Below are 72,089 nucleotides of genomic sequence, written 5' to 3'. Positions count from 1 at the left end.
TCTACCAAAGGGTGTGTAAGGTGTTCCTTCTACCGCTAGCCAACATTTCACCCTTGGGCAAGGTGTAGCACCTGCTTACCCCCCCGCCCCCCGATCAGGGTCATGTCAAGCCATGGGAGCAGGCGGTGGATGATCGTATGAGCAAATGATGTAAACAAGTCCTGGTTATGCCACCACTGATGCCAGGCAGACAGTCTCTGAAGAGTATTGATAATGGCTGGAGTCACCCATCTTGTGAAGACACTGCCCAGAAGAAGGCAATTGTAAACCCCTTCTGTAGAAAAAATTGCCAAGAACAATCATGGTCATGAGACCATGATTACCCACATCATACAACATGGCACATAATGATGATGATGATACATAAATAGGGATAGAAAAGCAGCCAATGTGCAAAAGAAGACACAGTAGCATAGTGGTTAGCACAACGCTTTACAATTCCAGTGACCCGGGTTCAATTCCTGTCACTATCTGTAAGGAGTTTGCATGTTCTCCCCGTGATCTTGTCCGGTTCCCTCCCACAGTCCAAAGATGTACCAGTTGGTAGGTTAATTGGTCATTGTAAATTGCCTTGTGATTAGGACAGGGTTAAGTTGGGAGTTGCTGGGTGGTGCAGTTCGAAGGGCCAGAAGGGACTACTCTGTGGAGTATCTCAATAAAATTTTAAAAAAGACAAATAGTGCAAATCACATGAATAAATAATTAACAGTAAGAAGATGAATTGAAAGTGAGTTCATCGGCTGTGGATTCATTTCAGTGTTGAGGTGAGTGAAGTTATCCACGCTGGTTCAGGGGCTTGGTGTTTGAGGGTTAATAACTGTTCCAAAAATACATGCTTATACTTCCATGTATATCCCTCAATCTATGGATACATAGAGTTATAAAGCCATAGAGCATGGAAACAGATCCTTTGGCCAATTGGCGCTGCCTCCTGCACGCATGCTGAGCTCGTTGACTTCATTAACTTTGCCTCCAACTTTCACCCTGCCCTCAAATTTACCTGGTCCATTTCCGACACCTCCCTCCCCTTTCTTGATCTTTCTGTCTCCATCTCTGGAGACAGCTTATCTACTGATATCTACTATAAGCCTACAGACTCTCACAGCTACCTGGACTATTCCTCTTCCCACCCTGTCTCTTGCAAAAATGCTATCCCCTTCTCACAATTCCTCCGTCTCCGCCGCATCTGCTCTCAGGATGAGGCTTTTCATTCCAGGACGAAGGAGATGTCTTCCTTTTTTAAACAAAGGGGCTTCCCTTCTTCCACCATCAACTCTGCTCTCAAACGCATCTCTCCCATTTCCCGCACATCTGCCCTCACCCCATCCGCCCGCCACCCCACTCGGGATAGGGTTCCCCTTGTCCTCACCTACCACCCCACCAGCCTCCGGGTCCAACGTATAATTCTCCGTAACTTCCTCCACCTCCAACGGGATCGCACTACCAAGCACATTTTTCCCTCCCCACTCTTTCTGCTTTCCGCAGGGATCGCTCCCTACGCAATTCCCTTGTCCACTCATCTCCCCCATCCCTTCCCACCGATCTCCCTCCTGGCACTTATCCTTGCAAGCGGAACAAGTGCTACACCTGCCCTTACACTTCCTCCCTCACCACAATTCAGGGCCCCAGACAGTCCTTCCAGGTGAGGCGACACTTCACCTGTGAGTCGGCTGGTGTGGTATACTGCGTCCGGTGCTCCCGGTGTGGCCTTTTATATATTGGTGAGACCCGATGCAGACTGGGAGACCGTTTCGCTGAACACCTACACTCGGTCTGCCAGAGAAAGCAGGATCTCCCAGTGGCCACACATTTTAATTCCACATCCCATTCCCATTCTGATATGTCTATCCATGGCCTCCTCTACTGTCAAAATGAATCCAAACTCAGGTTGGAGGAACAACACCTTATATACCGGCTGGGTAGCCTCCAACCTGAACATTGACTTCTCTAACTTCTGTTATTGACCCCCCCCCTCCCCTTCTTACCCCATCCCTGACATATTTAGTTGTTTGTTTTTTTTTCTCTCTTTGCCCATCAACTCTGCCTGTTCTCCATCTCCCTCTGGTGCTCCCCCTCCCCCTTTCTTTCTCCTGAGGCCTCCCATCCCATGATCCTTTCCCTTCTCCTGCTTTGTATCACTTTCGCCAATCCCCTTTCCAGCTCTTAGCTTCATCCCTCCCCCTCCTGTCTTTTCCTATCATTTCGCATTTCCTCCTCCTCCCATTACTTTCAAATCTCTTAGTATCTTTTCCTTCAGTTAGTCCTGACGAAGGGTCTTGGCCCGAAACGTCGACAGCGCTTCTCCCTATAGATGCTGCCTGGCCTGCTGTACTCCACCAGCATTTTGTGTGTGTTGCTTGAATTTCCAGCATCTGCAGATTTCCTTGTGTTTGCCCCAGAAAGAGGCTGTCTGTATGATGCAGGTCATTCGTTAAGGATGGGTCTACCCTAAACAGAAGACAATGTGAGAGAATTAAGTCTTCTACTTTATGGAAAACAGGCACCCATGGAGAGGGTGGAACACGTCATGACAGACTATTGTTCCAAGCAAACACATCACCAAACTCCTGTCAGAAGGGATTGACCCAAATACAGGACGCAGACACTGAAGTACTAGGAACAGGATGGGATGAAACAGGGCTGGGGATGCAGACAGGGCTGGGGATGCAGGACCAGGACGAGGGACTGGGAACAAGGAGCCTGGGGTGGACTCCGAGCTCGAGACTGGACACAGACCCAGAGCCTGGGCCTTGACTCGGGCTCGGACCCCCAAACCAGGCAAAAGCGTGACAAGGCCTGGGTTCTAGGAGTTGGAGACTGGGAGACTTCGGTTCCTTGAGCTCTTGGAGAGTTGAGTTCTTGGAGTTCTCAGAGGCTTGGAGTTCTAGGGAGCCAGCCTCCTGGGCGGGCCGCGGGACTCCTGGGCAGGAAGCTGGACACAACCCGACAGATGCAAGGGACAGGAAGAGACAGAACCAACCGCAGGGAAACAGCAACCAGCCTGGCTTACCCGATGGAGGCGAGGGACAGGAAGGGAGCTCGGTCTGGGGTGGCTCCAAGACTCGAGGCGGCCGGTAACCTCGGCAGGCTCCGGAACAGCCAAATCCATAATCCACTGAATGAACTAGCCTTCCACCGGTGGGTTATTCCAAGCAGAGGCTGACAAGACAACACCCCAACTACACTCAATCCCAGAGCCACTTATATTCCCAGCCAACAAGATGAGCATCAGGTGCAAATGCTTGAGTCCAACTGAAACAAGGGACAGTCGGAGGACCCGGAGTCCGTAGTCCGCGGACCAGAACATGATCCGGAATGCGTACTTCAGACCGGACCGTGACAACTCCAGATCCTGGGAGTCAATGTCACCCTCTGTCACAAACACGTCAAACTTCAGAATCCGGTTCAGTATCACTGGCATTTCTTGTGAAATTTGTTGTTTTGTGGCAGCAGTACAGTGCAGTATATAAAAAGAAACTATAAATTACAGTAAGAAATATACGGTATATTAAATATATATATATAAAATATATATGAGTTCATCCGCGATAGGGTTTCAATTGCAGCCATTATTTTTAATGAATTGGTACGTTCTTCCTCTGACCATCTGGGTTTCCTCCGGGTGCTCCGGTTTCCACCCACATTCCATAGACGTACGGGTTAGGGTCAGGAAGTTGTGAGCATGCTCTGTTAGTGCTGGAAGCATGCTAACACTTGCGGGCTGCCCTCAGTACATCCTCGTTCGGTGATGCAAATGGCACAGTTTACTATATGTTTCCATGCATATGTGACAAATAAAGCTAATCTTTAACCTTTAATCAATTTTCTAAATGTCTTTTACACATAATTCTACCAAAGGAGGTTTAATGTGCTCCCTCCATCCGCTAGCCTACAGGTCACCCTTGGGCAAGGTGTAACACCTGTTTAGCCCCCCCATCAGGATCATGTGAAGTCATGGGAGCAGGTGGTGGACGGTGGTATGAGCAGCTGGTGCACATCACAATTCCTGGTTATGCGACCACTGACACCAGGCAGAGAATCTCTGAAGAGAATTGATAATGGCTGGGGTCACCTGTTTTGTAAAGACACGGCCCAGAAGAAGGCAATGGCAAACTATTTCTGTGGGAAAGTTTGCCAAGAACAATCATGCTCATGGAAAGACCATGATGGCCCATGTCATATGACATGGCGCATAATGAACGAAAAAATTTACCACTTCCTCTGACACCTTGTTCCATAGATTCCAACCCCCCCCCCCCCCCCCGAGTGAAAACATTGTTCCTCAGATCTCCTTTAAATTTTCCCCTCTCACCTAAAACCAGTGTCTCTGGTTCTAGACTCTGCTACCCTGGGAAAATAAAAAGTCTGTAACCATCCGCCTTAGCACACACAAAATGCTGGAGAATCTCAGTAGGTTCGGATGAAGAGTCTCGGCCTGAAACATCGACTGTTCATTTTCCTCCATAGGTGCTGCCTGACCTGCTGGGTTCCTCCGGCAATTTCTGTGTGTTCATCCAGATTTTAGCATCACCATTGTGTGGCTATCCACATTATCTATGCCCCACTGGACTTATAAACCTCTGTAAGGTCATTCCTTAGCCTCCTTTCCTCCTGTCCCACTCCATCCAACCTCTTATGAAGCTCTCCAGTCCAGGCAACATTCTTAAGATTATTTTCCACACCCACTCAAACTTTATCATATCCATCATACAGTACTGAGAACTTCAGATTACACCGAGGGAAGAAACTCCCCCCCACCCCCCCGCCACCCATCAAAACCTCCTGCCCATCTTCAAAATTGATGTCGCTGCCAAGAAAGCTCACCAACGGCTCTGTTCCTCAGGAGGCTCGAAGAATTTGCTATGTCCCCATCGACTCTTACCAATTTTTATCAACGCTCTATAGAAAGCCTTCAGTCTGGATGCATACCAGCTTGGTGTGGCAACCACTCCGCATGTGACTGTAAGAAAAGGCTTACAGTTGTGGACACGTCACAGGAACCAGCCTCCACTCTATGGACTCCGTCCATACTTCTCACTGACTCAGTAAAGCAGCCAGCGTAATCAAAAGCCCGATCCACCCCGGACTCTCTCTCTTCCCCCCTCTCCAAATCAAAAGTTTGAAAGCACATTACCCTCAGGCTCAAAGACAAATTCTATCCCATTGATATCAGACTCTTGAATGGACCTTACGCACAATGATGGACTCTTGGCCTCACAATCTACAACTTTTTATTTACCTGTTTTTATTCTTCTAAGTTTAAATTTAATTTATACTCAAAGTATGTATATGTCAACCATATACTTGCAACCTTGAAATTCATTGTCTTGCAAGCATTCACAGTAGAACAAGGGAATACAACAGAATCAATAAAAAACTACACACAAACAGAGACAGGCAATCAATAAATGTGCATGTGCAAAAACAATAAATTAGTAATAAATAAATGGAAAGATAGATAGATAATTCTGAGAATGTGAATTATAAAGTCTTTGAAAGTGAGTCCAAAGGTTGTGGAATGTTCACTGGTCAGTGAGGTTATCTACAAGGTTCATAAGACCATAAGACTATATGACATAGGAGAAGATTAGGCCATTCAGCCTATTGAGGCTGTTCTGCCATTCCATCATGGCTGATCCGGGATCCCCCTCAGCATTATACACCTGCCTCATTGCCAAATCCTCTGATGCCCTGACCGATCAGGAAGTGATCAACTTCCGCCTTAAATCTGCACACAGACTTGGCCAGTCTGTGGCGGTGCATTCCACAGATTCACCACTCTCTGGCTAAAAAAATTCCTTCTTACTTTTGTACTAAAGGGTCGCCCGTCAATTTTGAGGTTGTGCCCTCTAGTTCTGGATACCCCCACCATAGGAAACATCCTCTCCATGTCCAAGCTATCTAGTCCATTCAACATTCAGTAAGTTCAGGAGCCTGATGGTTCACGGGTAATTGCAGTTCCGGAACCTGGTGTCAGGGTTGGCCACACAGTTTCAGATGGTGTTTCCATGGTAGCTGTGGACTGCAGCTTTAAGCTTCAGTGTATATCGGTGAGGAAGGAAGAGAGCAACGTGTGACTGCTGGCATTGTCAGGTGCACTCCTAACTGGGGGTTGTTAATGTCAATGCTTCACAGAAACGCCTGGCAGGTCTGACAACACCAGGAAATGATTGTCAGCACAGCCTACACAGGCTGAACTGATTCCTGTGCGATTTGCCCATTAAAAAAATCGGTGATAATACATTCATTTTCCAGAAGTAAGTATGGCCTTACCATGTCTGTGCCAACAATTATGCTAATGTCAAATAATCGTATGTTCCTGCATATGGTTTCTGTTTCTCCATTCTCCACTTGCTCATGTATCTGTCTAAATGCTTCTTAAACATTCACTGTTCTGTCTGCTGCCACCACCTCCCCTGGTAAAGTGCCCCAAGCACCTACCAACCTCTGTGTCAAAGAGAGTGGCTTGTTCACAGTCCTGTCTCACTTTGCGACTGACCACAGTTTTTCACAAAATTAGAACATAGACAACAGAACAGTACAGTGAAGGAGCCGGCCCATCTGCCCACAGTGTCTGATAACAAATTACGAAGGTAGTTTAACTATTAGAGTTTTTCGAGGAAGTTACCAGGAAAGTGGATGAAGGGAAGGCAGTGGATGTTGTATACATGGACTTCAGTACGGCCTTTGACAAGGTCCCGCATGGGAGGTTAGTTAGGAAGATTCAGTCGCCAGGTATACCTGGAGAGGTAGTAAATTGGATTAGACACTGGCTCAATGGAAGAAGGCAGAGAGCGGTATTGGAGGATTGCTACTCTGAGTGGAGGCCTGTGAGTAGTGGTGTACCACAAGGATCAGTGCTGGGTCCATTGTTATTTGTCATCTATATCATTGATCTGGATGATAATGTGGCAAATTGGATCAGCAAATTTGCTGATGAAAAAAAAGATTGGAGGTGTAGTGGACAGTGAGGAAGGTTTTCAAAGCTTGCAGAGGGATTTGGACCAGTTGGAGGAACGGGCTAAAAAATGGCAGATGGAGTTTAATGCGGATAAGTGTGAGGTATTGCACTTCGGAAGGTCAAACCAAGCTAGAACATACAAGGTAAATGGTAGGACACTGAGGAATCTGGGAGTACAGATACATAATTCCCTAAAAGTGGCGTCACAGGTGGATAGGGTTGTAAAGAAAGCTTTTGGTACATTGGCCTTTATAAATCAAAGTATTGAGTATAAATGGTGAGGTTGTATAAGACATTGGTGAGACCGAATTTGGAGTATTGTGTGCAGTTTTGGTCACCTAATTACAGGAAAGATATTAATAAGGTTGAAAGAGTGCAGAGAAGGTTTACAAGGATGTTACCAGGACTTGAAAAACTGAGTTACAGAGAAAGGTTGAATAGATTAGGACTTTATTCCGTGGAGCGTAGGAGAATGAGGGGTGATTTGATAGAGGTGTATAAAATTATGATGGGTATAGATAGAGTGAATGCAAGCAGGCTTTTTCTACTGAGGCTAGGGGAGCAAAAAACCAGAGGTCATGGGTTAAGGGTGAAGGGGGAAAAGTTTAAAGGGAACATTAGGAGGAGCTTCTTCACGCAGAGAGTGGTGGGAGTGTGGAGTGAGCTGCCAGATGAAGTGGTGAATGCGGGCTCACTTTTGACATTTAAGAAAAACTTGGACAGGTAGATGGATGAGAGGGGTTTGGAGGGATATGGCCCAGGTGCAGGTCAGTGGGACTAGGCAGAAAAATGATTCGGCACAGCCAAGAATGGCCAAAAGGCCCGTTTCTGTGCTGTAATGTTCTATGGTTCTGTGGTTCAACAGGGGCTTTTCCCTTTGGAGTGGAGGATGATGAAAGGTGATAGAGATATACAAGATGATAAGAGGCATAGATAGAGCGGAGAGCTGGAATTTTTTTTACCCAGGATGAGGGCTCATAATTTTAAGGTGATTGGTGGAAAGTATGGGGGAGTTATCAGAGGTCGTTTTTTTACACAGAGAGTGGTGAGTGCATGGAATGTGCTGTCAAGGGAGTGGTAGATGCAGATTCATCAGGAACATTTTAAAAACTCTTAGACAGGCTCACGGATGATAAAAATATGGAGGGCAATGTGGGACAAAAGTGTTAGATTAATCTTGAGTGGGTTAAAAGGTGAGTACAACATTGTGGGCCAAAGGGTCTGTGCTGTACTATAGTCTTCTGTGTTCTATGTTCTATTTCTGAATGACTCAATAGGGCCATTGTAAGCACATATCAAATCGTTCACTACAGAAACCTTGCTCTGTTAATCTGTGCTTGAATCACAACAAAATGAGCTAATTCATGCTCAATGGTTAAATGTTTTCAGAGGTCTCAGATGCAGAATTTTCACTAGAATGAAAATAAAGAAATTTGTAGGTGACAAAAATAATGGATCTACAAGCTGAAGTATTAATTATACTTCTCTCTCCACAGATGCTGCCAAATCTGCTGAGTGTTTCCAACATTTTACTTCAGACTTTATTCTCATTTCCTGCTGTAATCAAATGTTTGGGATTGTGTCTACCCTCAAATCAACATTGTAGCCAGAAGTGAAGTTAAGCCAGTTATTGTACGTTGACAAGAAATGTCAATTTGAAAAGCGTAGACAGAGTGGAGATCCTTCCAGCAGTGGGAGAGTCTAGGACCAGAGGACACAGCCTCAGAATAGAAGGGCGTCTCTTTAGAACAGGAATGAGAAGGAATTTCTTTAGCCACAGAGTGGTGAATTTGTCAAATTTACTGCCATGGATAGCTGTGGAGGTTCTATTGGGTTGATAGGAGCGTAATTGATAAGGGCATCTAAGGTTATGGGATGATGCAAGAGAATGGGGTTTAGAGGGGAAATAGATTCAAGAATCAAGATTCAAGATTGCATTTTCAGCACTTGAGTGAAAAGGAGAATAAAATACTGTAAATGTTACTCCGGATCTGATGCAGCATAAAAAAAACACAATAAGCATAAAAAAGACAATTAAAATTTTTAAAAAACACAACAAATTTAAATATAAAAACAATCCTATAAATACAATGTATAAGTAACTTCATATGCCTTGATTGTATGTACACTAGGTGATGTGTATATAGTGGTGGTGGAGGGTGTGGAGGGGAGAGTTAGTGGGTGCAGATGTTGATCAGCCTTATTGCTTGGGGCAAGTAACTGTATTTGACACTGGTTGTTTTGGTGTGGATGCTACGTAGCCTCCTCCATGTCGGGAATGGGACAAACAGTCCATGAGCAGGGTGGGTTCGATCCGTCATGATATTGCTGGCCTTTTTCCAGCACATTTATGATTATAAGGCCTTGATGGCAGGTAGGCTGGTGCCGGTGATGTGTTAAGCAGTTTTAAATACCTGTTGTAGAGCTGTAATCTGTCATGATGGAATAGCAGAGCAAAGTCGATGGGCTAAATGGCCTGATTCTGCTCCTATATCTTATGGACTTACGTTGCTTGTCTTTTATGTTTTTAAAATATGTTCCTAAATCAGGTGCAGTTCTGGTTAGTAAATTGTTAAAGTACGATAGTAAATTAGTTTATAATTATCACAAGTATACATGGCATTGACACGGATCGTCTCAATACAACAGTGCATCGAGTAGTTCAAGATAAAAACAACAACAGAATGCAGAATAGAGTGTTACAGTTATAGAGAAACTGCAAGGGCCATAATGAGGTCAAGGATTCATCTTACTGTAGTAGGGGACCATTCAATAGTCTTACAACGGTAGGATAGAGGCTGTCCTTGAGCCTGGTGGTACGTGGTTTCAGGCTTTTGCAACTGCTGCCTGATGGGTGGGGGGAGAAGAGAAAATGCCCAGGAGGGGTGAGGTTTTGACTATGCTGGCTGCTTTCTGAAGGCAGCAAGAAGTATCGGCAGAGTCCATAGAGGGGAGGCTGGTTTCCGTGATGTGCTGAGCTGTGTCCAAAGCTCTCTGTAGTTTCTTGTGGTCTTGGGCAGAACAGTTGCCTTACCAAACTGTTTACTTTGATTAAAAATTGTGAGCGTCAAAGGGGACTTGGCAAACCTCTTGAGGAAATAGAGGCTGTTGAGATGTTATGTGCTGCTCTGATCTCCCCGTTACAGGAAGGATGTGGACGCTTTGGGAAGGGGGCAGAAGAGATTCGCCAGGATGTTGCGAGTACAAGCTGCAGGAAGAGGTTGGATCAACTTGGTCTGTTTCCTCTGGACTGCTGGAAGACCTGATAGAGATTTAAGTTCAAGTTCAACTATCATTCAACCATCCATGAATATAGCCAAATAAAACAAGGTTCCTCTTGGCCAAGGTGCAAAATGTAATTTATAAAAGTGTTAGGGGAATTTATACTCTGTGGTAACTTTATGTGGAACCTTTAAGGTTCGACGTGTTGTGCTCGATGTTGTGCAGAGATGCTCTTCTGCACAACACTGTTGTAACATGTGGTTATTTGAGTTACTGTAGCTTTTCTGTCAGCCTTAATCAGTCTGGCCATTCTTCTCTGACCTCTGTCATGAACAAAGTGTTTTTACCCACAGAACTGGGTGTTTGTTGCTCTTTACACCATTCTCTATAAACTCTAGAAACTGCTGTGCATGAAAATCCCAGGAGATCAGTCGTTTCTGAGATACTCAAACCATCCTGTCTGCCACCAACAATAATTCCACGGTCAAAGTCACTCAGGTCTCATTTCTTCCCCATTCTGATGTTCGTCCAAACGACAACTGAACCTCTTGATCATGTCTACATGTTTCTATGCATTGAATTGCTGCCACGTAATTGCCTGATAGAAATTTGCATTAATAAGCAGGGATGCAAGTGGACTCCGGAAAGTGGCCACTGAGTGTAAAGGGTCGATAGTCAGAGCCTTTCTCCAGTGTCAAATTCTAGAAAACAGAGCTAAAATATGAGAGGGGAGAAGTTTGAAGGAGCGGTGCAGGGGAAGTATTTTGGACAGAAGTTTCAAAGATTCAAAGTATATTTATTATCAAAGTACGTACACAAAATACACTCTGAGATCCGTCTTTCCGCAGACAGCTACGAAACAAAGCAACACCATAGAACCTGTTCAAGAAAACATCAAACAGTGAATGTGCAATAAAAGCAAATAAATAGTGCGAGCAGCAAAAAAAGTGAGTGAACAACACAGAGAAAATCAAACATCTAACCCGTAGTATTCGGTTTAGTTCAGTTCAACACCGCGCCACTAGCCAATGGAGGCTACCGGGAAATTCTTGGACAAAGCGACCCAGTCCACCTTCATCGAACAGCTCAAAAACAGCAAAACGAAGAATAACCAGAATCCAGAAATGCATGTAGCACGAACCCCAAAGTCCCCCAAAATGAATCCATAGCCTAACTGATTAATCCTGACAATGCAGATCCCAAAACTCCTGCACTTTCCTCCGACAGCAGTTAGTGAGAAAGAGACGAAGACTGACCAAACACAGGCAGATGGTGCCGAACACCCGGCCGTCCTCCACTCTCTAACTCGTCAACTTCAGCCTCAATCAGACAGAAGCAAAGGAGTCGATCATGGGCTCATGCCCTTGACGCCTCAATCCTCGTCTCCAGGCTTCCAAGCCACCAGGCCACACCCTCCGCTCCAAACCTCACCAAACTCCTGGGGGGAGGGGGACAGCAAAGCGCAAGATCGCTCAATCGGCCCCAAAACATACCATCAAAATGTAAATCACAGTTTCCAATTTCTTGCAGCTTAGTTGTAGTCTATGTCAGGGCCTCCAGACTCAAAAGCCATTTCTTCCCCTGATCCGTAAGGCTGTTCAATATCTCCAGCCACTAACTCCACCAGTATTTTATCATTTCCTGCCTTATGTACAGACCAGCGTCACTTTATGAACATGCAACCAATCTATATATGAAAGCTATTTTACGTATGTGTATTTATTGTGTTCTTTATCTTATTGCAATTTTTCATTATAGCAATTATTTCAGTCTCCTTTACACTTGTGTGCAGGAAATGACATTAAGCAATCTTGAATCTATATTTAAAGTGGAGGAGAATCTATATTTATAGGTCCTTGTTTAGTAAGGGTGTCAAAGGTTATGGGGGAAGGCGGAAGTATGAGGTTGAGCAGGAAAATAAATCAGCCATGATGGAATGGTGCAGCAGACTCAATGGGCCAAATGGCCTCATACTGCCCTTATGTCTTATGGTTGTACCTACGTGCCTGTGCTGCTACAAACAATCTTTCATTCTACCTCTACCTCACCCTACTGCGGGCACAACACAATAAACTCAATCATAGGGTGAGGGCTCTTAAAGGGTTAATTTATGAGGCCTGTGTCCAGCAGTGAGGCCTTGTTGTCCCTGGAGATTAGAAAGACAGAAAGGTGATCTGATGTGAAAAGATAAAAAGCTTTGACAGGGCAGCTAAACTGCAATTAGTTCATTTGGTTGGAGAATCTAGGGCAAGGGGATGTAATCTTTAAATTAGTGTTGGGTCACTCAGGAGGGAAATCAGAAATTTCTTCAGCACACAATGGAGAGGAGCAATCTGGAGCACTCTGCCCCTTAAGGCTGTGGATGCTGGGTCAACCGGAGCTCTGAAGGCCGAGACTGTGAGATTTCTATAACGATATCAAAAATAATGTGGTTCAGGCATGAGATCACTGAATGATGGAGTAACCTCCAGCAGTTCCTATCAACCAAATAATCCAATTATTCGCAGAGTTACCTGTGATAATGTGATGAAGTCCTCTGGGCAAATAATGACAGTTTTTATCAGCATCAAACTCCAGGAAAGCCTCTCACTCTGCCTTGAGACAGATCAGGGCAGTGGAAACACTTTCCTGAGAGTCTGGCTCAAAATCAGAATCAGAATTAGTATCATGTTTAATATCCCTGAATTATCTTAATATTGTGAAATTTGTTGTTCACAGGGCTCGGCCTCATAACATTCGAACGGGAACGATGAGGAATTTCTTTAACCAGAAGGTGCTGAATCTGTGGAATTCATTGCTACAGGCATCTGTGGAGGCCAAGTCATTCAGTAATTTAAGGCAGAGTTTGATAGGTTCTAGATTATTCAGGGCCTAATGGGCTCTGGCGGAGAAGGCAGAAGACTGGGGCTGAGAGGGAAAATGGATCAGCCATGATGGAATGGCAGAGCAAACCTGCCATTTACAGTATATATTTTTATATATTTTTTTTCTCACCTCTTATGAATGGTGTGAATGTGTATTTTTCCCTCAGTCTCAGCTCCTCTACCAGAGGCCTGGGAGCTTGAGGGTCCGACGCAGTATCCGTCCTGTTCCTAGTAGTGTGCGCTTCTGGACTGAGATTTCAGATGCTGTTCCCAGGATTTGTTGGAGCCACTCTCCCAGTCCAGGTGCCACAGCTCCAAATGCTCCTGGTCACCATTGGTTTTACTTGAACCTTCCACATCCTTTCTGTCTGTTCTTTCAAGCCCTGGTATTTCTCTAGCTTCTCATATTCCTTCTTCCTGATGTTACTGTCACTCGGGATTGCCATTTCTATTACTATTGCTTTCTTCAGTTCCTTGTCCAGTATTTCTATGTCTAGTTGGTTGGCCAGTACCTGCTTATCAGTCTGTATTTGGAAATCCCACAGGACCTTATATATATATAAAAACAACAAAAACAACTCCCTTTTTCTGTATGTAAAAAGAGAGCAAAAGTCGTGAGCTGGTTTTCATGGTGGTTCATTAGGGGAGCAACTTTGGGTTCCATATTCAGGGAAAGATGTGCTGGCCCTGGAGAGGGTCCAGAGGTGGTTTACAAGAATAACCCCAGTAATGAAAGGCTTAATGTATGAGGAGTATTTGATGTCTCCGAGTTTGTACTCTGTCTGTCTGTAGCGGCTGCAATGGCTCTCTGGGGAAAGATCACAGTTTATGGTTCTCCTGCCAATGCACAGTGAGGGATGGGAGGCCACATTAAAACAATTCAGTCTCTTTACTTAAGGAATCTGTGCGAATCAGAATCAGAATCATAATCACAGTCACAATCAGGTTTAATATCACTGGAATGCGTCGTGAAATTTGTTAACTTTGCAACAGTAGTAAAATGCAGCACATAATAATAGAGAAAAACCTGCAAATTACAGTAAATATGTATATATACACACATATTAAATGGGTAAATTAAAAAAGTAGTGCAAAAAAATAGAAATAAAAAAAAGTAGTGAGGTAGTGTTCAAGGGTTCAATGTCCATTCAGAAACCGGATGGCAGAGGGGAAGAAGCTGTTCCTGAATCGTAAACACAAAGTACAGTGCAGATGCTGTGGTCAAACCAAGACGTAAATCGATGTGTGTGCGCCTCCAGCTCCTGTACCTCCTTCCTGACAGTAACAGTGAAAATTACACTGCCGCATCCGCTCCTGCTCTCTCACTCGCCCAAGACGTGTGGGTTGCCAGGTTAATTGGCCGCTGTGTAGGTGAGTGATAGACCTAATGAGAATTTAGTGGAGAATAATGTTGGATTATCAGAACTGGAATCAGGTTTATCTTTATTGACATGTGTCGTGAATTTTTTTTTGTCTTGCTGCACCAGTGAGCTGCAGTCGCTCAGCGATTCAGGAACAGCTTCTTCCCCTCTGCTACCTGATTCCTAAATGGACACTGAACCCATGAGCACCACCCCACTATTTTTTAATTTCTGTTATTTTGCACTAAATTTTTTAACTTAACTACGTTATAGACATATATATATATATATAATTAATATAACTCAGTTTTTCCCTCTGTATTTATTTATCATGTATTTCTCTGTGCTGCTACCACAAAGTTAACAAATTTCATGACATATGCCAGTGAAATTAAAACTGATTCTGATTCTGTGGGCACCTTGCTAATGTGAGAAGTCAGAGGAGACTGGTTCAAGCTGACAGGAAGACAACAGTAACTCAAAGAGCCACACATTACAACAGTGATGTGCAGTAAAGCATCTCTGAATGCACAACACATCAAAACTTGAAGTGGATTGGCTACACAGCAGAAGATCATAAACACACACTCAGTGGCCACCTTATTAGGTACAGGAGGTATGTAATAAAGAGTCCACTGAGTATATATTGTGCACACGGTATTTTGTAAGTAACATAAAATTTTAATGAAAGGAATTAGATCATTGTTCTTGGACATCTGGAAGTGGCATCACAGGCAGACAAGGTGGTGAAGAAAGCATCAGGTACTGGCCTTCATCAGTCAGGGCACTGATGACAATGTGGAGCGGAGAGCAAGTTGGTAAATCTGGCGGGAGCGAAGGGTGTTGGGAATGGTAGGGGTGGAACACCAGGGGAGGGGTGTGGGACAGGGGGCAGGGAAGGAATCCCACAGGCGGGGGATCAACGGGTGCAGACAGACCCTACCCTGAGACACTGGGTAAGGTCATTTGATTCCAAATAAATGGTTTATTGATCATTACAGAATGACTCGCTGGTCCCTCTCATTCCCTCCCCTTTCCCTTGCCCTTTTCCCAACCATGATTCCCCTCTCCCTGCCCACTTCCCACTCTCAGTCCACAATAGAGACCCAGATCAGAATCAACTTTATCATCACTCATGTATGACATGAAATTTGTTTTGTCTGTGGTAGCAGTAGACTGAAATACATAAAATTACTACAGTACTGTGCAAAAATCATAGGCACCCTTGTGATATATATATAAAAAATCAGAATCAGGGTTATTATCACCAGCACGTGACGTGAAATTTGTTAACTTAGCAGCAGCAGTTCAATGCTATACAATATATATATATGACTTTTGCACAGTAATAAACAGTAACAACATTAAAGCATCACTTGGTCAGGTACGTGGATAGGAAATGCTTAGAGGGATATGGGCCAAACGCAGGCAAGTGGCATTAGCTTAGATGAGCATCATGGTTAGCATCGACAAGATGGGCTGAAGAGCCTGTTTCTGTGTTGTATGAGTCTATGATTCTATTACGATAATTTCCTGCAACCGGACGGTAAAAGGTTAAATGGATCATACCAGTGAAGTGAGAATGTACAGAGGCTTTATTTTACACTGCACAATAAACAATTCCCATCAGAGAGTAAGAAAGTAAGATATTGACTGGAAAGTGTTTTGCTCCGACGTTGTAGCTCTGGGGATTCTAAATACCAGATCAAAACCACCTAAAAAGTGGTGTTTCTGCAGAATTTGCTCTCATTTAGAAATAAAGTAATGAGCTGCATTTTTATAGATCCTATCATGGCCTCGTGATTCCCCCCAGCACTTTGTAGCCAATGAAATACATTTGACATGAAGTCATGGTTTTCATACAGGAACTGTGACAGTCAATTTATGCAGAGCCAGTTCCCATAAACAGCAGGGCGATGCAGGAAAATACCAGTGAGCATGAGACATTAGTTATAATGAACAAAAACTCTACTGTAGCTTGAAACTGGGAGAGGGGGAAATCAGAAATTAATTTTGTATACGTAAGCATACAATAATGACGTGTATTTCACTTTTCTTTGCAGAAGTCCTCACTGACTGTTTTTTCGTGCCATCTGTCACTAAGGACCCTCATCGTCTGGAATATGCCCTTTTCTCATCAGCAGCCTGAAGACACACACTCAACATTTTAGGAACAGCTTCTTCCCCTCCGCCAGTACAATTCTGAATGGATAATGATCCCAAGAACATTTCCCTATCAGTCATTTTTTATGGTACAAAATATTTATTTTGTAATTTATAGTAGTTTTATGTCTTTGCACTGCGCTGCTTCAGTGAAACAACAAACTTCATGTCATAAAAGTCAGTGATAATAAATCTGACTCTGTATCCGTGGTACTCTGTAGATTGGCCACTTTCAGTCTATGATGTCGGACATTTTGTTTGGCTTGTTTGTACTTCTTGGACTCTTCACAAACTACCTTATTTTGCCCTTGCACCTGATTGTGAGCCTGGACATGCACTTTCTTCATAAGTGTAATGGTTTATTCTTCATTCTGAAATTGTTTCTCCTTGTACGACCTCGTGGCACTGATGTGATGAGATGATCTGTACAGATGGTAAGCAGGACAAGGTCTTCCATTGTACCTTGGTACATGTTAAGTCAATGTAAAGTAAAGTAAATTTAAAACAACACACACAAAATACTGGAGGAACTCAGCAGGTCAGGGAACATCCATGAAAAGGAATAAACAGTCAACATTTCTGGCCAAGACCCTTCATCAGGAAGGGCTATGCGGTAGGGAAATTCCAGGCAGTTTCTAGAGTAGGCTACATGGTCGGCACAACATTGTGGGCTGAAGGGCCTGTAATGTGCTGTAGATGTCTATGTTTCTATGAACGGCCTTGGCCTGAAACATTAACTGTTTATTCCACTCCACGAAATGGTGTCCACTCATTCCGGAACCATTTGTTAATGGAGCGACTTCAATCTGTTTGACCCTTTTCGAGATTGTCTCAGATCAAATTCATTTATTTAGTCCTGGTGAAGGGTCTTGGCCTGAAAAGTTGACTGTTTATTCATTTCTGAAGATGCTGTCTGACTCACTGAATTCCTCCATCATTTTGTGTGTGTTACTCTGGATTTCTAGAATCTCTTGTGCTGACATCTTGTGCCTTTCCCTGCACATGAAACTAGTGTCATCCTACACAACAGTAAGGTTACAAGATGTTACATGCCGGGCTGCTAAGAGATTGACATTACTTTCAATGGTAGGGTAGGGCACTTCATCATGCTTCACCCTTTATTCAGAAACCAGCCACTCTTGTCAGCGGTGCCCTCAGGAAAGGAAGGGGGAAGACTGACTATTTTTGTCCAATGCTCCCCAACTTGTATGCAAGAATCTTTGGTTTGTTACCATGCCATTTCTGTGGAATTGCAAGCTTTAGCAGAAGGAATTTAATTTATCTTCCAGCAATCTTGCACTTCCTCACCAGATTGCAAGCCTGGGCACATTATCTCAAGAGGCATAAACACAAGAGAATCTGTATTTGCTGGAAATGTAGAGCAACACACGCAAAATGCTGGAGGAACTCAGTAGGCCGGGCAGCATCAAGGGAGCAACATTGAACCTTTATTCCTCTCCATAGATGCTGCTGTGTTCCTTCCTGATTTTTGAAGTATATTGTCTCAGGGATGTTGTAACAGGCAGAAAAAAAGAACAATCCTTTCAAAAAACCTTGTAGAATGATTGAAGAAAAAGTTCTGAGGCAAAGGGTGGCTCTTAGTTGTACAGTACCTTGCAAACGTGGAGAAGAGAACGAGCTTGTAAATTTGGCAGGAGCAAAGGATGATGGGAATGGCAAGGGTGGAGTGCCGCAGGTCGGTGTGTGGGATAATTGACAGAGAAGGAGTGTCAGGGGCGGAGAGTGGTGTGAGTGCAGACGCACCCAGCACTGAGGGCATTTGATTCCAAACAATTGGTTTATTGGCCGTTACAGAATGTCTCTCTGGTTCTTCCCATTCCCTCCTTTCTCCCTTCCCTTTTTCCCAGGTGCAGACAGACCCTGCCCTGAGACACTGGGTAAGGTCATTTGATTCCAAATAAATGGTTTATTGATCATTACAGAATGACTCGCTGGTCCCTCCCATTTCCTCCCCTTTCCCTTGCCCTTTTCCCAACCATGATTCCCCTCTCCCTGCCCACTTCCTACTCTCAGTCCACAATAGAGACCCAGATCAGAATCAGGTTTATCATCACTCACATTTGTCATGAAATTTGTTTACTTTTTGCGGCAGCAGTACAATGCAATACGTAAAATTACTACAGTACTGTGCAAAAGTCATAGGCACCCTAGTGATATATACGTGCCTGAGACTTTTGCACAGTACTCGTATATCTCGAGTCTGGGGTCACCTACTGGTTGAACACATAAGATTTCCTTTCTGAAAGAGAACAATGAATCTTAATAGTAATTAGGTTGATTGGAAACATTGGTCACATTGGTCAGATCACGTTTGGAATGTTTTGAGCAATTTTGGGCCCGGTATCTCAGGAGAGAAGGGTTGTCCCTGGAGAGGCTCCAGAGCAGGTGTAGAAGAATGAAGCTGGGAATGAGGGGCCTGGCAGCTGAGGAGTGTTTGCCGGCTCTGGGCCTGTACTCAATGGGCTGCAGAAGGATGAAGGTGGAAGCTAACTGAAACCCACTGAATACCCAAAGCAAAACACACAAAATGCTGAAAGAACTCAGCAGGTCAGGCGGCATCTGTGGAAATGAAGAAATTGTCAACGTTTTGAGCCAAGACCTTTCTTCAGAATTGGAAAAGAAGAAGGAAGAAATGGTACTTTCCCCCTTCCCTTCCAGTCTTCAAGTGCTGACTGTTTGTTCATCCCCATAGATGCTGCATGAACTGCTGAGTTTCTCCTCTGGATTTCCAGCATCTGCAGAATTTCTTGTGTTTATGATTACCGGAAGGCCTAGGTGGACTAGACATTAGAAGGAGAGTTCAAGATTGGAGTCACAGCTTCAGAATACAGGGATGACCCTTTAGAACTGAGATGGGGAGGAACTTCTTCAACCAGAGGGTAGTGATCTGTGAAATTTATTGTCACAGATGACTGTGGAGTCCAAGTCATTGTGTATATTTAAGGTAGAGATGGATTGGTTCTTGATTGGCAGTGGAGTTAAAGGTTATGGAGAGAAGGCAGGAGAACAGGGCTGTAAAACAATCACGATGACTAAATGGCAGAGCAGACTCAATGGGCTGAATGTCAGATGGTGCTCCTATGTCTTAAGCTCTTGCACTAATTGTTACTATTGCTCACTTTCAATTGCCGATAGTTTATTGGATAATATTTAGAGTCCTGGAGCTGTAGATCTACACAGCACAGAACCAGGCCCTTGGTCCCAGCAGGTCCATGACAACTAAGATGCAGATCTAATCTAGTTCCATTTGCCAGTGTTTGGCCCATATTGTTCAAAACCTTTCCTGTTCTTTTACCTGTCTCAGTGTCATTTAAATGTTGTTAATGTACCTACCTCAACCACTTCCTCTGGCAGCTTGGTCCATGTGCAGAGCTACTTCTGGATGAAAGAAATTGCCCTCAGGTTCTTTTTAAATCTTTGTCCACTCATCTTAAACCTATGACTTCTAGTTCTGGGGAAAAAAACTGTGTGCCTTCATCCTATCGATGACACTCATGATCTCATATATCTCTATGAAATGATGACAGAATATAGTATTAATAGTAAGACTCTTGGCAGTGTGGAGGATGAGAGGGGTCTTGAGGACCAAGTCCATAGGACACTCAGGTTGACTCTGTGGTTAAGAAGGCATACGGTGCATTGGCCTTCATCAATTGTGGGATTGAATTTAGGAGCCGAGACGTAATGTTGCAGCTCTATAGGACCCTGGTCAGACCCCACTTGGAGTACTGTGCTCAGTTCTGGTCACCTCACTACAGGAAGGATGTGGAAACTATAGAAAAGCTGCAAAGGAGATTTACAAGGATGCTGCCTGGACTGGGGAGCCTGCCTTATGAGAATAGATTGAGCTAACTCAGGCTTTTTTCCTTGGAGCGGTGGAGGATGAGAGGTGAGCTGATAGAGATGTACAAGATGATGAGAGGCATTGATCACGTGGATAGTCAGAGGTTTTTTCCCAGGGCGGAAATGGCTAGCACAAGAGGGCACAGGTTTAAGGTGCTGGGAAGTAGGTACAGAGGAGATATCAGGGGTAAGTTTTTTACGCAGAGAGTGGTGAGTGCATGGAATGGACTGCCAGCCAAGGTGGTGGAGGCGGATACGATAGGGTCTTTTAAGAGACTCCTCAGCAGGTATTTGGAGCTCAGGATAATAAAGGGCTATGGGTAACCCAGGGTAATTTCTCAGGCAAGGACATGTTCGGCACAGCATTGTGGGACGACGGGCCTGAATTGTGCTGTAGATTTTCTATGTTTCTATGTCTCCTACATTCCAAAGAATAAAGTCGCAGCATGTACAGTCTGTATGGTATAACTCAGTCCTTCAATTACTGGCAACATCCTCATAAATCCTCTCTGCACTCTTTCCAACTGAACAGCTTCTTTCCTCTAGCAGGGTGACCCAAACTGAACACAATATTCCAAATGCGGCCTCACTGATTTCTTGTACAACTGCCATATAACATCCCATCTGCTATCATCAGTGCTCTGATTGATGAAGGCCAGAGTGCTAAAAAGCCTTCATCTACACCTGTATTAAAAGGTAAGGAATTTGGGTCATTTTTTACCCTAATGTTCTTCTACTGGTTAGGCTCATTACTCAACACCATACCCAGAATGGCCCATCATAGAGGCACTGAGTCAAGCACTTCCCCGAAGATCGTTGTTTTGTCGCTGCGGAGAGACCTGAGAGCTTCTGAGACCCCGAGAGCGATGTCCTCTGGAGCTTAGCTCCTGGTAGGGTCACCCATGGCGGTAAGGTCAGTGGGAGGTTCCAGACCAAGGGTGATCCAACCATGACCTCGGTGCTGAAGGTGGAAGATGATGACTTGTCATAGAGGCAGTGAAGGTGAAGCAGAACAGCAGTGGTGAAGGGACCCCAGGTGACTTCTGCTGATCTGCCAAGGACCGTGTGGTGGCTGTCCGTCCATCAGCCTCCACACAGAGTCACGGGAATAACAAGTTAGGAGAACACCATACCCGACTGGCATGATTGCACTAAGAGTCATACAGCTCAGAAACCAGCTCTTCAGCCCACCATGACCATCCAGGCTGGTCCCATTTGCCTGTGTTTGGCCCATACCCGTTAATCATTTCCTATCCACGTACCTGTCAAAGTAACTGACCAGCCTTTCAGGGAACCATTTACTTGTACTCCTCTAACCCACTGTTCTGCAGTGGTCCGGGGTCCGTTCATTCACTGCGAAAGTCATACCCTGATTTGTCTCCCCAAAATCTAATACCGTGTGCCTTTATCATGCGAGTGAAAATGCTGGAGAGACTCACCTGCTCAGGTAGCACCCATGATTATGAACAACAGTCGAGGTTTTGGGCCGAGGCCCTTCTTCAGGACTGGAAAGGAAGGGGGAATGTGCCAGAATAAAAGGTGGGGGAAGTATCGACTGTTGATTACCATGGGCGCTCCCTGACCTGCTGAGATCCTCTGGCATTTGCATTCACACATTTGGCACTGATTGCACTGCCCGAGCTGTTCTGTGCTCATCCGAGTTACGTGCTCCTCCTCGCGGTTGGGGTCAGGGGGCAGGCTGCGTCTGGAGGAGGGATGATATTCACTCAGAGGGTGATGTAGGTACAAATGGGCTACCAGATGATGCGTTTCTCACCAAAGACTTTGATAAATTTCTATAGTTGTACGTGGAGAATTTTCTGACAGGTTGCATCAATGTCTGTTACGAGGGCTCCAATGCACAGGTTTGAAAGACAGTCCACCAGCTCAATTACAAGGACAACCCTTCCCACCATCGAGGACAACATCTTTTATTAAAGATTAGCTTTATCTATCACATGTTCATCGAAACATACAGTGAAATGTGTTGTATACTTCGAAGACCAGTACAGTCCATGAGTGGTCCACTTCCTGTGCCAACATTAGAGTGCCCACAACTTCCTAACCCTAAACGCTACATCTCTGAACTGTGTGGGAGGAAACCAGAGCACCCAGAGGAGACCCACAGGGTCACTGGGAGAATGTACAAACTCCCTGCAGACAGCGGCAGGAGTTGATCACTGGCTCTGGGCAGCACTATGCTACCTCACCACCCCTTCAAGAGCAAAGAAGACAGCATCCGTAATAAATGACTCCCACCATCCATGACATGCTCTCTGTTCATTGCTACCATCTGGAAGGAGGTACAGGAGGCTGAAGATCCACTCTCAAAGTTTCAGGAACAGCTTCTTCCCCTCCCTCAGATTTCTGAATGGTCCATGAACCAATGGACACTACCTTTTTAAAATGTATTATTTTGAGATACAGCATGAAGCAGTCTTCCAGCCCACTGAGTCACACCTCCCAGCAACCCACCTATTTAATAGTGCCCTAATCACTGGACAGCTTACAATGGCTACTAACCTGAGCACCTGGACGAAACCCACGTGCTTCATGATGACGAACGTACAGACTCCCTCCTGAACCCCAAGTTCTGGAATGCCCTGAGCTGTAATAGCGTCAAGCTAACTGTTGCACTACCATGGCACTGGGGTGCCTAAGGCTTTTGCCAGTGCTGTACTCGTCAAGGTGGAGCGGAGAGCGAGTTTGTAAATCTGGCAGGAGCAAAGGATGTTGGGAATGGCGAGGGTGGAGCTCCGTGGGAGGGGTGTGGGACAGGTGGCAGAGAAGGAGTGCTGGGATGGAGGATAGCAAGGGTGCCGATACACCCAGCCCTGGGACACCAGGCAAGGTCATTTGACTCCAGACAGCTGGTTTATTGATCATTACAGAATGTCCTCTGGTGCTTCCTACTCCCTCCCCTCTCCCGTCCCCTTTTCCCAACCATGATTGCCCCCTTCCCACTCTCAGTCCACAATAGAAACCCATATCAGAATTAGGTTTATCATCACTCACATATGTCATGAAATTTGTTCTGTTTTCTGTAGTACAGTGCAATGTATAAAATTACTACAGTACCGATGAAAAGTGTTAGCACCCTAGTTATATATATGTGACTAACACTTTTGCACAGTACTGTATTGTCATTGTATCTTACAGTAATTTTTTATGTGTTGCACTGTACTGCCATTGTAAACCAGCAAATTTCATTGCATATATCAGTGATAATAAATCTGATTCTGATTCTGTAAATTTGAGTGGGAAGCGTTTAGAAAGGTGTGGTCCAGGTGCACGTTGATCAGACTAGGTAGAAGATCAGGTCAACATGGACTAGATGGGCTGATGGGCCTGGTTCTATGCTCTGTGAATCTAGGACTGTTGTCGTCCAGGTGACATGCAATGACTGGTTCCGTTAAACTATGAGTTATAAAGTAGATCCTCCGCCAGCCCTCAACACCCTCAGTGCAACTTACTGCCTTCAGGGCAGGAAGGAGAATCAGCCTCGCAAATTGTGGGGTCCCCCTGCCAGTCCTTTGAAATTACAAAAATCCGCTCAAGGAATTCCTCGCTCGTCCAAGGCGTTTGAACTTCCCCACAGGGCTGCAAGCCCAGGCACATTATCTTTTACAAGCCCCCGCACCAGACAGGAAAAAGGAGTTTCCCTCTCCAAAGCTTCTGCCGTATAATTAAACAGAAGTTATGTGGTGTTTTAAATGCAGAGTGGGACATGCCCTGAAGCGTGCAGCCTTGCAGATTAAACAGACCACCGGCCACAAGTTGCAGCATCTGAAACATTCTGCCAATGGGTATTTTAGCGGCCTGCAAGCCAATGGAAGCATGCAGCCTGAACAGTCTGCATTAGACGCTTCAGACGCAGACACAAAGCATGCTATCCAGCCGGAGACCTGGTATCTCAGGAAATGATCATCACTCTTTATTGCTTCTCTGTGCCAGGGCCCGCTGCAGTAACAATTTGCTGTAAGGTGACAAATGTTCAGATCCCATAAAAGTTCCCCAATCAAAAGAGGCAGATCAAGGCATGACGTCGCGACCAAGGAAGCTCACAACCTTCCTTAGAAGCAATGGCCAAATCTGTTGCTTTCCAATAATCCTGGGCGCAGGATAAGTACAGAGTCAGGCAGTCTAGATGCAAAAACTTCAGCCCAAGGACTCTACACCTACCAAGAAACATTCTTCATTTTGGAGCAGACGGACAAGAAAACTCATCAAAGACTCTAACTTCTTCAGGAGGCTAAAGAAATTTGGTGTGTCCTCATCGACTCTTACCAAATTTTATTGACCAGAACACCATAAGATTTAGGAGCAGAATTAAGCCATTTGGCCCATCGAGTGTGTTCTGCCATTCCATCGTGGCTAATCCGTTTTTCCTCTCAGCCCCAGTCTCCTGCCTTCTCCCCGTATCCTTTCATGCCCCAAATAATGAAAAATTTATCATCCTCTGCCTGAAGTATACCCCATGAATTGGCCCCTACAAGTGCCTGTAGCAATGAATTCCACGTATTCCACTCTGAAATTCCTCATCATTTGCATTCTAGGTCCAGGTGCACGTTGATCAGACTAGGTAGAAGATCAGGTCAACATGGACTAGATGGGCTGATGGGTCCTGATGAAGAAGCAGAGGCTGTGTCCTCTGGTTTTAGACTCCCCCACCATAGGAAACATCCTCTCCATATCCTCATCTATTGATGCACCATTGAAAGTGTTGTGTCCGGATGCATAACTCTTTACAGGCAGTGGTGGGAATTGAACCCTAGTCAGTGATTGCTGGTGCTGTGAAGCAATTGCACCAACTGCTATCCTACTGAGCTGCCCCTATTCTGCTCCTGTGTCTTATGGGATCTGCTTTGCCCAGAAAGAGGAAAGTACTCCGAATGCACTGCAGGAGCAAGTAGTGGAAGCAGAGTTGTGGTAGATTTTAGAGGGTTCTAGACAAACATTTGAATGTTTGGGCAAAGGGGGCTATTGGCCAAGTGCTAGGAGATTGGATCATGACGAAGAGTACTCATTGGTCAGAATGGACAAACTGGACTGAATGGCTTATTTTCATGCCATTTTCTTTACAAAACCATCAAATACCTGAAATACAAATATAAAATATTTACATTCCCAGAAATCTCCCATGGTAAATGCATGCTCCCTCTCCAAGGACACCTGGGCACGAATGAATCCCTGGAAGAGGGCAGGCAGTTAGCCCTCATCTGCCCTCCACCTGGACCTGCAAATGGGCATCAGGCATCTTGGCCAGTCTCAGAAGCAAGCCCACCAGTAGCTCCTCCAAGTGGCCTGCAAAACCTCCCCTCACCCCCTGAACTGCATATACTGGGTGCACATATATTGTAAGACCATAAGACATAGGAACAGAATCAGGCCATTTGGCCGATTGAGTCTGCTCTACCATTCAGTCAAGGCTGATCCTTTTTTTTCTATCTCCTCCTCAACCCCAGTTCCCAGCCTTCTCCCTGTAACCTTCAATGCCATGACCATTCAAGAACCTATCAATCTCTGCCTTAAATACACCCAATGACCTGGCCTCCACAGCTGCCCGTGGTAACAAATTCCACAAATTCACCACCCTTTGGTTAAAGAAATTTCTCTGCATCTCTGTTTTGAAAGGGCGCCCCTCTATCCTGAGGCTGTACCCTCTTGTCCTGGACTGTCCCACCATGGGAAACATCCTTTCCACATCTACTCTGTCTAGGCCTTTCATTATTCGAAAGGTTTCAATGAGATTTCCCCTCATCCTTCTGAACTCCAGCGAGTACAGACCCAAAGCCATCAAACGTTCTTTGTATGATAACCCTTTCATTCCGGAAATCATCCCTGTGAACCCCCTCTGGAGCCTCTCCAATGCCAGCACGTATTTTCTAAGATGAGGGGCTCAAAACTGTTTACAATACTCAAGGTGAGGCCTCACCAGTGCCTTATAAAGCCTCAGCATCACATCCCTGCTCTTGTATTCTAGACCTCTTGAAATGAATGCTAACATGGCATTTGCCTTCCTCACCACTGACTCAACCTGCAAGTTAACCTTCAGGGTGTTCTGCACAAAGTCTCACAAGTCCCTCTGCCTCTCAGACTGATGGATTTTCTCCCAGTTTAGAAATTAGTCTGCACATTTATTTCTACTACCAAAGTGCATGACCATGCATTTTCCAACATTGTATTTCATTTGCCACTTTCTTTCCCATTCTCCTAATCTGTCTGAGTCCTTCTGCATCCTACCTGTTTCCTCAACACTACCTGCCCCTCTGTCAATCTTTGTATCATCTGCAAACTTGGCAAGAAAGCCATCTATTCCATCGTCTAAATGGAATTTGATTAATAGCTTGGCATGGAGTAGATGGGCCGAAGGACCAGTTTCTGTGCTGCAGTGCTCTGTGACTCTGAAAATCTGCCCCGAATTCACTCAGATTCAGTTTCAGAGTTATTTATCGCATGGACATTGAAGCTGCTTTAAAATATGTTGTCTGCGTTAACAACCAACACAACGTAAGGAAGTGCTGGGAGCAGCCCACATATTTAGCCACACATTCTGGTGCCAATATACAGTAGCCTGCCCACAATCCATCCTTAAAGCAAAAGACCATAAGGCATAGCAGCAGAATTAGGCCGTTCAGTCTGCTTTGCCTTCCATCATGGCTGATCCTTTTTCCCCCAGTTTGAAGTTCCAAGTGGTCTATTCCCTACTTTTATTTTTCAATGATTATGGCAATTTGTTTATGTTTTTAAGAATAGGAGAGCCTACAAATGTTAGTGGATCTGGCCTAGTCCATCACTGGTAAAGCCCTCCCCACCATTGATCACGTCTACAAGGGGCACTGCCACAAGAAAGCAGCATCCATTATCAAGGCCCACACCATATACGCCATGCTCTCTTCTTGCAGCTGCCATCGGGGAGATAGTACAGGAGCCTCAGGTCCCACACCACCAGGTTCAGGAACAGTCAACCATCAACCCCTCAACCCTGAATAACAACCCAAGGACTCACTTTTAAGGAATCTACAACTCATGTTTTCAGTTATATTTATTTACTTAGCTATTTATTACTTCTATTTATTTGTATTTTGCAATATGGTTGCTTGTCTGTCTTGGTGTGAAGTTTTTCGTTAATTATAAGACCATAAGACAATAAGACATAGAAGCAGAATTAGGCCATTTGGCCCATCGAGTCTGCACCACCAATCGATCATGGCTGATCCATTTTCCCTCTCAGCTTCAATCTCCCGCCTTCTCCCTGTATCTCTTCACACCCTAACTATCTATCAACCTCCGCCTTAGATATACATGAAGATTTAGCCTCCACAGCCACCTGTTGTTGTGTTCTTTATACGTACCATGGGTTTCTAATAACAAAACCTATTCTGGAAGAATAGAGCTAAAACTTTTATTTACAACAGCAACAACTACAGGTGTGTCTGACAGCACCATGCTTCTTGATGTTTCTAGATCTTTCATAGATTTCTGCGCATGCTCCGAACCCTGTCCAATCATGTTCTGATACATGATATCACCACATCTTCCCTTCCTTAACATTAATCAAATGCATAATTTAACACATCTCTATCAGTCTCTCTGGGGGTTTACGAACACGAGTAGACCTTCTAAGTGGTTCACACAGTTCTTGTGTTTCGTTGTTATTTCCATGTTTTGTCTGGTCTACATCAGTTAACTGAAACTCTGAAGTTGGCTCTTTCTTGAGGTCTTTGCGATTTCTTCTTAACACTGCTCCTTCTTCTGTTTGGACCATGTATGATCTAGGTCGTACTTCTTCAAGAATTCCTTCCACTTCCATTTGTAATGAAATACGAATCTTCTTTTCTTCATCCAATTCATTCATTAACTGTGTAATCTCTTTTTTACGCTGAGACTTCATCATTTCAATAAAACTTCTCAGTTCCTTCACTTGTGCTTTCATTTCTTCAATTGGATCCTGATTCTTGTTACTCTTTGGCTTCAGATCAGTATTGTACTGTACCGGCAAGTTTGGTTTAGGTGGCAATGTTTCGCCAGGTGCTGGTAACAAAGGGATGGCTCTGGGATCTTTCTTTATGACTTCTTTTCTTTTGCTGCATTTGAATCAAATTCTGTTCTCTCTCACTTTTTCATCAAGTCACTCTATTCTGACTCTGTGTCACTGTCCAGGACTAAGACTCTTTTCACCAAATTCAGTCTCTCACAGGCAGATAAACCCAGTACTGACTGTACATTCTTTGGCACGATCACAAATGAAAGCGTGTGCACAATATTTTTGTGTGATACATTTGCCACACATGATCCTTTAACTGGAATGTCTGCACCTGAATACCCAGTCACTTTTATATTCATCTGATGTAACTTCAGTCTTGGCTTTAAAACACTAAACTCAGATTCTGCAAGAACAGTTACTTGTGCTCCAGTATCCAGTTTAAACAGAATATTGTTTTGATTCACTTACAATGGAAAAGTCCAGTCACTCTTACTTTGTTTCCACAAAGCACATCTAGATAAAACTCCTCACGTTCATCTTCAAGCACTGCATTTATTTGTTTTATTTTCTTTCTACTTCTGCAACGGTGTGAAAAATGATTGCTCTTACCGCAGTCATTGCACATTTTTCTGACTTTTAGGTCGGTGCTCCCATCCACAGCGATCACAAAGTTTTTCCCTTTCAAACGACGTCTTGCTCTCTGTCAGTTCCGTTGTCGCTTCATTATTTTTTCTAATGGGTTCACGCTTTACAGTGTCTATGTAGCTCTCAATAAAAAGCTCTTTAGCCTGCGACGTCACAGATTCCGGAGCTTTGCAGAGAATCAAAGCTTTTTCCAAATCCACGTCTGGTTCTCTTAATAGTCTTCCTCTCAGACCATTATCCAGAATGCCGCAACAATTCTGTCTTTAATGAGAGAGTCCATCAGCTCTGCAAACTCACATGTTTTACTGTGGTTTCTCAACTTGGTAACAAATTGATCAATCGTTTGACCAGCTTCTGCTGACAGGTAAAGAATTTGTACTTTTCCTAAATCACATTGCGCTTTCGGTATACAAAATGCTTCAAACTTGTCCAGTATCGCTTTTAGATTCAAACCATCTCCATTCTCAAAAGTAAAATGGTTATATACCTCAACTGCATCATCCCCTATTACGTGGAGTAGGATTGCTGCTTTCGTTTTTTCCATTTTATTTCCTGCTCTGATTGCCGATAAATAAATTTCAAAATGCTGTTTGAATTCTCTCCAGTTTTCAGCTACGTTCCCAGTCAGCTGAAGTGTTTTCAGAGGTTGCAGCCCTTCCATTTGTAAAGCTGTTAGCAAACCCTAAAAACGTTTGCGCTCTTTTTTTCCGATTATCTTCACTTCTCCCGTGTTTAGCAAACGTATTATTCTTCCAGACTGACTTCTGGCACCACGTTGTGTTCCTTAAACATACCATGGGTTTCTAATAACAAAACATATTCTGGAAGACTAGAACTAAAATTTTTATTTACAGCAGCAACAACAACACATGTGTCTTACAGCGCCATGCTTCTCAATGTTTCTAGGTCTTTCATAGATTTCTGGGCATGCTCCGAACTCTGTCCAATCACATTCTGACACGTGATATCGCCACATCTGTGGCAATGAATTTCACAGATTCACCATCCTCCAGTCAAAGAAATTCCCCCTCGTCTCCGTTCAAAAAGGACACCCCTCTGTTCTGAGACCATGTAGTCTGGTCTTAGAGTCTCCCACCATAGGAAACATCCTCTCCACATCCACTTTCTCAAGGCCTTTCACCATTCAATAGGTTTCAATGAGGTCACTCCTCATTTACCTGAATTCTATTGAATACAGGCCAGAGCCATCAAACGCTCTTCATATGACAAGCTGTTCAGTCCTGGAATCATTTTTGTGAACTTCCTTTGAACCCTCAGGTTTCAGCACATCCTTTCTAAGGTAAGAACCCCAAAGCTGCACACAATACTCAATATTTTGTTGTACTTCTTTCCTTTACCGAGAATGCCTGTAAGGAAATAAGTCTCAGGGAAATATATGGTGATGTATACAGTAAATACACTGATAATAAATTTATTTTGAACTGCATCAGTGACTCTCTTTCTAACACTCTCTCTCAGGCAGTGTGTTTCATGTACACATAAGTATGAGTAAGTAATCTCTCTCAACTTCACTTTGCCCCATCATTGAACTATCCCATGACCTATGGACTCACTTTCAAGGACTCGTCATCACAGGCTCTCAATATTTATTGCTTATTTATTTATTATTATTATTTCTTTCTTGTTGTGCTTGCACAGTTTGCTGTCTCTTGCATGTTGATTGAATGCTGTTTGTTGGGGTCTTTTATTCATTTTATTACGGTTATTATTCTATTCTGCATTTATTGAGAGGATATGGTGAGAGGGCAGGTGTATGGGTTTGAGTGGGACCCAGGATCAGCCATGATGAAATGGTGGAGAGGACTCGATGGGCTGAATGGCCTACTTCTGCTCCAAAGTCTTGTAGTCTTATAGATACATAGAAACATAGAAAATAGGTGCAGGAGTAGGCCATTCGGCCCTTCGAGCCTGTACCACCATTCAGTATGATCATGGCTGATCATCCAACTCAGAACCCTGTACCTGCTTTCTCTCCATACCCCCTGATCCCTTTAGCCACAAGGGCCATATCTAACTTCCTCTTAAATATAGCCAACGAACCAGCCTCAACTGTTTATACATACATGGATGCATGAGAAATGGAGGGAAGTGCTAGAACGATGGTGGAGTAGGTTTCTATGATTCATCAGCACATTGTGGGCTGAAGGGTCCATTCTGTGCTCTACTCTTCTATGTTCTACCAATTTACTAAATGTCCTCCTGTGTATCACCCATATCCTCCCATTCCCTTCATGTTCATGTGCCTATCTAAAAGTCTTCTAATGTCCACCAAATTGCTTGCTTCCACCTGGTATTACTCTCTGTGTAAAAGACACTGCCCTCACATCACCGTTCAACTTTGCCTCTCTAACCTTACCTCCATCAGTAAGGACTCCCAACACCCAGGTCATGCCCTCTTCTCATTGCTACAATCAGGGAGGAGGTACAGGAGCCTGAAGACACACACTCAACGATTCAGGAACAGCTTCTTCCCCTCTGACATCAGATTTCAGAATGGGCACTGAACTCACGAACACTATCTCACTACTCTGTTTTTCTCTTTTTGAATTGTTTATTTAATTTAACTTTGTACACATATTTACTGTAATTTACATGTTTTATTATTTGGTACCACGTAACAAATTTCATGACATATGTTGGTGATATTAAACTGGATTCTGATTCTGGTGTTAGACATTTCTACCCTGGCAATAAGATTCTGACCCCAGGTTCTCTTCACAACTGAAATGATCTACCACAAGAAATATCCTAGTGGATCTCCAGTACTCTCACAAACTTAATCTATCCTGTTGCCTTTCCCGTTTGCTGAAGTATCTTTGTCAGTGGGCGGGACAGTAGTGTAGTGGTTAGCACAACGTCATCCAGGTTCAATTCCCTCCACGGCCTGTAAGGAGTTTGTATGCTCTCTCCGTGACCGTGTTGGTTTCCTCTGGGTGCTCCGGTTTCCTCCTGCAGTCCTACGATGTGCCAGTTAATAGGTGAATTGGTCATTGTAAATTGTCCTGTGATTAGTGTAGGGTTAATTTGTGGCTTGTGGAGTGGTGAGGCTCGAAGGCCCATTCCACGCCGTATTTCAATAAACAATGAAAATGAATAAAATAAACATGCAAAAAGACTCAAATTTCCATGAAGCAACTCCCACACTATTCAGGGTAATAACTGGAAATTTTTTAAAGCTTTGTTTGGGGTAAAACCATCAGTTAAGACTTTGAAAAGAATTCACCCAGTTTGATCTAAAATAGCGCGGTGGGACTATTTCTACCTGATGGTGGATTTAGTCAGCACCTTCACATGTACCATATGACTTAGCGTTAACTGTTCTCAAATTACTTCTCAAATGTTAATTGCTGGAATTAAACAGTCCCATTGTCCCACATCTCTTTAAACTAAAGTATTTAGAATGAGGAATGCGGAACTGACAGTAGAATAACTTTATGTACGTCTTCACGCAAGAACATCGGCAAGTGCTACCAGGAATACAGGTGAACCAAGACTCACGAACTCAGAATCAGAATCAGATTTACTATCACTGAGTCAGATGATTGTTTACTTGTTGTTTGCTGTTGCAGCATTAAATTTATGTCAGTGACAAAAATAAAAATAAATCGCACAAGGTAGTGTTCATGGATTCATAGAGCATTCAAGAATCTGATGGAAGCAAAGAAGCTGTTTCTCAATCGTTCTGATGTGGGTCTTCAGGCTCCTGTGCCTTGGTAGTAATGATTAGAGTGATTGTCCGTTATCCCGGATGGTGAGGGTCCTTAATGATGGATGCCACCTTCTCTTGAAGGTGGATAGTCAGAGGCTTTTTCCCAGGGCTGGAATGGCTAACACGAGAGGGCATAGTTTTAAGCTGCTTGGAAGTAGATACAGAGGAGATATCAGGGGTAAGTTTTTTACGTAGAGAGTGGTGAGTTTGTGGAATGGGCTGCCGGCAACAGTGGTGGAGGCGGATACGATAGGGTCTTTTAAGAGACTCCTGGATGGATACATGGAGCTTAGAAAAATAAAGGGCTATAGGTAACCCGAGGCAATTTCTAAAGTAAGTACATGTTCGGCACAGCATTGTGGGCCAAAGAGCCTGTACTGTGCTGTAGGCTTTCTATGTTTCTATGTTCTTGATAGTGCAGTGGGTTGTGCCCATGATGGAGCTGGATGAGTTATAAACTTCTGCAGCCTCCTGTACATTGGAACTTCCCTACTAGGCTGTGATGCAACAGATCAGAATTCTCTCCACTGTATATCTAGAGAAATTTACAAGTCTTTTGGAGATCTATGATACCACAATGGCACTTGACAGCGATTTTGTTGAGCGAATCTGCAGAAACAGCTTAATTTCTACCTTTAATGTCTCACTTTATCTTTTTCAAAATGAATGAGGTTCTGTCAAAGACCCTGACCTAGAGTTAACACGCAAACTTCAGTTCTTTGCAGCGATAAAACCCGCTCTTTGGCTCACCCACCGAGCTGTCTTTTGATATCCCAAGGATGCGGCCTAGAAGATGAGCACAGCTTCAGGGTTCTGAGGCTTTGCAGCCCAGGGGAATGAACTGATTCTACACCAGCACCACCGAACGAAACATCGCGGGTGAAAGCAGAGCATCGGGAACAGCGGATAAGCTGTCGGAGGCTCTGTACTCACCAAATCACACGCTCTCCCTCTCTCTTTCTCTCGTTGGTGGGGGAGAGTTTGTTGCCGATTCTCGGGTCGGAGAAAGGTGACATGGCAGACTTCAACACCATGAATCAATGAGTTGTTTTGTTTTGTTGGTCTCCCCGCTCACTGTGAAATGGTGACATCCCTCTGTCCCTTTGTTTTTGGGACAGAGAGCCCGTGGCATGTCAAATTGTCAGGTGAATGGTAAGTCTTTGTTGCACTGAAGATCATGGTCTATCTTGGGGGCTTTGCTGTTGCTTGATGGGTGGTGTGGGCTGATGCTTTTTGCTGAAATAAGTGGGGAGGGGGAGGATGGATGCATTTGTGCTGCTTGTGCGTGAGAGGGGGAGTGGGGGACTTTGGGTTTTGAACACCTTTGCTGTCACTCATTCTTTGGAATACCCTTCTGCTTTCGAAGGCCAGAAATCTCCAGTTGTATAATGCGTACACTCTCTGACATTAAGTGCATACACTGAACTATTGAACGTGCCAAATGTCCCGAATCTCCTACTGAAGTAGAGTCACTGCTATGCCTTCTTCATGATTGCAGCAACGTCAAAGAAGTACGGAAAATAAGTATTAATAAAACAATACAGTCCAAAAGTGCTTGGTGATGCCAAAAGCCAATAACTCCCAGTGATCTTCATCACAAATTCTTGAGAGAGATGGCTGAAGAAAAATGGTATATGATGATGCTCACCTTCTGGCATTCATTAGTTTCAGGAATGAACAGTACAGCGCAGTGCAGGTTTCTTAGCCGACGATGTTGTGCCGACACTTTAACCTACTCTAAAACCCAATCTAACTTTCTCTCCCTCAAGCCTTCCGTTCTTCATTCTTCCACATGTCTATCCAAGAATCCTCTAGCTGTCTCTAATGCGTCTGTTTCTACTGCTGACCCTGTCAGTGCATTCCACGCACCCTCCACTCTGTGTAAAAAAAAAACTACCACTAATATCCCCCTATGCTCCCCTACAGACACCTTAATGTTATGCCCTCTCATATTTTGTCCTGAGAAGTCTGGCTGCCCACTCAATCGGTGGCCCTTATCATCTTGTACACCTCTTTCAAGTCAGCTCTCAAGCTCCTTTGCTCCAAAGAGAAAAGCCCCAGCTCACTCAACTTATCATCGTAAGACATGCTCCTTTATCCAGGTAGCATCCTGGTAAATCTGCTCTAAAGCTTCCATATCCTTTCTGAAATGAGGCGACCAAAACTGAAAACAATTCTTGAAGTATGGTCTAACCAGTTTTATACACTCCTAAATAGCCCATAAATGCCCATTTTTCTTTTATTCATGTGCCTATCTAAGAGTTCTTTAAATGCCCCTGATTTACACTCTGTGGCCACTTTATTAGGTACACCTGTACACCTGAGTGTTAATGCAACTATCTAATCAACCAAACATGTAGCATCAACTCAGTGCTTAAGAGCATGCAGATATGGTCAAGAGGATCAGTTGTTGTTCAGACCAAACATCAGAATAGGAAAGCAATGTGATCTAAGTGATTTTGACTGTGGTGCCAGATGGGGTGGTTTGAGTATCTCAGAACCTGCTGATCTCCTGGGATTTTCACACACAAGAGTCTCTACAGTTCACAGAGAATAGTGCAAAATCAAAAAGAAATCAAGTGAGCAGCAGTTCTGTGTGCAAAAACATTTTGTTAATGAGAGAGGTCAGAGGAGAATGGCCAGACTGGTTTAAGCTATCAGGACGGTGACAGCAACTCAAATAACACATAAAACCTTGAAGTGGATGGGCTACTGCAGTGGAAGAACACAAACATACACTCAGTATTAGGTACAGGAGATAGTTAATAAAGTGTCCACTGAGTGCAGAGCACAACATTACTTCACTGCTCTTGAATTCAGTCCCTCGATTAATGAAAGCTATCACATCACGCACTTTCTTAACCATCCAATCAACTTGCACGGTAACCAGGATCCTGCTTATTACGTCTGCTCCAGTTTGCCTACTGAAACAACGGGTTCACAGCAGATGCCATCTCATTGGCTCTTCACTCAACCCTGGAACATCTGGAGAGCCAAGATGCAGGCATCAGGAAGCTCTTTATTGACCACAGCTCAGCATTCAATACCATTATCCCCTCAAAACTAATCAATAAACTCCGAGACCCATGGCCTTGATACCTCCTTGTGCTATTTGATCCTCAATTTCCACACTTGCAGACCCCAGTCATTTTGGAATGGTAAAAACATGTCCTCCACGATATCCATCAGCAGAAGTAAACCACAAAACTATGTGCTTAGTCCCCTGTTCTAGTCGCATTACACTTATGTCTGTGTGGCTAAACACAGCTCCAATGCCATATTTAAGTTTGTTGATGACACCACTGCCATACAGCAAATCAGAGGTGGTGATGAATCAGCATATGGGAGGGAGAATGAAAATCTGGCTGAGTGGTGCCTCAGCAACAAGTTCTCACTCAACGTCAGCAAGACCAAGGAGCTGACTATAGACTTCAGGAGAAGGAAAACAGAGGTCCATAAACCAGTCCCCATTAAAGGATCAGCGGTAGAAATGGCAGCAACTTTAAATTCCTATGTGTTATTACTTTGGAGGACATATCCTGGGCCTGGCATGTAAATACTTCCTTAGGAGTTTGTGAAGATTCAGCAAGACATCTAAAACTTTGACAAACTTCTATAAGATGTGTGGTGGAGAGTATATTGACTGTCTGCATCACAACCTGCTATGGAAACACCAGTGCCCCTGTTTAGAAAATGCAACAAAAAATACTGGATATGGCCCGGTCCATTGCGGGTAAAGCCCTCCTCACCATTGAGCACAACTATACAAACACTCTCACAGGAAAGCAGTATCCATCATCAGGGACCCCTGCCACATAGGACATGCTCCCTTCTTGCTGCTGCCATCAGGAGAAGGTACTGGAGACTGAGGTCCTACACTTGCAAGTTCAGGAACAGTTATAACCCCTCATCTATCAGGCCTTTGAACCAAAGGAGAAAGCTTCACCCTACTTCACTTGCCCCATCTCTGAGCTGATTCTACAACCTATGGATTCACTTTCAAGGACTCTTCATCTCATGTTCTTGATATTTATTGATTATTTATTTTTAAATTATTCTTTCTTTCTTTTTGTGCTTGCAAAGTTTGTTGACTTTTTACAGACTGGGTGAAAGCCCAAGTTGCTGCCGTATTTCATTGATCTAATATGTTTATTCTATTATGGATTTATTGAGTAAGCCCATAAGAAAATGAATCTCAGTGTTGTATATGGTGACATGTATGTACTTGGATAATAAATTAACTTTGACAGCAACTTTCACCTTGATAAAAGAATAGGGAACATCAACCTGTCAGCTAATGTCATTTTCAGGTATGTGCTGGCATCTGTAATTAATATTGTAATAACAGGCACTTTGAAAAGAATTGCTGGAATATCACATTTGATTGACCTGTATTTCCTTAAGGATGTAACAGATAGAATAGAGAAAGGTGAACCAATAGATACAATATATATTTGAATTTTTTAAAGGTTTTTAATCATCCAAATAATATTATTAATAGGAATAATGACTTATTTATAGAGGACTTTCCATACAGATGATGTTGTTCGAAGTGCTTTACAGTGGGATAAAGTGTAAATAGGAAAATAAAAGACAAAATGATGCTAGTTAAATTCAAGGTGAAACGAATAGGTTTTGAACTGGTGTTTAAAAGTGGCAACCGAGTCTACTTCCCTTGTAGTTTTAGTTACTGAATTGCACAGCTCAGGAGCACAGTTCAGAAAAGCTAACCTGCTAATTATCTTTTGGGGGAGATTGTTTAAGAGACCGGTGGAAGATCTGAGAGCTCGTGCAGGATTATAAACCAAAAACTATTCTGTGATGTACTTGGTCCCAGACTATTAAGGGCTTTAAAGACATGTAAGAGAACTTTAAATGCAATTCTACAAGATACAGGAAGCCAATGCACAGTAGGCAGGATGGGAGTGATAAGTTTCCTCACCCTAGTTTTAGTTAAAAGTCTAGCAGTCATGTTCTGAATGAGTTTAAGTTTGTCAATAGATTGCTTTGGAAGGCCCAGTGAAAAAGTTCACATCAGAATCAGAATTTAAATCATGTTTAATATCATTGAGATATTAGAAGACACTAGACACTAGAATACTGCAGTACAGTACAGGCCCTTCAGCTCTCTATGTTGTGCCGACCCATACATTCCTTAAAAAAAAGTGCTAAACCCACACTACCCCGTAACTCTTTATTTTTCTTTCATCCATGTGCCTGTCCAAGAGGCTCTTAAATACCCCTAATGTTTTAGCCTCCACTACCATCCCTGGCAAGTTGTTCCAGGCACCCACAACCCTCTGTGTAAAAAACTTACCCCTGATGTCTCCCCTAAACTTCCCTACCTTAACTTTGTACATATGCCCTCTGGTGTTTGCTATTCATGTCCTGCGAAACAGGTACTGACTATCCACCCTATCTATGCCTCTCATAATCTTGTAGACTCTATCAAGTCCCCTCTCATCCCCTCTCATCCTCTCTCATCCTCCAAAGATAAAAGTCCCAGCTCTGCTAACCTTGCCTCAGAAGACTTGTTTTCCAATCCAGGCAACATCCTGGTAAATCTCCTCTGCACCCTCTCCATAGCTTCCACATCCTTCCTATAATGAGGTGACCAGAAATGAACACAATACTCTAAGTGTGGTCTCACCAGAGATTTGTAGAGTTGCAACATGACCTCTCTGCTCTTGAACTCAATCCCACTATTAATGAAGCCTAGCATCCCACAGGCCTTCTTAACTATCCTATCAACCCATGCAGCGACCTTGAGGGATGTATGGATTTGAACCCCAAGGTCCCTTTGTTCATCCACACTGTTAAGTAACTGACCATTAATCCTGTACTCAGACTTCTGGTTTGTCCTTTCCAAAATGCATCACCTCACACTTATCCAGACTGAACTCCATTTGCCATTTTTCTGCCCAACTCTGCAGCCTGTCTATATCCTCTTGTAACCTTCCACAAGCTCCATCCACAACTCCTCCAATCATCATGTCATCCGCAAACTTACTCACCCATCCTTCTGCCTCTACATCCAGGTCATTTATAAAAATCACAAAGAGCAGGGGTCCCATGACAGATCCCTGTGGCACTCCACTAGTCACCGGCCTCCAGGCAGAATACTTCCCTTCTTCTACTACCTTCTGCTTTCTTCCTGTAAGCCAATTTTTTATCCAAACAGTTATCCAACACTGATCCCATGCCTCATGACTTTCTGGATGAGTCTCTCGTGGGGGACCTTGTCAAATGCTTTTCTAAAATCCATGTAGAACACATCTACTGCCTACCCTCATCAATTTCTTTTGTTACCTCTTCAAAAAACTCAATTAGGCTTGTGAGACACAACCTTCCCTTCACAAAGCCATGTTGACTTTCGTTGAGTAGACTGTACTTCTCGAAATGCTTGTAGATCTTATTCTTAAGAATATTTTCCAATAATTTGCAGACCACCGACATAAGACTCACCCGTCTATAGTACCCAGGATTCTCCCTGTTACCTTTTTTAAACAAGGGAACTACATTTGCTATTCTCCAATCCTCCAGCACCTCCCCTACAGCCAAAGAGGATTCAAAGATCATATCTACTGCTCCAGCGTTCTCTTCACTCACTTCCCACAGCAACCTGGGGTATATCACGTCCAGCCCTGGGGACTTATCAATCTTAATGTTTTTAAGAAGATCCAACACTTCTTCCTTAATCACATTGTCCAGCACACAGGCCTGTTCTATTTCGACCTCACCCAGATCAAGGTCCTTTTCACTTGTGAATACTGAAGCATAGTATTCATTTAGGACTTCCCCAACCTCCTCTTCTTCCAGGCACATGTTGCCTTCTTTATCTTTAGCAGCCTCACCTTCATTCTTGTCATCCTCCTATTCTTCACATAAGCATAGAATGCCTTGAGGTTCTCCTTAATCCTACATGCCAAGGCTCATGCCCCCTTCGAGCTCTCCTAAGTCCTTTCTTAAGCTCCTTCCTGGTTACCCTATATTTCTCATGAGCCCCTCCTGCTTCCTGCTTCTTATATCTAACATAGGCTTCCTTCTTCCTCTTGATGACTTGCCTCACATGTTTCGTCAGCCACGGTTCCCTTGTCCTACCATTTTTACTTTGTCTCGGTGGGACAAACCTATCCTGAGCCCAGCTCAAGTGGTCCCTAAACTTCCTCCCCATTACTTCTGCGCTTTCACCCTTTGAACATCTGTTTCCAATTTACTCTCACTAGTTCCTGCCTCATCCCTTCATAGTTAGCCCTTCCCCAGTTAAGCACTTTCCCATTTTGTCTGTTTTTATCCTTTTCCATAGCTATGCTGAAGCTAAGGGAGTTGTGGTCACTCTCACCAAAATGCTCCCCCACCAAGAGGTCTGCCACCTGACCAGGTTCATTACCCAGAACTAGATCCAGTATGGCCTCTCCTCTCGTCAGCCGGTCCACATACTGTGTCAGGAACCCTTCTTGAACACACTGACAAATTCAGCCCCATCTATCCTCCTCTGTCATGAAATTTGTTGTTTTGCGGCAGCAGTACATGCAATACATAATAATAAAAATTTCTAATTACAGTAGGAAGTATACATATATAAAATAAAGAAAATGCTACATGTAATGCAAATCGAGTGGGAAAAAATGCTGAGGTAGTGTTCATGAGTTCAGTGCCCATTCCAAAATCTGATAGCGGAGGGGAGAAACTGTTCCTGAAATGTTAAGTGTATGTCTTCAGACTCCTGTACCTCCTTCTTGAAGGTAGCAATGAGAAGAGGGTGATGGGGTCCTTAATGATGGGTGCTGCTTTTTGAGACATTCCCTTTTGAAGATGAACTCGATTTGAGGATGGGGAGGCTAGTGCTGTGATGGAACTGGCTGAGTTTACAACTTTCTTCAGCTTTCTCAGACCCTGTGCATGGCCCCTCAGTGCCAGATGGTGATGCAACCAGTTAGAATGCTCTCCATGTTTACATCTGTAGACATTTGTGAGTGACAAACCTAATCACCTCAAACTCATAATGGTATATAACTGCTGGTGTGCCTTCTTTGTAATTGCATCAATATGTTGAGGCTGGATAGATCTTCAGACAAAACGATACCCAGCAACTTGAAACTATTCACTTCTGATCCCTCGATGAGTACTGGTTTGTTTTCCCTCAACTTCCCCTTCCTGAGGTCCACAATCCAAATCCTTGATCTTACTTATGTCGAGTGCAAGGTTGTTACTGCGACACCACTCAACCAGCTGATACATCTCGCGTCTGTATGCCTCTTCATCACATTTTGAAGTTCTGTCAGCAATAGTTGTGTCGTTGGCAAATTTATAGATGGTGTTTGAGCTGTGTTTAGCCACACAATTGTGGGTATAGAAAGAGTAAAGCAGTGGGTTAAGTACACATCCTTCAGGTGTGGCAGTGTTGATTGCCAGCAAAAAGGACATTTTATTTCTAATCTACACAGACTGTGGTCTCCCAATGAGTAAGTTCAGGATTTAGTTGCAGAGGGAGGTCCAGAGGCCCAGGTTTTGGAGCTTGTTGATTATAAATGAGGGCATGATAGTGTTGAATGCTGATCTATAGTCAATAAACAACAGCCTGATGTAAGTATTACTATTGTCCAGGTGATAAAGGGCTGAGTGGGGAGTCGATTTGATCTAAATATAATTAACTGATCTCTAAATATTAGAGATAATCTAGTCTATTTGATATAAAAGTGTGGATTATATAAATGAATTACATTAGTGAGAGGAAACATAACTGGTCTTCAGTTCACTTTGGATAATACTGTGTGTAGCTGTTACTTGTAAAACAAGTCAAATTCACGGAGAGACTGAATGAGGGACTCGACACATAACTGAGTTCTGAGTTGAAAGAAGTATGTACAATTCTTTATTATGAAACAAGCAAAGACCAAAAGACCATAAGACATAGGAACAAAATCAAGCCATTCAGCCCATCAAGTCTGCTCTGCTATTCCATCATGTCTGATGCCAGATCCCACTCAACCCCATACACCTGCCATCTTGCCATATCCTTTGATGCCCTGACCAATCAGGAAACTATCAACTTCCACTTTAAATATACTTACGGACTTGGCCTCCAACACAGTCTATGGCAAAGCATTCCACATATTTACTTCTCTCTGGCTATGAAAGTTCTTCCTTACCTCTGTTCTAAAGGGTTGCCCCTCAATTTTGAGGGTGTGCCTTCTAATTCTGGATATCCGCACCATAGGAAACATCCTGCCCACATCCACCCTATCTAGTCCTTTCCACATTCGGTGGGTTTCAGTGAGATCCTCACGCATTCTACATCAGGCTGTGATATCATAATCAGCTGTCAACAAAAAATATTCATCTCCTGCTCAGTCTCTATTTCTAATTAAACTAATGACACAAAGGGTAAATACACAATTGCACTCATTCTTTTAACATGCTCCAACCCATGTGACAAATTACCATAACCCATAATAAAACACGCGACAGAAAATACAAGACAGACAGAAAATAGATACATTGTGATGTAGAAATAAATTTTGCTTTGTTATTTACAGGGATTACAGTCTAATAAGAAAAGATGCATTGATTTAATTATTTGTTTAATGACATAGTTAAGTACTCCATTGTGCTAGAACATAGAACAACACAGGAAAAGGCTCTTCAGCTCATCACGTCGGTGCTGACCATGCCAATCTAAACTAATCCCACAGGGATTCTCCCAACAAACACACACAACAAACTATCCACTGATGAAGTATCTAGCACTAGTGGCTTTCCACAGGGGTTGCTGTTGGGACTGCTTCTTCTCATGTTATATGTTAGTGATTTAGATGACAGAATTGATGGCTTTGTGGCTCGGTTTGTAGATGATACAAAGAGAGCCGGAAAGGCAGGTAGTATTGGGGAGGCAGGGAATCTGAAAAAGGAATTAGATAGATTGAGGGAATGGCAAAAAAGTGGCAGATGGAATGTAGTGCAGAAAAGTGAACGGCTATGCACTTTGGTAGAAGGAGTAAAGGCGAAGACTATTTTTGATACAGGGAGAAACTTCAAAAATCAGATGCAAAGGGACTTGGAAGTCCTTGTGCAGGATTCCCTAAAGGTTGACTTGTAGGTTGAGTCATTGGTAAGGAAGGAAAATGCAATGTTGATTTTGAGGGCACAGGAATATAAAAGCAAGGATGTAATGCTGAGACTTTATAACACTTAGTGTATTATGAGATGTTTTGGACCCTTTATCTGAGAAAGAATTCGGCATTGAAGAGAGTCCAGAGTAGTGTCATGAGCATGATTCTGCGAATGAAAAAGTCAACGTATGAGGAGTGTTTGATGCCTCTGGGTTTGTCCTTGCTGGGGTTAAGAAGAATGAGGGAGGGATCTCAGTGACACCTGTCGATGTTAGGATGCAAGAAGTTGGGGTTGGCATGTCAACATGGTTTGAGAAGAGGTTGTGGAACGAATGGATGATCCTCAAGTTGGGCAGCATGTGCCTGACAGAGTAATGGAGGGAGGAGTGGCTGGGCCACAGCTACTTTCAATCCATACTAGTGATTAGACTGAGGAACAAAATGCCATATGTTTCCAATGTTTGCTCGGATTGCAAGTAAAGAAAATGGAGTAAAGAGACATCTGTATGGTTGATACTGGAAACCCTTTCCAGTGTTCACCTTCCCATAAACAAGGTAAAGTGAACTTATGATCAAAGTACGTAGATGTTACCATGCAGGAAAATAAAGAAATAGAATAAAATTTATGAAAAACTGTACATACCCAAAGACTCCAAGCAACCAATTTACAAAATTGAATTGAGCTGAATTGACTTTCTTACTTACATCCTTCACATGCAGTACATGAGGAGTAAAACCTTTACATTAAGTCTCCGTCTAAATGTGCAATGTGCAATTTATAGTAATTTATAATAAATTGTATGTACAGCAAGTCAGACAATATAGCATAGAAATACAATTGTATCAGCATGAATTAATCAGTCTGATGGCCTGGTGGAAGAAGCTGTCCTGGAACCTGTTGATCTTGGCTTTAATGCTGTGGTACCGTGGCAGCTGGAACAATTTATGGTTGGGATGACTCGGGTCCCCAATGATCCTTCACGCCATTTTAATCACCAGTCTCTGTAAATGTCCTGAATAGTGGGAAGTTCACAGATGTGCTGGGCTGTCCATACCACTCTCTGCAGAGTCCTGCAATTGAGGGAAGTACGGTTTACATACCAGGCAACGTTGCAGCCAGTTAAGATGCTCTCAATTGTGTCCCTATAGAAAGCCCTTAGGATTTGGGGGCCCATACCAAACTTCTTCAGGTGAAAGCACTGTTGTGCTTTTTTCACCACATACCCAGTATGTACAGATCACGTAAGATCCTTGATGATATGTATGCGGAGGAACTTAAAGCTGTTCACTCTCTCAACCCCAGATCTGTTGATGTCAAAAGGGGTTAGCATGTCTCCATTCCTCCTGTAGTCCATAACCACCTCCTTTGTTTTTGTGACATTGAGGGAGAGGTTGCTTTCTTGAGACCACTGTGTTAGCATGATGACTTCTCTATAGGCTGCCTCGTTATTATTTCAGATTAGGCCAATCAAAAAAAATAAATCTGTGTAAATAAACAATAAAACTGTAACACAGAGAACATGAATTGTAAAGTCCTTGAAAGTGAGTCTATAAGTTGTGGAATCAGCTCAGAGTTGTGACGACTGAAATTATCCGTCCCAGGTTCAGGACCCTGATAGTTCCACCATTGAGCACATCTGCAAGGAATGCTACCAAAAGAAAGAAGCACCCATCATCTAGGACCTCCACCATCCAGGCCACGGCCCTCTTCTTGCTGCTCCCTTTGGACAGGAGGTACTGGAGCCTCAGGTCCCACACCACTAGGTTCAGGAACAGTTATTACTCATCAATCATCAGGCTCCTGAACCAACGTGGATAACTTCACTCACCTCAACTCTGAACTGATTCCACAGCCTATGGACTCACTTTCAAGGACATGACACTCATGTTATCATATTATTTATTTACTTTTTGATTTTTTTTATTATTATTGGGACTGTGTGTCTCCTTTTGTACATTAGTTGCTGTCGGTCTTTTTGTGTAGTTTTTAATTGGTTCTATTGTATTTCTCTGTTCTACTGTGAATGCCTGCAGGAAAATAAATATCAAGTAATATATCAATGATAAACAAGAGAAAATCTGCAGATGCTGGAAAACCTCTATCACATCTCCCCTCAGCCTCCCCCACTCCAGAGAAATCAATCCAAGTTTGAATTAGAATTGGATTTAATATTACCGAGGTATGTTGTGAAATTTGTTGTGATTTGTGATATGCACCAGCTGCTCATACGACCATCCACCACCTGCTCCCTTGCCTTCATGAGGGGGGTTAAGTCAGGCTACATCTTGCCCAAGGGTGACAGGCAGGCTAGAGGACAGAAGGAACACCTTACACCTCCTTTGGTAGAGACCTATCTTCACCCTGCCACCCGAGATATGAAGTTAAGGTGGGTAAATGGGATTAGTGTGGTGCAGTGTAATGCAGACATGTCAGGATGCGCCTAGTTGGTGAAGGACCTGTTTCTGTGCTGTATGAGTATGAGTTTAAGAGGCTTCAAGACAATATGAACTGGCTGAAAGTGGGTAAGAATTCAGCAGAGGGATTTAGCTTGGGAAGTGTGATGTAATCCACTTTGGCGCATTCCAAGGGGCAGCACAGTAACATAGCAGTTAGCGTAATGTTGTTCCAGTGCCAGCAAGCAGTGTTCGGTTACCTTGCTGAGTATAATGAGTCTGTCTGGTCTCCTCATGACTACCTGGGCTTCCTCCAGGTGCTCCGGTTTCCTCCCATATCCCAAAGACATATGGTTTATTGTAACATGGGTGTAATTGGGTGGCGTGGGCTCATTGGGCCTGAAAGGCCTGTTACTAAGCGGTATCACTAAATAAACAAATAGATAGAGATAATGGCGGCTTTGTTACATGCTGAGTGTTGATGTTCTCAGCAACTTCATTGTGCTTGTACACAAGTTTCTGAAAGAGCACAAGCTGGCGTACACAAGGGATGATTGTGTATTGGCTTTTGTTGAGGGAGGACTCATGTACAGGACTAAAGATGTAGAGTACAGTGCAATTATACAGGACCTTGCAGAGACCACAAATATGATGCAAATAGCAAAGAAAGAGTGCAGTGAAAGCTCAAGGGCAGAGTCTATCCTGTTAGACCATAAGAGACAGGAGCAGAATTAGACAATTCAGCCCATTGAGTCTGCTCCACCAGAGCTGATTTATTGCCCCTCTCAACCCCATTCTCCTCTCTTTTCACTATAACCTTTGACACCCTTACTAATCAAGAACCTATCAACCTCCCTTTTAAATATACCCAATGGCTTGGTCTCCACAGCCATCAGTGGCAATGAATTCCACAGATTCACCACTCTCTGACTAAAGAAATTCCTCTTCATCTCTGCTCTAAAGGAATTTTTCTTTTTTTTCTGAGGCTGTACCCTCTGGTACTAAAATCTCCCCCCATAGGAAATACTCTCTCCACTTCCGCTCTATCTAGGCCTTCCACTCTTCAGTAGGTTTCAGTGAGATCCCCTTCATTCAGAATCTGAATCAGGTTTAATATCAGATTCAGATTCAGATTCAGTTTATTGTCATTTAGAAACCACAAATGCAATGCAGTTAAAAAATGAGACAACGTTCCTCCAGAATGATATCACTGCCATATGTCATGAAATTTCTTGAAATTTGTTTTAAGAGCTCATGGTATTACAAGAAAGTTATTCGCATGGTTGGAGCATTGGCTGATTGGTAGGAGGCAGCGAGTGGGAATAAAAGAATCTTTTTCTGGTTGGCTGCCAGTGACTACAGGTGTTCTGCAGGGATCAGTGTTGGGACCGCTTCTTTTTGTGCTGTATATCAATGATTTAGATGATGGAATAGATAATTTTGTTGCAAAGTTTGCAGATGATACGAAGATTGGTCATGCACTTTGGTAGAAGAAATAATTATGCTAACTATTTACTAAATGGAAAGAAAATCTAAAAATCTGAGATGTAAAGGAACTTAGGAGCCCTTATGCAGAACACCCTAAAGGTTAACTTGCTGGTTGATTTGGTGGTGAGGAAAGCAAATGGCATGTTAGCATTCATTTCAAGAGGTCTAGAATACAAGAGCAGGGATGTGATGCTGAGGCTTTATAAGGCACTGGTGAGGCCTCACCTTGAATATTGTGAATAGATTTGGGCTCCTCAGCTAAGAAAGTATGTGCTGGCATTGGAGCGGGTTCAGAGGAGGTTCACAAAGATGATTCCAGGAATGAAAGGGCTATCATATGAGGAACGTTTGATGGCTCTGGGCCTGTACTCACTGGGATTCAGAAGGCTGAGAGGAGATCTCATTGAAATCTTTTGAATGTTGAGAAGCCTAGACAGAGTAGATGAGGAAAGGATATTTCCTATGATGGGGGAGTCTGGGACAAGAGGTCACAGCCGCAGGATAGATGGGCATTCATTTAAAACAGAGATGCGGAGAAATTTCTTTAACCAGAGGGTGGTGAATTTGAGGAATTTGTTACCACAGGCAGCTGTGGAGGCCAGGATATTGGGTGTATTTAAGGCAGAGATTAATAGGTTCTTGATTGGCCATGGCATCAAGGGCTATGGGGAGAAGGCCGGGGAGGAAGGGGGAAGAAAAGAATCAGCCATAATTAAATGATGGAGCAGACTCGATGGGCCAAGTGGCCTAATTCTGCTCTTATGTTTTATGACGTTATGGTCTTATTGACTCTGCGGCAATAGCACAATGCAATATATAACAATAAAGATAAAAACTGTGAATTACAGTATATATATATATATATATATATATAATGGTTAAATTCAATTGGTAGTGCAAACACAAAAATAAAAAGTAGTGAAATAGTGTTCATGAGTTCAATGTCCATTCAGAAATTGGATGTTAGAGGGGAAGAAGATGTTCCCGAATCATTGAGTGTTTAGCCTTTCACTTCTGTACTTCTTTCCTGATGGTGGCGATGAGAAGAGAGCATGTCCTGGGTGATGGGGGTGATGCCACCTGTTTAGGGCGTCACTCCTTGTAGATGTCCTGAATACCATGGAGGCTAGAGCCATGATGGAGCTGACTGAGACTACAACTCACTGCAGCTTATTTCGATCCCGCGCAGTAGCCGTTTCCCCCCCCCCCCCCCCCACCCCAATCCAGAAGGTGATGCAGCCAGTTAGGATGCTTTCCACGGTACATCTGTAGAAATTATTGTGTGTTTTTGAAGACGTACCAAATCTTCTCAAACTCCAAATGAAATCCCAATGATATCGCCTCCAAACTCATTTGAAATCGTTCCTTAGCTCTTGAAGTAGCCTGCTGTAAGTTGTACGTGGCTGCCTTGTACAGACCTGGGTCATCAGACTTGACTGCCACAGATGTAGCCGTCAGCAGACAACGAACCTCCTGGTTCATCCACGGCTTTTGATCTGGGTATGCAGAGTTAGTTCCCGTGGACACAAACTCATCTACACAAGCACGGTGAGTACAGGCCCAGAGCCATCAAACGCTCCTCGGTCACTGAACCATTCACTCCTGTGATCATCCTTGTGAGGCCAACTCTAACAACATCCTGCTGCTATAAAACTAATCCATCGGGCTCCTAGCACAATGAGGTGGAATCTCGACCTCACAACCTAGCTGTGTAGAAACTTGCTCCTTATTGGCCGCTTGCAACGCATTTTGTTGAAACTATAATACTTCATTTTGCATTCTGTTATTGCTTCTCCTTTGTACTAACTCAATGCACTGTTGTAATGAAGTAATCTGCGTGGATGGCGTGAAAAGGTTCTCCACTCTATCTCTGCACAGAACATAGAGTATAAAACCGTACAGCACAGGAACAGGCCCTTCAGCCCACAATGCTGTGCTGAGCCAATTAAATTAGTAATCAAATGACCAGCTAAACTAATCCCTGCCGCCTACACAATGTCTGTATCCTCCCACTTTCCTCACATTCATGTGCCTATCTTGCTGTCTGTTCAAAGTCTCTAATGTTTCTCTAATGTGTGGAACGAGCTTCCAGTAGAAGTGCTAGAGGCAGGTTCGGTATTGTCATTTAAAGTAAAGTTGGATAGGTATATGGACAGGAAAGGAATGGAGGGTTATGGGCTGAGTGCGGGTCAGTGGGACTAGGCGAGATTAAGCGTTTGGCACGGACTAGAAGGGCCGAGATGGCCTGTTTCTGTGCTGTAATTGTTATATGGCTTCTGCCTCTACCACCACCTCAGGCAGCACATTCCAGGCATCCACCCCTCTTTGTGTAAAAAACTTACCCCTCACATCCCCTTTGAACCTACCCCCTCTCACCTTAAGTGCATGCCCTCTGGTATTAGGAATATTAACCCCGCGGAAAGATATTGTCTTTCTACTCTATCCATGCCTCTCATAATCTTATAAACCTCTATTATAAACATCCTCTACATAGCACCATCCAGAGACAGAGAAGCAGTTTCAGCGACAGGTTACTATCGATGCAATGCTCCTCAGACAGGATGAAGAGGTCAATACTCCCCAATGCCATTAGGCTTTACAATTCTACCGCCAGGACTTAAGAACTTTTTAAAAGCTATTTTTAATGCTTTTTGAGATAGTGATTTAGATGCATATCATATTCTTTACTGAGTTAAGTATTGTATGTAATTAGTTTTGCTACAACAAGTGTATGGGACATTGGAAAAAAGTTGAATTTCCCCATGGGGATGAATAAAGTATCTATCTATCTATCTATCTATCTAGATCTCTCCTCAGCCTCCTCCGCTCCAGAGAAATCATTCCAAGTTTGAATCAGAATTAGGTTTAATATCACCGGCATGTGTATATGAATATATATAAAACAGTTAAATAAATAGTGTGGTTGTATCCATGGGTTCAATAGCCATTCAGAAATCCGATGGCAGAGGGGAAGAAGCTGTTCCTGTACTGCTGACTGTCTGCCTTCAGGCTCCTGATGGTAGCAGTGAGAAGAGGGCACATCCAGCCTCTCATTAGAACACATGCCGTCTAATCCAGGCAGCATCCTGGAAAACCGCTTTTGCACTCTCTCCAAAGCCTCAACATCCTTCCTATAGTGGGGTGACCAGAACTGTATGCAGTACTCCAGATGTGGCCTAACTTGAGTTTTATAAAACTGTAACATAACTTCCTGATTTATGAGCTCAGTGCCTCAACTAATAAAGGTAGCCATGCCGTATGCCTTCTTAACCATCACTTTCCGGGAGCGATGGACTTGGACCCCAAGATCCCTCTGTGATTAATGCTGTTAAGGGTCTTGCCCTTAACAGTGCACTGTCTTTTTACATTTGACCTACCAGGGCAACAATAATAAGTCAGTAACACCACTTAGACTGATTTACCCTACGAGGAGAGGTTTATTTATTTAGAGATCCAGCATGGAACAGGCCCTTCTGGACCAACAAGCCACCCCGCCCAGAAAACCACCCATTTAACATTAGCCCAATCACAGGACGATTTATAATAACCAGTTAGCCAACTAACTGGTAGGTCTTTGGACGGTGGGAGGGAACCCTGGCAGTCAGGGGAACTGCTGACAGACGGTGCCGGAAATGAACTTTGAACCCAGCATTGCCCCAGCTGTAATAGTGTCGCACTAACCGGTATGCTACCCTGCGTGTACTCTCTGGAGGAGATCTCACTGAGACTTGGAAAATTTTTATGGCTCTCATTAGAGTGGATGTAGAAGGGTGTTTTACCTGTCTAAGGTGTGTTGGACCAGAGAAAATAGAACAGTATTTTATGAGTCAGACCAGTTGACTTACTATTTCCATACTGGGCAGTGTTAATACCATATGTCAGCTTTGACCAATTGCCTTCTGTACCTTGGCAATTCAAGTGCTTGACTGGAAACTTTTTAAATGCTGTCAATGACTCACACAGTGAGCAGTAGGGCACTGAGGAGTGTGGTAGAACAGAGGGATCTGGCAGTACAGATCCATAATTTCTTGAAAGTGATGTCGCAGGTAGATAGGGAGGTAAAGAAAGCTTTTGGCGCATTGGCCTTCATAAATCAAAGCGCCGGATGCAGGAGTTGGGATGTTCTGCTGAAGTTGAATAGGATGTTGGTGAGGCCTAATTTGGAGTATTTTGCAGTTCTGGTCACCTACCTATGGGAAAGATACCAATAAGTTTGAAAGAGTGCAGTGAAATTTACAAGGATAAGGCTGGGGCTTGAGGACCTGAGTTATAGGGAAAGATTGAACTTTACTTCCTGGAGCGAAAGAGAATGGAACAAGATTATGAGGGGAGCAAATAAGATAAATGCATGCAAGTTTTTCCGCTGAGGCTGGGTGAGACTAGAGCGTGAGGTCATGGGTTAAGGGTGAAAGGTGAAATCTTTACGGGGAACATCAGGGTGTGGTGAGAGCGTGAAATGAGCTGCCAGCACAAAGTGGTGGATGTAGGTTCGATTTCAACATTTAAGAGAAATTTGGATAGGTACGTGGATGGAGGGCCATGATTCAGTGCATATCATTGGGACTAGGCAGAATAATAGTCTAGTATTACTAGATGGGCTGAAGGGCCTAATTTTGTGCTGTAGTGTTCTTTGACTCTGTGTTGCACCAACCTTGATGCCAGTTTATACTAAATATACCAATTGATACTTCCTGTTGTTCACAGTCTCAGTGCAAAGAGAGATGGTTTGGGACTGATACGAAGTGTTATTTCTCCACACTGAGGTGGTGAATTCTCTCTCCGTGGACACTCAGTCACTAAGTTTAATTTTGCTGACTAGGGATGGTCAGATATCTGGATATTAAACAACATGAGGATGATGCAGAAAAATGTGTTGAGGCGGCCAGGTGTTTTAATTCCGATTCCCATTTCCATTCTGACACGTCGGTCGCATGGTCTCCTCTTGTACCAAGATATGAACAAGTTTCACAACATATGCCGGTGATAGTAGGGTTAGGGTTAGGGTTGTGTCTTGTGTCTGTTGCTTTGGATTTCCAGCATCTGTAGACTTTCTCATGGCTGTGTTGAGGTATATGTCTGGAAATGTCTTCTGTCAGACGGTGGAGAATCTCTGGAATTCTCTGTCCCCAGAGGGTGAGAAACAGACTAATAGAAATATTTCAGGTGGACTTAGCTAAATATTGGAAAGATCTTGGGGTGTGATGAACTGGCTCAGAATTAGGCCTGCATCGATCAGCCATATCAGAATGGTGGGCCAGGCTGAAGAGGCCGTGCCCTATTCCTGCTTTTATTTTCCAGTGTTTATATATTTATGATGACTGTATATTGGCATTGTTTGGTATGAAAGGGCCAATGCGCAGGATTGGAAAAGGCTGCAGAGGGCTGTTAACTCAGCCAGCTCCATCAATGGCACTAGACTCCCCACCGTCGAGGACACCTTCAAAAAGTGGTGCCTCAAGATTACTGGAAACTCTGAGCACCAATCTTCCTTCTAATTTGTAATGACCAGTGTGCGCTAAACTCTTGTGCTGCGCAATTTTTTTGCCCAGTGACAACAACATGTGCATGCTGAATTTTAAATAGAGAGGTATTCATTTTAACAGCTAGCAAAACACTGTCAATAGGAACTTTCTTTTCCAGTGGGTTGGTCATTTTTGCTTGCTAAATGATGCCTTAAAAAGTCAAGTTTTCAAATATCTCTCTGCCTCTTCCTACTCGCAAATTGTTCATCAACTTTTGTATCATGACAATACACGCAGGTAACTCCCGTTTCTTTTCTTTACATAAGCATTCCTTGTAGCTGTGCGTTCCCGATCTCACGTGCTTTCGGTGTAGCACTTTCTACTGCTTCATTAAGCCATTCTGCTAGCAGCTCTTTTGCGCTTCATACCCTTTGCTTCTCTGGAATTCAACATAGTAAATCAATAATTTCTTCAATTAAAAACAGTATAAATAAGCCAGTTCTGACATCTGCAGACAAACCATCGCCAACTCCACACCGTCCGCATCAGAAACCAAAAAAGGAAACGTGATTGTGTACGATCGTGGAATATACTTAACACGCCAACGAGGTAGAGAGTGGCAACCTTTTGTGTACTGCATAAATTACTTTGTGCACGTGCACATGCGCACATCTTAGAGGGAACGTTGGATGCAGAGGATTGTAAACTCGGCAATCTCCATCAAGGACACTAGCCTCCCCACCGTTGAGAACTCCATCAAAAAAATTATGCCTCATTAAGAACCCATGGCACCATCATCAGTACAGAAGCCTGAAGACCCAGACCCAATGCTTAAGGAACAGTTCCTTGCTTTCTACCCTCGGATTTCTGATTGGTTCTTTAACCCATGAACACCACCTCATTATTTTACTCTCTTTTTGCACTATTTATTGCTATTTTAAAATTTATTCTTGCTGTAATTTATAGTGATTTTTTTATGCATTGCGCTGTACTGCTGCCAGAAACCAGCAAACTTCATGACATATGTCAGTGATAGTAAACCTGATTCTGATTCATCAGCCACCTCCTCAAAACTGGATCCCCCCCACCCTCCACCTCGCAGACAGAGTCAGAAATTAAACTGACATAGTTGCAATTGTGATTCTGTGACTCACCCACAACAGGAAGTCTGCTGCAAGTCCGCCCTTCCTGTTCAGCTCACCCACAAACTCAGCCTCTTGCTGAAACCTGGATCTGTTTGGCAAGAGGTGCATTCCCATTTCAAACCGGAGCTGCCTGCCTGGACTAGATCCAGAATCACAGGCCAGCTCTGCGATCAGCACCCTTCGCTTCCCCTCAGAAGCAGATCAGCACATGACGTGCCTCACAGGTGCTTTCTGCTCTGGCAGGAAAGAAACAAGTTTGCTTCTCCTTTTTATACTCTCCATTTCCACTTTTGCCCCACGCAATCAAATAGATAAGCCCTTCAGCAGAAAGGAGTCAAACTGATCAAAGGTCCACTTTCAAGCATCAGCTTCATTCGCTATACACGTTTACATCTATTAGAAATTTCCTCTGCTGTGACACACAACACGCATTTATAAACAGTCAACATTTCAGGCCAAGGCCCTTCATTTGAACCTTTTAAAGTTTGTTTGTTTGTTTGTTTATTTATTTAGAGATACAGTGTGGAACAAGCCCTTTCTGCCCAATGAGCCTCAGCGCCCAGCAACCCACCTATTTAACACTAGCCTAATCACAGGACAACTGACAATGTCCAATTTAACCTACTAACTGGTATGCCTTTGCACTGTGGGAGGAAACAAGAGTTCCCGGAGGAAAACCACACAGTTTACGGGGAGAATGGACAAGAGACAGAATTGAACTCTGAACTCCGTAACGCTCCGATCTGTAATAGTGTTGCGCTAACCACTACATTACATTAACAACATTTAAAAGGCACTTAGACAGGTGTACAGTACATGGATCGGAAAAGCTTAGAAGGATAGAGGCAAATGGAGCCGCTTAGATGGGAATCTTGGTTAGCTCAGACCATTTGGGCTAAAAGCCTGTTTCCATGCTGAATGATGATACCTCTGTCACATCTCACCTCATTCTCCTGTGCTCCAGGGAATAAGGTCCTAACCTACTCAACCTTTCCCTATAACTCAGATCCTCAAATCCCAGCAACATCTTTGCAAATTTTCTCCACACTCTTTCAATCTTATTTACATCTTTTCTGTAGGCAGCTGACCAGAAATGCACACAATACTCCAAATTAGGCCTCACCAACATCCTATACAACTTCAACAGAACATCCCAGCTTCTGCACTCAACACTGGGATTTATGAAAACCAATGTACCAAAAGCTCTCTTTAATGACCCCGTCTAACTGTGTCGCCACTTCAAAGGAAATGTAGATCTGTATGTCGCAGCATTCACTAAGTCCTACTCTGGTTTGTCCCCCTGGGTAGGACTTAAACTTTTCTAGCACCAGTGACTTAGTAACTTTGAGGTTCGGTGAAATGGAACCATCCTGTAAATGGGTGAAAACTTCAAGTTCCTAGGGTAAGTATCACCATTAATTTGTCCAGGTCCAGACACATAGATGCTGTGGTCAAGAAAGCACACAGATGCATCTATTTGCTGAGGAGAGGAAGAAAATTCAGAATGTCTCCAATGACCCTCACCATTTTTTACAGAGAGCGTCCTAACTGGATGCACTACTGATTGCTATGGCAACTACTCTGCCCAAGATGGCAAGGGTTTGCAGAACTATGAGCGCAACCCACTCCACCAGGGAAACCAGCCTCCCCTCCATGGGCCCTGTCTACACCTCACTGCCTCAGGAAAGCAGCCGACATAATCAAATGCTCCTCCCATCCTGGTAATTGACCATCTCCCCACTTCCCAAGAGTTTGAGAACGTGCACTACCAGGCTCAAGGACAGCTTCTATGCTGCTGTCATAAGACTATTAAATAGACGTGATGTACAATAAAGATGAATTCCCCATCTCTCAGTCTATTTTTTCCAGCCCCTGCACTTTGTCTACTTGTACTGCAATTTCCCAGTAAGTGTAACGTTATACTCACTATTCTTGTGTTGTTTTTCTTTTTGTACTATGAGCCTCAGTGGACTTGTGCTCAGTGGCATCATTATTAGGTACCTCCTATACCCAATAAAGTGGTCACTGAGTGTATGTTCCTCGTCTTCTGCTGCTGCAGCCCATCCACTTCAAGGTTCGACATTTTGTGCATTCAGAGATGCTCTTCTGCACACCACTGTTGTAATGCGTGGTTATTTGAGTTACTGTCACCTTCCTCTCAGTTTGAGCTAGTCCGGCCATTCTCCTCTGACCTCTTTCATTAACAAAGCATTTTCACCCACAGAACTGCCACTCACTGGATGACTGGGTGTTTTTTTTTGTTTTGTTTTTGCACCATTCTCTGTAAACTCTAGAGACCATTGTGCATGAAAATCCCAGAAGGCCAGCAGTTTTTGAGATACTCAAACCACCCCGTCTGGCACCAACAATCATTCCACAGTCTAAGTCACTTAGATCACATTCCTTCCCTCATTTTGATGTCTGGTCTAATCAATGGAACATGATTGGCTGAGTAGGTATTTGCATTAACGAGCAGATGTATAGGCGTGAAGTGGCCACTGAGTGTTTAATTCCCTGAGTGTGAATAAGTGAAGAGATACTGCTTGACCTGCTGATTTCCTATACCAGATTGTTTGACGCTGTCCTTAAACACCTCTTATCAACTGGTCCCAACAGGGCCATGGAGTCAAAGAACACAGGAGCAGGTCTTTCAGCCCATCTAGTCTCTGGTGACCTATTAATCTGCCTAGTCCCATCAACATGCACCTGGAACATAACCCTCCATACCCCTCCATCCATGTACCCATCCAAACTTCTCTTAAACACTGAAATCAAACGTGCATCCACCACTTGTGCTGGCAGCTTGTTCCACACTATTACCACCCACTGAGTGAAAAAGTTCCCCTTAATCATTTCACCTTTCATCCTTAACCCATGACCTCTTGTTGGGTGAGTTTCACCCAACCTCTGTGAGAAAAGCCTGATTGCCTTTAACCTATCTATATACCTCATAATTTTACATGCCTTTATCAAATCTCCCCTGAATCTTTTACATTCTCTGGAATAAAGTCCTAATCTATTCAATCTTCCACAATCTCTCGTTGTGGGAGCTAGAGCCAGATTCAGTGCTTGGATCCTCCTAAATTCCCTGGTGATTATTTAACAGCATAAATGCCAAAGTCTCCCAAATCTTCTCCACACGTACCCTATCAAACCTTCCCATTATTTAGGTCAGCCTCTAGTCTTCTGCTTTGTAGAGAAAAGGGGAACCAGGCAGTGCACTTCCTCGATCTCTCACCTGTGGGGGTCCATCTGGTAAAACTCCTCTGTCTCTTCTCCACCACCACTGTGGACAGCTCTCTCAGTGTGGAGACGTGACCCTCCGCAGGGTCTCTACACCGTGTGACAGGTCAGGAGTAGTCCTGTCAGTGTAGTACAGCAACAATGTTGTGATTCTCTGAAGTGCTGAACTTCACCGATATTGAGTTTTTCTCTTGCACTGGCACTTCCCTTGGGTTTGGGGAAAACGTGCTCTCAAACCAGTTGTGAGAATTGCAAGACAAAGTGGAATGCGTCTGTGTGTATTTAGTGTTTGTGCTTGAGTTTAAGTGTGTGTGTGTGTGTGTGTGTGTGTGTGTGTGTGTGTGTGTGTGTGTGTGTGTGTGTGTGTGTGTGTGTGTGTGTGTGTGTGTGTGTGTGTGTGTGCGCGTGTGTGTGAGTGAGTGAGTGAGAGAGAGATAATAAATTTACCTTGACTTTGACTTTGATTTCAGGTCCCACTGCACTTCCTGGATGCAAGCTTGTCCAACCAGATCTAATTGATTGATACCTCGGTTGTGCTGCACAAAGTATTCTATTGCTGAGCAGTACATTGATAATAAATTAGTTTTGATTCCGTGTGTGTGTGTTTGTGTGTGTGTGTGATTTGGAATCAGGTAATCCTCACTGATTACTGTGTTACAACAAAAACATAAATAAATAGTGCAAAAATGAAAGTGTTCATGGGTTCATGGACTGTCCAGAGGTCTGATAAATGTGCATGTGTGTCATGTACATGCTTGTGTGCGTATATTTTGCTATCAATGATATTTATTGCTTATTTCATTTTTTCTTTCTTTTTGTTCTTGCACAGTCTGTTGTGTTTTGCACACAGAGTATTTGTCCGTTCTGTTGGAATTGGTCTTTCCTTAATTCCACCGTGTTTCTTGTGGATCCTTAAATTTGTCGGGGAAGTGGGGAGGTAGTGGAGATAATCTCCCACTACCTTTTAAATGCCCCGAATGGCATGCATCTTAAATAGACTGACAACAAAGTCCATCTCTTGGCCTTCATGTGTGGCTCAGCCACTAAACCCAGTGGAACAGTTCCTAATACCAGGAGAAGGAGCAAAGGCGGCTTACTGGTGCCCCAGATAACCAGTCGCTTCAGGCAGATGGGCTGTCAGTCGTGGCTGGCAGCTCATCTAGGAGAAGGAAAACTGTTTATATTTTACTGCCCTGGCTCGCGTATCACATAGAAAGCTAAGGTGCAACGTTCATGGTTGATCCTGACCAATGGTGGAGGTAATTGTGTTTCTTGTATTTACTGTGAATGCCCACAAGAAAATGAATGTCAGGGATGTTTGTGGTGACATCTGTACACTTTGTTGAAAAACGTACTTTGAACTTTGTGTGTGTGTGTGTGTGTGAGTGTGTGTGTGTGTGTGTGTGTGTGTGTGTGTGTGTGTGTGTCTGTGTGTGTGTGTGTGTGTGTGTGTGTGTGTGTGTTTGTGTATGTCTATGTTTATGTCTCACGTGTGATATGTGTTTTAATGTATACACATGTGAGCTCATGTATTTGCTTCTGTGTTTGTGTGTGTGTGTGTGTGTGTGTACACGTCTGTGTGAATATCTATGCGTGCAACTATGCGTGCAAGTTTTATGTGTGTGCATATGTGTATATCTGTGCCTGTATTTGTGCACACCCACTTGTTCTGTGCAGCAGTGATCTGGTCTCCAGTCATCCTGGATTTCCCTGCCTTTGGACCACAAACACTCTCTGTAAGCCCCTGTAGCAGACATGCCAATCCTTGGCAGGTGACACACTGCATCTGGCAAACCAGAGAGCTGCCCCAACAACCTTTATCTGTGGGCCAGAAACACCCAGTACAGAAATCACTGATATTATGGGATAAACGTGGGTGGACAGGACAAACTCACAGGGCAACACAATCGGCATGGTCAAGGGTGAGATTTAGTTAGTTCAGACATTCCTTTGTCAAGTCCATGACAATCATTTTCCTCCACAGTACTCAACGTTCCAACTAAGGTTTAAAAATAAATGTTTCTGACATTGAAGTAAAGAGATAATCAGCATTGACTGGGCTCAGAAATGTTGTTCCAGTGGCCTTGGCTACAGAATGATTCTATTGTCAGTGTTACAGAATCATGAAATAGACTGGCTAACAGCAAAGAGTCACATGGCAATTATTGGCATGAAAACTCTCAGATAAAACTTTTGCAAAGAAAACCATGGAACATAGAGCATCGAACTCTGTAGCACAGTGCAGGCTATTTGGCCCACAATGTTTTGCAAACATTTTAACCTACTCTAAGATCAATCTAAATCTTCCTTTCTACTTTGGGCACTCAATTTCTCTATCATCTATGTACCTATCTTAAATTTCTCAAATGCTGCTAATGTAACTGTCTCTAGCACCGTTCCATGCGAGGCATTCCATGCACTCACCATTCTCTGTATAAAAAAGCTTCTCTCTGAGAGCTCCCCAAACAGCTTCAAATTATGCCCCTTGTATTAGACATTTCTACTCTGGGAGCAAGTCTCTGGTTGTCGATTCTGTCCATGCCTTTTATAATCTTATACACCTCTATCAGGTTGCTTCTTATCCTTCTTGTTCCGAAGACAAAACTCCTAGCTTGCTCAAACCTGTTCCTCATAAGACATGCCCTCCAGTCCAGACAATGTCTTCTTAAATCTCCTCTGCACCCACTCTAAGGCTTCCACATCCTACAATGAGGAGACCTGAACTAGACATAATACTCCAGTTATAGTCTAACTAGGGTTTTATAGAGCTTTAACATTATCTTGTGGCATTTGAGACTACAAAATGACTTTCAAACTTTAGGTTGTCCTGGAGTGCTAAACAACAAAAATCCCTTTCCTTGCAGCATTTTTTCTAGGAGGAGCGTTATCACAAGAAAGTAGCATCCATCATTAAGGACCCCACCATCCAGGCCATGCTGTTTTCTCACGGCTGCCATCAGGAAGGAGGTACAAGAGCCTTAGGTCTCACACAACCAAGTTCAGGAACAGTTATTACCCTTCAACCATCCGGTTCCTGAACCAACTCGGATAATTTCACTCACCACAACACTGAACTGACTCTGCAACCTATGGAGTCACGTCCATGTTCTCAATGTTATTTGCTTACTATTATTATTATTATTATTATTACATTTACACAGTTTGTCTTCTTTTGCACATAGGTTGTTTCTCCGTCTTTGCTGAGTGTGGTTTTTCATTGATTCTATTTTGTTCACTTATTCTACGTAAATGCCTGCAAGAAAATGAATATCAGGGCAGTATATGGTGACGTAGATATTCAGTGGCTACTTTACCTATACATCTGCGTATTAGTACAAATATCTAATCAGACAATCATGTGGCAACAACTCAATGCATAAAAGAATGCAGACATGGTCAAGAGGTTCAGTTGGTGTTCAGACTAAACGTCAGAATGGGGAAGAAATGTGATTGAAGTGACTTTGACCTTGAAATGATTGAAGGTGGTTTGAGTATCTCAGAAACTGCTGAGCTCCTGGGATTGTCACGCACAACGGTCTCTAAAGTTTGTAGAGAGTGGTGTGAAAAACACACTGTGAGTGACAGTTCTATGACAAAAACATCTTGTTAATAAGAAGGATCAGAGGAGAATTGTCGGACCGGTTCAAGCTGACAAGAAGGTGATAATAATTCAAATAGCCACATATTACAACAGTGGTGTGCAGAAGAGCATCTCTGAATGCACAACATGTCAAACGTTGAAGTGGATGGGCTACAGCAGCAGAAGACCATGAACATACACTCAGTGGCAACTTTATTAGCTACAGGAGTTCCTTTAATAAAGTGACCATTGCGTGTACATACTTTGATAATAAATCTACTTAGAAATTTGAGCAACACACACAAAATGCTGGTGGAACACAGCAGGCCAGGCAGCATCTATAGGAAGAAGCACTGTTGACGTTTCGGGCCGAGACCCTTCGTTAGGACTAACTGAAGGAAAAGATAGTAAGAGTATCTAAAAGATAGTAAAGTGGGGGGGGTGAGGGGGAAATCGGAAATGATAGGAGAAGACCGGAGGGAGTGGGGTGAAGCCAAGAGCTGGAAAGGTGATTGGTAAAAGGGATACCGAGCTGGAGAAGGGAAAGGATCATGGGACGGGAGGCCTAGGGAGAAAGAAAGGGGGAGGGGAGCACCAGAGGAAGATGGAGAACAGGCAAAGAGTGATGGGCAGAGAGAAAAACAAAAGGGGGGAAACAAATAAATCAGGGATGGGGTAAGAAGGGGAGGAAGGGCATTAACGGAAGTTAGAGAAGTCAATGTTCATACCGTCAGGTTGGAGGCTACCCAAACGGTATATAGGGTGTTGTTCCTCCAACCTGAGTGTGGCTTCATCTTGACAGTAGAGGAGGCCATAGATAGACATATCAGAATGGCAATGGGACGTGGAATTAAAATGTGTGGCCACTGGGAGAAATTTGAATTTACTTTGAACAAAGTAATCACCCTCACGACATCAGAAACAAAGCATAGAGAGGCCCCACAAAAAAAGTGACTTATCAGGTTATCTGTATTTGGTGATGTTGGCTGAGCAATAAATACCAATCAGAACAATAGTTCGAGACTTAATTATGGCTTTCTGCCTCTATAGTCCAGGGTACTTCAACAATACAGAGTTTGCAGACAATTATAGCTAACGATTCAGCAGGCACGGAGAGGGTGCAGGCACAGAGAGTGTGAAGGCACATCTGTCTTTTTCCCAGAGAGGGGGTTGCTAAATACAAGAGGACATAGGCTTAAGATCAGAGGTGAGACATTTAAAAAGGACCCCAGACACAGCTTCTTCAAGCAAAGTCTGATGAGTATTTGGAATGAGGTGCCAGAAATCCGTTGTTCAGGTGGAAACATTAGAGAAGTGCAAGGATAGGAGAGGTCTAGAGGTCTAGAGGTCTATGGGCCAAGGTCAGGCAGATGGGACCAGCTCTCCGGGAAACACAGTTGTCATGGCTGATTTGGACCGAAAGGCCTGTTTCCATGCTGTACAGTTCAAAGTCAAAGTCAAGTTTATTGTCATCAGCACAAAGTTTCACATATGCACAGGTGGAATGACAAACCTACTTGCAGGACCATCGATTTAAAAGAAACATATAAATTAAACAAAAATATGCTCAATATTTTACCCCAAAAAAAGCACAGTTAGAACAAGAACAAACTCTATTTTGGACTCTATTGCTCTAATTCAGTTCAATTAGGGGCACCATGGTCACATAACATTTAGTTTGATGCTGTTACAGCTCTGTTCCTTGGTGTTCAAAGTTGAACTCCAGAACCTTCTATAAGCAGTCTGTATGTACTCCTTGTGACCACATGGGTTTCCTCCCACAGGCCAAGATGTACCAGTTAGTAGGTTAATAGGTCATTGTAAATTCTGGATGAACTCAGTAGGTCAGGCAGCATCCGTTGAAAGAAGCAGTCAACGTTTCGGGTCGAAACCCTTTGTCAGGACTGAAGAAGGAGGGGGCAGGGGCCCTATAAAGAAGGTGGGGACAGGGTGGAAAACCAATCAGAGGAAAGATCAAGGGGTGGGGGAGGGGAAGTGAGCGGCAACCAGGAGATCCTGTCTCACTTCAACTCTCCCTCTCATTCCCATTCGGATATGTCCATACATGGCCTCCTCTACTGCCATGATGAGGCCAAACTTCGGTTGGAGGAACAACATCTCATATACCATCTGGGTAGTCTCCAGCCCCTTGGTATGAACATTGAATTCTCCAACATCTGGTAAATCCCTCCCTCTCCCTTCCCCATCCCACCTCTACTCTGTCTCCTCTTCTAGCTGCCTATCACCTCTCTCATGATTCTGCCTTCTTCTACTATCCATAGTGCTTTCCCCTTAGATTCCTTCTTCACCTCTCCTGCCAATCCCCTCCCTGCTTCCCCTCCCCCACCCCTTGATCTTTCCTCTGATTGGTTTTCCACCCTCTCCCCACCTTCTTTATGGGGCCCCTGCCCCTTCCTTCTTCAGTCCTGACGAATGGTCTCGGCCCGAAACGTTGACTGCTCACTTCAATGGATGCTGCCCGACCTGCTGAGTTCATCCGGCTTGTTTGTACATCTTGATTTGACCACAGCATCTGCAGTGCACTTTGTGTTCATTGTAAATTCTTCTGTGACTATACCAGGGTGAAGTACATGTCTTGCTGGGCAGTGTGGGCCCGTTGGGCTGGAAGGGTCTGTTCTACACTCGATATCTAAATAAGTAAACTCCCTTAAGTTGCATTCAAATCCAGCAATAACTGCAACATCACAATGAGAATATTCTGCAAGGAAATGGTGTTCTCCTTAACAAAAGAAGAAGGAGCAGATTACATAGAACTGGTTGTCGATGTGGGTTTGATCTCAACACGTCGGTGAAATTTGGATAAGTACGTTGGATGGGAGGATTATGGAAGGCTAAGGTCCGGGTGTGAGTTGATGGGACCAGGCAGGGTAATATTTTGTCACGAGCAAGATGGGTCAAAGGGCTTTCTGTGCTGTAGTGTTAGATGACACTATGGCTCAAACTGAACTGACAAGATTCCCCCTCCCTTTGAAGGTGCTGGACCCTTAGGCTTCTGTTCCACAGGGCAGCCCTGGAGGCATTCTGACACTGACTGCATTCATATGTGGAACTGGTAGGCCAGAGAGGGTTGTAGATTCAGCCAGCTCCTTTACAGGCTCACCCTTCCCAGCACTGAGGAAATCCTCAGGAGACAATGCCTCAGGGATGAAGCATACAGTACAAAGGCCCTCTTTGAGTTACCTCCACCTGATATGAGGGGCATGTTTTTCATACTGAAGGTGATGTTTATGTGGAACGAGGTGCCCGTGGAGGTGGTAGAACTGGACACAGTAAGACATTATCTGAATCTGTTCGAGAAAGTGATTGAAGCAAGTAAAATAGCAAGCTTTAAGGGATATTTGGACAGGTGTACAGACAGGATGAAGCTGCTTAGCAAGGTAAGAGCCCATGAAAGATATTAGCATGGAGCGAGCATTGGCTGATTGGGAGGGGCAAAGATTGGTAATACAGGTAGAACAAAGATGAAGAGAAATTTCTTTAGCAGAGAGTGGTGAATCTGTGGAACTCATTGCTGCAGGCAGCTATGGAGACCAAGTCACTGGATATATTTAAGGCAGAATTTGATAGATTCTTGATAAATCAGTGTGAGAAAGGTTACAGGGAGAAGTTAGGGGAACAGTGTGATCAAATAATGGATCAGACTTGATAGGCCAAGTGACTTAATTCTATTCCAATGTCTTACGGTCTTATTTAGAAGGATATGGGACAAATGTGGACAATTAGGACTAACTTGGATGAAAATCTTGCATAGCATGAACCAGATGGGCTGAAAATCTTATTTCCATGCTGTAGGACTTTAAAAGGCATTCGGACTTGGATAGGAAAAGCTTAAAGGGATTTTTATTTTATTTATATAGAGATACAGCATGGAATAGGTCCTTCTGGCCCAATGAGCTGCACGGCCAAGCAACTCACATATTTAACCCTAGCCTAATCACAGGATAATTTACAATGACCAATTAACCTACTAACCAGTATAACTTTGGACTGAGAGAGGAAACAAGAGCACATGAAGGAAACCCACGCATTCACGGGGAGAATGTACAAACTCCTTACAGACAGCACCGGAATTGAACTTCGACCTCAGAACTGCAATAGCTGTAGAGTTGTAATAGTTTTGCTCAAACCACTATGCTACTATGATGCCCAAAACTAAGAACATAACTTGTCAAATTCATGAAAGTGAGAAAGAATGGGAAAGGAAGTTAGCAAGTAAGGTAGGGGTTGAACCTATAATCTTCAGTTCCGTAGTCAGACGTTACCCATTGTGCCATTGGCCCACTAGGGTACAGGCCTAAAGCGGGCAAGCAGGATTAGCATAGATAGATATTAAGCATATCTACACGAAGCGTCGTCAGAGGAAAGGAGCAAATGAAAGGGGTCCCCGCCACCCAGATCGTACTCTCTTCTCACTGCTGCCATCAGGAAGAATGTACAGGAATCTCAGGACTCACAGCACCAGGTTCAGGAACAGTTATTACCCCTCAGACATCAGGTTCTTGCATCAGCTGGGATAACTTCACTCAACTTCACTGAACAACCTATGTATGATTGCACATTGCACATTTAGACGGAGACGGAGACGTAGCATAAAGATTTTTATTCCTCATGTTTGTGACGGATGTAAGAAATAAAGTCAATTCAATTCAATTCAAGGACTCCATCTTATGTTCTCAATATTTATTTGCTTATTTACTTATTATTATTTTATTTATATTTTTCTCCGCTTCAGCTGGTAAAACCTGAGGTACAGGCATAGTCAAGCAGTTTCATTTCTCAATCGCTAGGAACTTTTGGACTATTCAGGTGGTGTTTGGTATTGTGGCTTTCTGTAGATTAACATAGATATTGCTGTGTATCCCTAATTGTTTAATGCTATTGTGTAGTGCCTTGGCAATGATACCAGTTGTAGATGTTACTACCGGGACATGTATACGCTGTTCCTGTTCCAAAGTCTTTCAATTTCCTCTTTTAATTCATCATACTTCTGGTATTTTTTTATTTATTGATTTATGTATGTTATGTGTGTTTGAAATGGCTATATTTATTAACTAAGTTGTTCTTGCTTGTTTATCATGTATTATATCAAAACTGTTATTATGGGCTGTCCTATCTGTAATAATATAATCAGTCATAATATAATTTGTGGGATTTTACCTCTAAAACTCGATCAGGCTTGTATTTATACCAAGATATGATTTCTTTTATCAGTTTATATTTTAAAGGAAGATTTTGGTGAATGATGTTTGCCATTTGATTGTGCCTATATAAGTAATCAGATTGAATTAAACTGCTGCAGGATCCTGTAACGTGTTGGATTGTTCCTAGTTTCCCTTGGCATTTTCTGCACTCATCATCTTGAATCTGTTTATTATATCTTTTTGATCATTTTTTCTGTTAGCTGCTGGGTCCAGTATGGCCACAAGGAACCTGGGGAGAGGTCTCCAAGTCTGAGCCAGGCGTTAGACACTTCCTTGTCGACATCTAATCTGCTCAGACCATGGGGATGTCTTCCATGGAGGGTCATGATCTTCCATTGGTTAATTTTTTCTTCAATAGTGATAATTTCTTCATTCTTCTGGGCTGTGGTGTCATTAAAGTTTAGTGGAGTGTACTTATCAGGATTGCATATGTTCACATGGAGTGCCAAATCCTTATTATTATTATTATTTCTTTTTCCATTTTTTACAGTTTTTTGCACACTTGTTATCTACCCTGTTGGTGCAGATTTTAATTGATTCTGTTATGGTTATTGGATTTATTGAGTATGCCCGCTAGAAAATGAATCTCAGGGTTGTACGTGGTGACGTACTGTATATGTCCTTTAATAATAGATTTACATTGAATATCACGGTCAGTATGGATGAGGTGGGCCAAAGCACCTGTCTCAGTACTATTTGATTCTATGTTTGTCTCACACTGTACTTAAGGAATTTCTCGTAATTGCAGTCATCAATAGCTAACCTCTTAACTACCAATTACAAACCGTTAAGTGTTTTTGAGAAGTCTTGTGGTTATGAGGAAAAGATCCCCAAAGCAGTGGAATGGTGAACAGCCCATAAATGCAGAGTGTTCTCAGCATTGAAGGGGTTAGTAGTTTAGCTCCAGGCTAACGCTCACAATGCCCTCGCTGTGTGATATCAGCATCAGACTTGACAGTGCCTAATGACAAAGTCTGCCTGTTAACACAAGGCACTTTTGTGCATTTTAGTCATTACCAACACAATGGACAGTAAAAGGAAATCACTCTTCTTTAAAATAACATTTCAATGGGTGATGTTGAAGACAATGACCGAGGCAGAAGCTCAGAGCTCTGCTGTGTGACCTCTGACCCATGCAGGATATGGACCAACTTACTCGACGTGGCTGTGAACGGCACTGATTGTTTAGCGTGTCTCTTCCTGCCTGACACTGGCTCAGTCTGATCAATTACAAGCTCAAGATGGTGATCTTAAACATTAAATGATTATGCCTGGATTAGGAGTAGACTGCTTGCTCTTTATATCCAGGACTCTTCCCCCTCCATCCCCCTGCCATTCTCCACCTCCCCCTCCCTTGTGACTGCCTATCACTCACTGGGGAAATCCGCCTCAAAGTAAAAGCAAAAATACGTAGATTTATACTTCACAATGTGCTTCTTTTTAAAGAATATTTGTGACCATTTTCTGAAACATTTTCAATCACAAGGCCAAAAGACATAGGTGGAAAATTAAGCTATTTGGCCTATTGAGTCTGTTCTGTCATTCCATCATTTATTTTCCCTCTCAAACCCATTCTCCTGCAGCCCTGACGAAGGGTCTCGGCCCAAAACGTCGACACTGCTTCTCCCTATAGATGCTGCCTGGTCTGCTGCGTTCCACCAGCATTTGGTGTGTGCTGCTCTTGCTTTCTCTTGTCTCCTTTGAAAAGGGACGGATTCAAGTGTCACCTGTACAAAAGGGATGGGTTGCACTTGAATCTGAGGTAGACCAATATTCTTGCAGGCAGATTTACTAGAGCTGTTGGGAGTGGTTCAAACTAATATGGCAGGGGGATGGGAACCAGGATGATAGAGCTGAGGGTGAGCCAGCAGGTTTATAAGTGGATGATGTAATATATGTAATATGAATGTAAGGAAGGACAAGCCAATGATTGCGTACAACTGCAAACAGAACAAAGTGTTAAGTTGTACCTCAGAGGCAAAATTCATAAGGGCAAAGAATGCAGGACTGAAGGTGCTGAATTTAAATGCCCATAGCATTTGGAATAAGATGGATGAACTCGTGGCACAATTAGAGATTGCTCGGTATAATGTTGAGCCATGGCTGAAAGAAGGTTGTAGTTGGGAGTTTAACATCAAAGGATATACTTTGTATTGAAAGGACAGGCAAGAAGGCATAGGTGGTGGTGTGGCTCTATTGGTAAGAGATGGGAGTACACCTTTAGAAAGAGGTGACACGGGGTCAGAGAATGTTGAATCTTTCTGGGTGGAGTTAAAATGCAAGGGTAAAAAAAACCATAATGGGAATCATATATAGGCCTCCAAATAGTAGCCAAGATGTGGGGTTGAGATTGTAAGGGGAGCTGGAAAAGGCATGTAATAAGGGTAATGCCACAATTGTAATGGAGGACTTCAATATGCAAGGTGATTTGGCAAAATTAGGTTGGTGTCAGATTGCAAGAGAGGGAATTTGATGAATGCCGACGAGATGGCTTTTTAAGAGTAGCTTGTGCTCGAGCCTACCGGGGGAAAGGTTATCTTAGATAGGATGTTGTGTAATTATCAGTCAGCTAAATGTAAAGGAACCCTGAAGAGGCAGTGATCATAATACGATTGAATTCATACTGCAGTTTGAGAGGGAGAAGCATAAGTCATATGTATCAGTATTGTGATGGAATTAAAGGGAATTACAGAGGCATGAGAGAAGACCTTGCCCAGGTGGATTGGAGGAGGATACTGGTGGCGATGACGGCAGAGCAGAGACGGCTGAAGTTTCTGGGAATAGTTCACAAGGCACAAGATAGATATGTCCCACAGAAGAAGTTCTTGATGGCAGGGCTGACAAAGGAAGTTAAGGACTGCATAAAAGCTAATGAAAGGGCATATAAAGTAGCAAAAGTGGGTGGGAAGTTGGATGATTGGGAAGCTTTTAAAATCCAACCGAGGCAACTAAAAAGCCATAAGGGAAATGATGAAATAAGAGGAGAACATAGCCAATAAAATAAAACAGGATACCAAACGGTTTTTCAGTTATATAAAGAATAAAAGAGAAGTGAGATTTGATATTGGACCACTGGAAAATGATGCTGGTGAGGTAGTAATGGGGGACAAAGAAATGGCAGATGAATTTAATAACTACTTTGCTTCAGTCTTCACTGTGGAAGACATTAGCTGTTGGCCACAGGTCCATGAGTGCCAGGGAGCAGGAGTGAGTGTCATTGCTATTACAAAGGAGAAAGTGATAGGCAAACTGACAGAGCAAAGAGTAAAGTTATACTACAGAGTCTTAAGGTGGATAAGTCACCTGGGCCAAATGGACTACATCCCAGAGTCCTGAAAGAGGTTGTTGAAGTGATATTGGATGCATTGGTCATGATTTTTAAAGAATCACTTGATTCTTGCATGATCCCAGACGACTGAAAGATTGCAAATGTCACTCCACTTGATAAGAAGGGAGGAAGACAAAAGAGAGGAAATTTGGCCAGTTAGCCTAACCTCAGTGGTTGGGAAAGTGTTGGATTCCATTATTAAGAATGAGGTTTCTGGGTACTTTTAAACTAATGATAAAGTAAGTCACATTAGCATGGTTTCTGTAAAGGGAAATCTTGCCTGTTAGAGTTCTTCGAGGAAGTAACAAGCAGGGTGGACAAAGTTGAGGCAGTAGATGTCATTTACTTAAATTTTCAGAATGCATGGCTGACAGGTAGGAGGCAGCAAGTGGGAATAGAAGGGGCCTTTTCTGGTTGGCTGCTAGTGATTAGTGGTGTTCCTCAGGGGTCATAGAAACATAGAAAATAGGTGCAGGAGTAGGCCATTCGGCCCTTCGAGCCTGCACTGCCATTCAGTATGATCACGGCTGATCATCCAACTCAGAACCCTGTACCTGCTTTCTCTCCATACCCCCGATCCCTTTAGCCACAAGGGCCATATCTAACTCCCTTTTAAATATAGCCAATGAACCGGCCTCAACTGTTTCCTGTGGTAGAGAATTCCACAGATTCACCACTCTGTGTGAAGAAGTTTCTCCTCATCTCGGTCCTAAAAGGCTTCCCCTTTATCGTTAAACTGTGACCCCTCGTTCTGAACTTCCCCAACATCGGGAACAATCTTCCTGCATCTAGCCTGTCCAATCCCTTTAGAATTTTATACGTTTCATTAAGATCCGCCTCTCAATCTTCTAAATTCCAGCGAGTATAAGCTTAGTCAATCCAGTCTTTCTTCATATGAAAGTCCTGCCATCCGAGAAATCAATCTGGTGAACCTTTGTTGTACTTCCTCTATGGCAAGAATGTCTTTCCTCAGATTAGGGGACCAAAACTGCACACAATACTCCAGGTGTGGTCTCACCAAGGCCTTGTACAACTGCAGTTGTATCTGCATGCCCACTTTCAATGACTGGTGTAGAATGACACCCAGGTCTCGTTGCACCTTCCCTTTTCCTAATCGGCCACCATTCAGATAATAATCTGTTTTCCTGCTCTTGGAACCAAAGTGGATAACCTCACATTTATCCACATTAAGTTGCATCTGCCATGAATTTTCCCCACTCACCTAACCTATCCAAGCCATCCTGCATCCTCTTAGCATCCTCCTCACAGCTAACACTGCTGCCCAGCTTCGTGTCATCTGTAAATTTGGAGATGTTGTATTTAATTCCCTCGTCTAAATCATTAATATATATTGTAAACAACTGGGGTCCCAGCACTGATCCTTGTGGTACTCCACTAGTCACTGCCTGCCATTCTGAAAAGGTCCCGTTTATTCCCACATTTTGCTTCCTGTCTGCCAACCAATTCTCTATCCGCATCAATACCATACCCCCAATACAGTGTGCTTTAAGTTTGCATACTAATCTCCTGTGTGGGACCTTGTCAAAAGCCTTTTGAAAATCTAACTATACCACAACCTCAGGTTCTCCCCTATCCACTCTACTAGTTACATCCTCAAAAAATTCTCTAAGATTCGTCAGACATGATTTTCCTTCCACAAATCCATGCTGACTTTGTCTGATGATTTCACTGGTTTCCAAATATGCTGTTTCCAAACACCACTTCCCTACTAGCATGTATTTCCCTCATTTCGTCCATCTCACTAGACCCTCGGTCACCTACTATTTCCAGAAGATTATTTATGTCCTTCTTAGTGAAGACAGAACCAAAGTAGTTATTCAATTGGTCTGCCATGTCCTTGTTCCCCATGATCAATTCACCTGTTTCTGACTGTAAGGGACCTACATTTGTCTTAAACAATCTTTTTCTTTTCACATATCTATAAAAGCTTTTACAGTCAGTTTTTATGTTCCCTGCCAGCTTTCTCTCATAATCTTTATTCCCTTTCCTAATTAAGCCTTTTGTCCTCCTCTGCTGGACTCTGAATTTCTCCCAGTCCTCAGGTGTGCCGCTTTTTCTGGCTAATTTGTATGTTTCTTCTTTGGACTTGATACTATCTCTAATTTCCCTTGTCAGCCACGGGTGCACTACCTTCCCTGGTTTATTCTTTTGGCAAACTGGGATGAACAATTTTTGTAGTTCATCCATGCGATCTTTAAATGCTTGCCATTGCATATCCACTGTCAACCCTTTAAGTATCATTTGCCAGTCTATCTTAGCTAATTCACGTCTCATACCTTCAAAGTTACCCTTCTTTAAGTTCAGAACCTTTGTTTCTGAATTAACTATGTCACTCTCCAACTTAATGAAGAATTCCACCATATTATGGTCACTCTTACCCAAGGGGCCTCGCACGACAGGATTGCTAACTAACCCTTCCTCATTGCTCAATACCCAATCTAGAATGGCCTGCTCTCTAGTTGGTTCCTCGACATGTTGGTTCAGAAAACCATCCCACATACATTCCAAGAAATCCTCTTCCTCAGCACCCTTACCAATTTGGTTCACCCAATCTATATGTAGATTGAAGTCACCCATTATTACTGCTGTTCCTTTATTGCACGCATTTCTAATTTCCTGTTTAATGCCATCCCCAACCTCACTACTACTGTTCGGTGGCCTGTACACAACTCCCACCAGCGTTTTCTGCCCCTTAGTATTATGCAGCTCTACCCATATCGATTCCACATCCTCCAGGCTAATGTCCTTCCTTTCTATTGTGTTAATCTCCTCTCTAACCAGCAACGCTACCCCACCTCCTTTTCTTTCCTGTCTATCCCTCCTGAACATTGAATAACCCTGGATGTTGAGCTCCCATCCTTGGTCACCCTAGAGCCATGTCTCTGTGATCCCAACTATGTCATATTCATTAATAACTATCTGCACATTCAATTCATCCACCTTGTTATGAATGCTCCTCGCATTGAAACACAAAGCCTTCAGGCTTGTTTTTACAACACTCTTAGCCCTTATAGAATTATGTTGAAAAGTGGCCCTTTTTGATTTTTGCCCTGGATTTGCCTGCCTGCCACTTTTACTTTTCACTTTACTACTTTTTGCTTCTACCCTCATTTTACACCCCTCTGTCTCTCTGCACTTGTTCCCATCCCCCTGCCACGTTAGTTTAAATCCTCCTGAACAGCAGTAGGGTCAGTATTGGGACTGCTACTTTTCACATTGTTTGCCATTGATTTGGATAATAGAATAGATGGCTTTGTGGCAAAATTTGCAGATGATATGCAGATCGATGGAGGGATA

Source organism: Hemitrygon akajei, chromosome 3 (genome assembly GCF_048418815.1).
Source record: "Hemitrygon akajei chromosome 3, sHemAka1.3, whole genome shotgun sequence".
Classification (NCBI taxonomy): Eukaryota; Metazoa; Chordata; class Chondrichthyes; order Myliobatiformes; family Dasyatidae; genus Hemitrygon; species Hemitrygon akajei.
Note: the sequence above shows the minus strand (reverse complement) of the source record.